The 51,003-nt window shown below is 41.3% G+C and overlaps 1 protein-coding gene and 1 pseudogene across 1 annotated transcript; both read right to left on the reverse strand.

The window, feature by feature from the left end:
- Positions 1-12,592: 12,592 nt before the first annotated feature.
- Positions 12,593-14,763, reverse strand: LOC115580612 (tripartite motif-containing protein 16-like; annotated as a pseudogene).
- Positions 14,764-23,550: 8,787 nt separating this feature from the next.
- Positions 23,551-33,496, reverse strand: LOC115579679 (uncharacterized). Its single transcript, XM_030413260.1, has 2 exons — positions 31,795-33,496; positions 23,551-25,446 (listed from the first exon to the last, which is right to left on the reverse strand). The coding sequence occupies exons 1-2, from the start codon at positions 33,494-33,496 to the stop codon at positions 23,693-23,695; spliced, it is 3,456 nt and encodes a 1,151-aa protein (XP_030269120.1). The 3' UTR covers positions 23,551-23,692.
- Positions 33,497-51,003: the final 17,507 nt, after the last annotated feature.

Consider the following 51,003-nt stretch of genomic DNA (forward strand, 5'->3'; position numbering starts at 1 on the left):
AGACTACTAACAACTCTATTGCTGTTTCTGAACTTTTGTGCCTAGAACTCTACGGTGGTGAGCTGGTTGTCGTAGCTTACTGCACACATCATTGTTTAGCTAACACGGTTAGCCTGAAAAGCTTTTTACTACGATGTTTCTCCAGCAAAACAACAACTTCAAAGGCTTTATAAAGCTTATCAAGCACTCTCTGAACACACATTTGTGTGCTCATGTGTAGATGTACCTGAACTGTAAACAAACCTTCAATATACTCAGACGGACACAGACAAACTAACAACTGCTCAAGCTGTTTGATGCTATCAGTTCGCAAGACAACAATCTCAAAGGCTTCATAAAGCTTATCAAGCACTCTCTGAACACACATTTGCACGCTCGAGTGGAGATGTACCTGAACTGAAAACAAACCTTCAATACACTCAGAAGGACGCAGACAAACTAACAACCACTCAAGCTGTCTGTAGCTATCAGTTTGTTGAACTTCTACCATGAACATGACCACAACAACTGCTTCCAAACAAAAAACATCACCACAGCACAATCAGATCGTTATTAGTGGTCTGCTGGGCATTGAGGCCGAGGGCCCTGTAACAGCTTTGTAATGATCTCTGCTTGGTGTTATCAAGCAGGATGCTGTTGTACACAGTTGCAAAGAAAATGAATTCCTGTAATTGTTTTCGTTTTGTTTTCTCACAGAGGTTCAACATTATCTTCAAGCAAAGGCATCGCGTCCATGCACACTGAACTCGCAAGTGAGATCGTCATGGACAGATGAGGGCAGAAACCGGAGCTGCTACAGTGGCGTCAGGCTAGCTTTTACCGTGGCTCTGAGCATGTCCCTAGCCAGGCACGAGGCCCAACTAAACACGCACACTTTGTGCACGATTCTACCATACCATAGGTGTGTATGAACAGGGGCTTGTAAGTTGGCGGGATCGCACAAGGGCTCGTAGGATACGCTATTACCAATACCAGCAGCTGATCAAAGGCCTGACTACTGCCATTCATAGAAAACACAGCTTACAGCTCCGATGGACAGCACTTGGGCATTTGCCATTGAAGATAGCTGAAGTCCGGTCAAGTTAACCTGTAACTTACAATGACAACACCAGGTTTGCCTGGCAGACCACTAACAGGTGGATTGCTGTGACTGAACTTTTGTCCCTCAAATGCTCTTTACCACGAGGCCTCCAAAACAACACGTCTCCGCTCAGTTCTGCTGGTGTTGTAGCTCTCAATTCACTGCACTTCCACCATGAATAAGAACGCCAATGTTAACACCAAGCTCTGCTAAACATAGTTTATACACTCAAAGGACGCAGACAAACTAACAACCACTCAACAGAAACCTTACACAGGCAACCAGAAATTAACATGTCTCCGGTCATTATGCTGGTGTTTATGGCTCAGACAACAAGAACCGCTTTTAAACCAAAAACTTCACCACTGCACAGTCCCTACACAAATAGGCTGAGGCTCATGTTGAATCTACATAAATGAAGCTGTCCATTTAAAATGTATAAGTCCCAGCTCAAAACTCACAGGGTTCAAAGGAAGTAGAAGTGTTTTACACAGGTTTTGTTTTACTGAGAGGAAATATAAACAAGTCTGGTTACAGTGTCTAAATGCATTTATTTGATCTAATTCATAAAGTATTTAACATGTGTATACACTGAGGGCGACAACATTAGAACGAGTCACAGGTGAAATGGATAACACTGATCATTGTGTTCCAATGCCATATTCGGCTGTGAAACCATGAGTCCTAGCATTCATGTGGATGTCTCTTTGACAAACACCAGTCACCCAAACACAGCTGCAGACCGAGTACATCCCCTCATGGCAGCAGCACTCATTGATGGCAGTGCCCCCCCAGCAGGACAACGCACCTGCAACACTACAAAAACTGCTCATGAACGACCCGAGGAACGTGGGAAAGAGCTCAAGGTGTCAACCTGGCCCCCAGATTCCCCAGATCTCAATCCAGCTGAGCTTCCACTGGATGCTGTCAGAGCCAAGAACGATCCACGGGGGCCCCAACGTAGATGGGAGTTGGTTCTGAAGCATCCCACAGATGCTCAAATGGATTAGGATCTGGAGAATGAGGAGGCCAGTTTGACACCTTGGGGTCTTTGCCATGAGGGGGTGTAGTTGGTCTGAACGGTGTTTGGGTGGGTGTTGTTTGTCAAAAAGGCTCCACAGAAATGACAGAACTCAAAGTTTCCCAGCAGAACATTTGATTGAAACAAGATGATCAATGCTCACTTCACTTGTCAGTTGTTTTAATATTGTGGCTGAATAGTGGAGATACACATGTTAAATAAAATATGATTATTTCATTTATATCAAATATAAAAACGATCAAATAAATGCAGGCGTTCTACACAGACATACTGTTTATATTTCCTCTCAGTAAACAAAACCCATTTGACATGTTGAACTGAAACAAAGCCAGCTGCCTACAATATAGCACTTAGTAAAACCCATTTAAAACACTTCTTTTACTTCCTTCTTTTATTTCCCATTGAAGTTACTTGTACATTGTTCGCTTGCAAATTTGTTTGCCTTTTTAATGTTTTTGTTTAAGAGACATACAGAGAAAAAGGGAGAGAGAATAGTGTCCCGACAGTGACACTGTAGTGGCTTCTGCTAACACAAACTGTCAGTATTCAACGACCTGTGAATGAGACTCGACTACCCTCTAGAATCATTTACTGATCCTAGAGTATTAATGAACAGCAACTGACAAATCTCACACTTTCTGCCTTTAATTTTTGCCCCTACATTGCACTGACCTTGTTGGACCAGGTGTCTCTCCTCTCCGGGTCTGATCACCATACAGGTAGAGATGTTCCACCTGAAGCTGAAGACAAGTCCCACTGTTCACCTGGAGAGAGGAGGAAGCACTTTAGTATAACAAGATGACTACATGTATATATGTATGTGTCTGTGTACATATATATATTCTGATTGTAACAAAAAAAGAAGATGTAATCAGATTACAGACACATCAGGCAAAAAGGGGATTTCTTACAGCATTATAATTTTATAGTAAAGAATGGTATAGCAGTCTGTAACCATGTGCATGACATCACTTCAGGAGTCTCACATCACTCTGCACTATAAAATCTACTATAATCTGATTTACCAAATGTGTTTTTTAAAGATAAACCAAAAGTAAACCAAATGTATTTAATCCTGAGAACATTAAGTGCTTTATACACCAGTAATATGATTTTAAAGTCTATCTTTTGACACACAAGGAGTCAGTGCAGTTATTTTACAACCAGAACTGAGACAAACACACTGAAAACATTCTGTGCAGCTACAATGAGGCTGTAAAATATATTGTGTGTTAAACTACTTTAGCTGCTCAAAATGACCTTCTAGATGCTGACATACTAACATACTGAGACATTATCAACACAACACATGGAGCCTGTTAGCTAACTGTGCTGTACTCAGATATTCAGCTGTAACGGTGCTAATATTAACAAGCTAACATTACACAGCAGGATAATGGCGTCATGCTAACACTCTCCAACAGACACACACGTTAGCTAACATGCACACCTGTCTGTAAAAACACGAAGATGAAATGACTCTTCGTCTTTATAAGCTCGTTATAGTGTCAGTACCCGTTAATAAAGGCAGCTGAGCCGCTGACGTGTTTCCAAACCGTGCAGTGCATCTGCAACAACTGTAAAGCTAGCTAGCTAACAACCTCACTTTAACTGACCAGTAAATGTTAGCTAATCAGATTTCATGCCGTTCAAAGTAATACATACATTGAAAAAAACTTCATGCCGACTTTACCGAAACTACTGAATTGCTTTGAGAAAGTGACCTACATTTAATTAGCTGTGCATTATTCATGTAATAAACACAGCAGTGAAAAAACGACCAAAATCACAATGGAGTTTGGTGCACAGAGCAAAACACAACGTCCATCACGGATTTAATTGGATGAAATTAAAGGATTATGTTGCAGCCGAATTCCCCTCAACACTGAACAGTTAAATGAGAAGTCTTCAGCTTCTGTTCAGAGTTATTTCAGAAACATTTGTGGCAGAAACAAATCTCACCGACCGAGGCCGGCTCCCTGTTAACCCGCAGAAAACACGAAGGTAGTTACTAAGTGGAGCTGCTGATATATGGAGGAACATCACCTGGACTTATTACCTGAAATCTTTAAGTATTAACTATCTGTACACCTCCTACACAGACATGAATACACCTGTACTGAGCAGGTAACTGGACACATAAAGCAGATTGTACAGAACAGTTTACTCACTGTGTTCTGTCCTCAGAGAAGAGCAGCTCCAAACAGAGTGGCGATCAGTCAGCCATTATTATAAGCACTTAAGGTTTTGGAGGGAAATGCAGTAACTTCGCGCGGGAAACGAGCGAGACCGCCCCTTTTGACGCGCACCACCTGGATTGTCTAAAAATCTGTGGGCTGGAGTTATTTTGCTTGGTTCACTTTCATTAACCAGAGAGTGAAGTTCATGTTGTCAGACTGAATAGCTCATTTGGTAGAGCAGGTGTCCAATGTGTATGTTCTTTTCCTTTACCCAGGGTTCGATTCCTGGTCTGAGCTTACTAAATGCATATTGTCATCTCTCATTCTGTTTTGTCGATGGAGGCTAAAATAAAATAAAACAAATGTTAATAGATCCAACACAGTAGTTAATACGATTAAAAACAGGTCACTTTCTTAATTGATATTTAATTTCTCTGGTCTTTGTTTGTTATTATTCCAATACTATCAGAATGTAATCAATTTTAATCTAGTGTTAGTGATTTCTGTTCTGTACTTTTACCATAAAATTAACTATTAACTATGCAGGGTTCTCCCCAGAAATTTTTTGTGTAGCGGCGCTGACCTAGCGGTATAGCGGCGCAGCGCCGCTGTTCCACCGTCTGGGGAGAACCCTGACTATGAGAATCTATTTCTTACCATTTAATTATATTGTTTATTTTTTTTTACTATTATTATAGTTTATTGTTAAATTGAATTGTCCTCATGACACACACAATATCCCCGTTTGCAGGACCAAAAAAGGAATTCTGATTCTGACTCTGATTCTGAGTCAATCATGATCCATAGGAATTGCATGAGGAGGTCAGTGACATAATATTCTGATCAGCCATAAATAAGAAAATGTTTCTAATATTTTATCACATGATGCTTGTGTTGGGACGTCACATGGTTCTGACATGAGAGCGGCCTAAAGTGCACCAACAAAGGAAAGTGCATCGACCCTAATGTCCAGTAGGTGGCGCCTGCTTGACACAGTCCTCCCAGGTTTGACTGCTCCCATCTCCCATTGTCTGAGAGCGCACGTGAATGCATCGTCACTTCCGCAATGACCGAGCGCCTGCGTGCCCGTTACTATGGTTACAACCCCAGTCCCAGAGTGACGTGTCAGCGCAGCCATCAGTCAAATTTTGTCCAGTCAGGACATCAGCCCTGGCACTAATGTTGAAAAAATGAAAATAATAACAGTGAAATTATACATTGAAATGGTATTCATAGTCCGCAAAATAGTTTAAATTAATCAAAATTATCAGTTAAATTAACTCAAATAGGAAGAAAATGTCACAGTAACTCAAAATATTTAAGTTGTTAGAATTTTCCATGGAAATTAAGTTTAGACTACTCAATCTATTTAATTATTTTGAACATTTAGTGTGAGGAGAATTAGGAGCACATGTCAAATAAACAGCATTCATGACTGATTAACTCATGAAAATGAAAATTAATCAAAATTATGAATTAATTATCGGATTCAAGGATGTCAGACAAAGACTTAAAGAGAAATCAATGAAATATTAATTAATCAAGTCAAATGCACACCAGTAGAAAAAACAGAAAGGAATGAAGATGTAAAGAATTTAATCAAGTTACAATCTGGAATGAAAAAAAGACATTTATACATGAAAGCAAATCAATATGTAATAAAAACAATAATTATATCTCTCATTTAAACGATCATCATTTGAAGAGTGTCGTCAACAAAAGAAAGAAAGTCAAAGACAACCCTTTTACTGTCAAATAATATCAAATATGGACAAATTCTGGCACAACATGTTGAATAAGTTCAGGCAGCTGGTGTCTGTACATCAGAAGGACAGCAGATATTAATCTGAGTTGAGGATTGAGCTTAACTTCTTATTAAATGGATGATTGTCTGATGTCAGGACATCTCTGTCCTCACATATTGATGGATATGGATCGTCACACCCTGTGCTCCGCTTGATCCTTGCTTTCCTTTGTCTTTTCCTTATATCTGTGTTTCTGTAAAGTTTGATGCGTCTTCACTCTATTCCTAATCATCTCATGTGTCCTCTTCCAGGTCACCGCTGTGGAGAGGATGCCTCGTCCATGCTCAGTCGGCTCCTGGATCCACTCTCTTCACATATATTATAATATGTAGCAGATATTCTGTCCATGTCTCATTTAAACTGTGATGTTGTTGTTCTGTGACATCTACTTCCTGGCTGTCTGCTGGGAGAGGATCCTCTGTGGCTCCTCCTGAGATTTCTAACATCGCCTTTATTCTCCTGTCAAAAGTTTTTTTTTTCTCAACATGTGAAGTTGAAGTTGCTCTGAGGACAGAAGATGTGCTTCACTGTACTGAAGTGATGTGATTGTGATGTTGTGATGTATAAATAAAATGTATTTGATTTTATTTGGATTGCTCCTTTAATTTGAACTCACTTCACTGTTCATATTGTATATGTATATATGTGTATTACTCTTTCTTAGCTTTGTATTATATTGTTTATTTTGTACTTTTAGTATTGTTAAGTTGAACTGTCCTTTCGGCTGCTGGGACACAGAAATGTTTGCAGGACAAATAAAGGAATTCTGATCCTGGTTCTGATTTAAATGGGCAAAGATGCAGCGACTTAATGCATTCCAGCCTCTGTATGAATGTACGTGCACATCCGTGTTGAAGAGTCCGGTTGCCTCTTATAGTTCTGATATCTCTGCGCTGTGCAGTCTCTGGCCCAGTGACCGAACCTGCCGCAGTGAAAGCATTTATCTCTCCTCTTGTCTCTGTGGCGGCGGCTGGATGGAGACTCGAACATGCCGCTCCTCTCCATGGTCAGTAACGCTCCTCTGGCCTCCTTGAAGGTAAATCTCTGCCAGTCGACACATCTGAGCTTGAACAGATTCCCTACACGAGGTTGTAATCTGGATACAAGAATGTTCATCATGAATCCCGTGGGGTAGTCAAGAGGAAAACCCAAACTGGAGTCCCACACCTGTTCGAAATGATCCAGGAAACATGACACACGCTCATGTGGTCTCTGAATGCAGCAGTATATGGAAGTAAAGTCAGCTTTTGTTAATGAATATCTATTTATAGATTCCACAGAGGTGGTGTACAGCCAGGTGGTCCTGGCTTCATCGTTCGGCCAGTCAGCGTCGCTGTCGGCTCCGTGGATGTAAAAATCTTTCTTAATAAATTCCCACTCGCTCCTGTAAACCAACTCGAGCAGCTTGTTGATGCCAGCGGGACGCAGCTCGTACGCGAGGCACGCAATAATCAGCCACTTCTGGAAGTCTTGAGGTTTTTTAACAGGGTCCGGGGCCTCCATTAACAGCTCCCGGAGCTCTGGAGGGGTCCATATCCTGTCCACATAACTTTTATCTGCTAACGGAGGATTCGGCTCTTCTGCCATTGACATGGCCATCTTCCAGGAATCTTGTGGCACGTCTCCTTCCTCCTTTTCTTTTACAACTTTTCTCTCGTCTGCCTTACCTAGTGGAATAAGTGCTGACTGTGCAGGTCCATCAGCGCCTCGCACAGGCAGAGGATGCACACGAGCTCTGGGCTGTTGCCCCTCATGACATTTCTTCACACTCGTTTCTATGTCTGAGCTCTGGATGTGTGAGGCGCTCTCGAGCTGAGGGAGAGCAGCTATTTCCTCAACATGTGAACGCGTCTCATCGTGATTTTGTTTCTCACAAGAGACGGAGGATGACTCAGATTCAAGACTTCCCTTTTCTGACGCCACCATTTCGTCCCCATCAGTCCAATAACTCATATCATTGGCATAAGGAAACACAAACTCATCGTCTTGATACGTGGCAGCCTCAGTAGGACAGTGTGATGGAATCACTCCAGCGGTTTTCATGTGTTTCTGTCTCTCCCTGCGCTCCCTCCTGCCTCCTCTGGCCGTCGGCTGGAAGCAACATTTTGAACTGCTGGACCCCATGATGACGCCGTTTCACTGTGGCTGGTGAAGAGTTTGTCAGGTTCGATCCTCTCCCTTGGTTTTTAGAAATACAGTAAAGATAACAGATTAATTTGACATTTCTGGAATACATTTCCAGTCGTGTCACCAGGATTTAATGTTAGCAGTTAACATGTCTGCAGACCACAGAAACATGGAATATCACGTTCACGTTGTCACTCTGGGAGACGCTTCACTGTTTCCTTTGTTTTGCACAAAGACAATCAAGACTTGAATCTTGAAAATCTAAAAAACTGTGAAGTTAAAGCACATCGAGTCCGGTCTTTCTTGTAAGTTTGATTCAGCACACATGGACTCACAATGCAGTGTAGGTGAAATCCTCCTTTAATACTCTTTAATACATGGAAGGAAGACAAGAGTGTTCACTCCCGTCCTCCAAATGTTACTGACTTAAGCACAGACCAGAGCGGGGGTTACCTTCATTTACAACTGTCATCAATCATCTCTTCCCAGAACAAAGACCCCCTGAGGTTTGGGTTGATCATGCTTTTCCCAGGACAGTGACTCAGTGCATTTACATGACACTCAAGAAAACTGAATTACTGTGTTAGTCCGACTATGATGGGATCTTTAAGATGCATGTATACACCTTAGTCTGACTAAAATCGGACCGGATCAGATTTCTCATAGTCGAATTAAAGCACCCAGATTATTCGATTGATAGTCGCATTACTCCTGCATGTATACGTTCCAGCGGATCGGATCGTTTTTTGCGTTCTGCACAGGCGCGAGATTTCTTCCCGGGGCCGTGAGCCGGAAGTAGAAGGACAGCGGCGTCTTTCCTCTGAAATCACCGCAAGAAAGAGAGAAAGAGCTCCATTGTGCATCTAGTGTGTGTAATTATCATGTACACCATATATACGAAATGTACAAAGATGTAGCTTCGTCTCGCTCTTCGTACGCCATCTTTCTCAAATGCCGAGGCAGTTTGTTGTTGCTGGTGACGTAAAGAGGTCAGCCGGAGGTGTTTCTGTTACCACTAGTTGAAATGGGTACAGCGCCACCTAGCGTACCGGGTATGACATGCTCCGGACAATAATTAGATTTTGTCACCGGTATGTATACTCGGATAATTGCAGTTGTCTGATTGAGTAGCAGAGTGGAACTCTGGCTGTAATCTGACTCAGCTGTGCGTGTAAACACACTGACTGTTTGATGTTTTATTGGGACAGTAAATGTCACCTCCCTTCCTGTAACCCCCATGTAGAGAGAATTCCCCACATGTGACTTTCTGACACCTCCACCAGAAAGAAACTCTCCCTCCTCCTCTCACATCCTGATCCTGTTCTTTACAGCACACTGATCACTGAATGGAAAACTATGTAAATTCTCACAGCAGCACATTAACAGCTTGTTACTTGAAGAGACACACAACAATCTTCCTGAAAAACATTAAAAGTCTTTATCCAGCTGCTGCGTTCAGGTGTCGGGCCTTTCATCACACGAGGCACAATTAAGTAGTGCTTATGCAACATTAAAAGGGAGTTTTAGGTTAAATCAATAATAATGAATGATTATCAGGGTTAATCATTAATTATGATAAATAATACGATCCAATTTACATTGGATAACCTCAGGGCATCACCTTTGAAGAAGGGAAAACAGCAAATTTACTAAATCGGTCTCATAAAAAGGTACTAAACTGTTTATAACTCTGATTAATAATGAACTTAATAACTATAACCAAGTTTACCATAACAGCTGTAATGGCTGAAGCGTTCTTGACAGTTTAGAGGTCGGCAACATTCACTCGTTCAATATTAAATAGACAGCAAGAAGGTTCAAAAGTCACAATGACACTCAAACAGTGGACAAACACATACACTGAACACATCACATCAACCTGAGTTTAAAGTCCTGTGCTCAGCTGTGCTATGCTATGCTATATAAGCCCAGTCCAACGTTACCAGTCTCTGAAGAAAAGGTGCTGGTGGTTGCAGGAGAAGGTTGGAACTCCAGTGTTGAATGCTGTTCTTGCTGTGAAGGTCTGATGAAAGTCAGCAGAGGAGGAAACTGGTCGTTCCTTTCCTTTGTAGGATAGCAGCTCGGTGCTAACTTTCTTGGTGTTCCTCAGATTGTGAAGTTAGCAGGCAAGCTTTGCGTCACAGCTGTTGATGCTGCTGATCTGGAATACTGACAGGACCTCGTGTTGCTGCAGTGTGGAGAAGTTCTTTGGGCCTCCTGCAAATGCAGCTTGCAGCTCTCAGCAGCTATTAGACCAGAAGAAGAAATCTTGAGGGCAGGAAGCCCTGTGGAGGAGGTGGAGAGGAGAGCTTGAGGATAAGAAGCTGAAGGAGTGGAGGGCGTCGAGTGAGAGAGGAGGAACAATGAAGGCTCTGGAGTTTTGACTCTCTGATCAGAGGGGGGTCTGTCACTCTGACCAATAGCAGCTCAAGGCTGAATTTTGCACCTAGGTGTGAAGAATGGTGAATTCTGGGACACTGAGTTCAGTTCAGAGTCCATTTTGAAATCCACAATGAATGACTTCATCTGTGGGTCCCAACAGAGGTTTTTTGTCTCAACACTTTATTTCTCTTAATGTTAATGATTTAGCTCTGGAGTGTTTCAAGTACTTTTTATAATGTTTTTCACAAACTTACATTTTTTTCAAGATGGACTTCACAAATAGCGTTGAGTTTTTAACAATGTAGGTTTGAGAAATACAACAAGAACACCATTCATTTTAGCAGAAGACTAACAACAACACAGATTAATCTCTAACTCTGTAGGTGTTCCTTCTCTCTACCTGATCATCTGTTATTTTACTGCTTTGTTTCCTGTCTCTTTGCTGTGGTCTTGAAGTGTTTTCAGATCATTGAAACTGCATTTAAGTTCTCCGTTCTCTATGTCTCAATGCGGCTACAATGTGTTAATCAGTTCAGTTTGAGGTGTTTAACTGAGTACATGTAATTGCACAGGAGTATATCTGGAGTATATCTATCACTCCATGTGCTCCATCAATCACAACAGGTAGGTAGTCTCACAGGAGGTTCAGAGATGTTGGGGTTCATGGACAGTCTCATATTTATAGTCTTGTTTGGGTCAAAGAGAGCTGAAGTCACACCTCTTCCAGTGGACCTCATGGAACCTTACTCTGGAAAAAATTGCACAGCAGTCAACAGAGAGATAAATTCATGTTTGATCCTGTCTGAACTGTGTCATGAATCACACACAATGTTTGTCAGTGTGTTGTAATTAAAGTCAAAGTAAAAGTGAACTTTATTCTCAATCAGACTGTGCAAGTAATTACACAGAGGATTGAAATTGCGTTTCCCCATACTCCAAATGCAATGTAAGTAATATTTTAACACACAACAAACTCAAACCTCATGTAGTTTTGTGTTGAAGCTTTTAGCTTTGACCAGATTTACATCAATATTGTGAAACCTCTTAATCTAAATCTAAACGTTAGATGTTAAATGTTAAATATAAATGTTAAATCCAAACCTAAATCGTCACTGAACCTCGTGTTAAGTATGCAGATACTCCACTAGTCAAAATCTAAAAGGATATTTAATAAAAGTTATTCATATAAATATGAAGAGCACTGAAATCTATTATAAAGAGGTTTGTCCTATCACCAAGAACTGTGATACAATCCTGCGTATATTGTATATGACATGCTCATCAAATTACACAGGAATAACTGAACACTTTGAAAAAGATTGTACTCTTTTTTTGATAAACATTTAATAGCATTGTGATATATATATATTTGCACATATGAGGAAAATTAGGAGCACATGTCAAATACACATCATCCATCACCTGATTAACTAATGAACATGAAAATCCAAAACAAAGTGAAAAATAATCCAAAAACTATAAAATCCCAGTAATTATTGGATTAAAGGATGTCAAAATATTACACAAAGACTTTCAGAGAAATCAATAACATATTAATTAATCAAATCAAATGCACACCAGGAGAAAAAATAGAAAGGAATCAAGATGTATTGAAACTAATCATATTACAATCAGAAATAAAGAAACAAAAACATTTGACATTTATACATGAAAACAAAACAATATGTAATAAAACAGTAATTATATCTCTCATAAAAGCGATCATCATTTGAAAAATGTTGTCAACAAAAGAAAGAAAATCAAAGACAAACCTTTTACTGACAAATAATATCAAATATGGACAAAGCTTCTGTCTGGCACAACATGTTGAATAAGTTCAGACAGCTGGTGTCTGTTCATCAGAAGGACAACTGATATACTTTTCTTCTTTATGTTGATTACAGCTTTCAGCTTTACTGACTGTACATTTTCACAAGAAAAAATATTTTAATTTCATTTAAATTTTTGTGTTTGAAAATGTTGATAGTTTTTGCATATATTTAAACAATACAAAGATGTTTCTCCTGCTGTAATATTATATATTATATTATGAAGTTTTCAAATAATCTCCCAAAATCTTTGAATATTAATGTCATTAATGTCAACATTTAAATTGAATTTAGATGAATCTCAGCTGTGTACGAGCAGATAACGACTGATCTCCTGATTGATGATGATCATGTGAACTGAACTCATCATGAGCAGTGACAGCCTCTGAGGCTGAACACACACAGGAAGGAGCGCCGCCTGAACACACTCAAACATTTACAGAACAACAAGGAGACGGCAAAGTACCGCCCACAATGTTTGATTGACAGGTGATCTGTGTGCAGTGAAGAAATGACACAACAATCAGCTCTCAGCAACAATGATGGAAACACAACAAGTCTGAAGAAATGAAACACACAATTTAACCCACTGACCCTGAAATGACTTCAGTCTATCTGAGTCTACAGAACTCAGCAGAGACTCCATCAAAAACATTAAGTCCAGCATAGAGAGGCTGAGTGAATGTGGTCTGGACTCTGTGGAGGAGAGTCATGGTGTTAGTGACGCTGTAGAAGGACAGAATACCTGCACTGTGATCCAGGTACACTCCAACTCTGGAGGACCGAAGAGCCAGCATGGGAGTGCAGACACCGTTGTGAGAAAATTGAAGTATATCAAAGTACTGGTCCTTGAACCAACAACAATCACAATCTGTGTCACAATCTAACATCCAAGATTGTCATTGAATCCAAATCTGCATTCATCTGACCTCCCTGCTCTGCTGATGTTCTTGTATGCAACTGCTACACGAACTCCTTCTCCTTCCCACACCACCTCCCAGTAACAACGTCCAGTCAGACTCTCTCTACTCAGGACTTGAACCCAGTAAGTAAATCTGTCTGGATGACTAGAACAAGACTGTGGTCGATTCATGTTTGTGGCTTTTCTGTTCCCCTCAGATAATAACAGCTGTGTGTTTGCTGTGTTTGGATCCAGTGTGATTTCACGTGAATATCTTAAGAAGTCAGTTCTGGTCTTGGGTTCTGGTTCTGACGGGATAACATCCACTTCAGTCACTGTCAGTGAGACGTTTGTCTGTTTCTCTCTCAGGACATCCTGCAGTTTGTCTCTGAGCTCTGACACAGCTGCTGTCACATCCTCAAAGTACTTGAGAGGACGGATCTTGATGCTGGATGAGTGTGTAGACTCACTGAGTGCTGACAGTGAGGGGTAGTTGTGTAGAAACTGGTTGTGATCCTCTGTGTGTGAGAGCTTCTTCAGCTCAGCGTCTTTCCTCTTCAGCTCAGTGATCTCCTGCTCCAGCTTCTCCTGAAGCTCTTTGACTCGACTCACTTCAGTTTCCTGCTGGGATCTGACCTGCTGCTTCACATCAGAGCGTCTTTTCTCCATGAGACGGATCAGCTGGGTGAAGATCTTCTCACTGTGCTCCACTGCTTTATCAGCAGAGCCATTGATGGTCTCCACCTCCTGTTGAAGCAGCTTCACATCTTCCTCTCTGTCCTGGATTCTCTGCTGGATGTTGTGTCGACTCCCCTCCAGCTCTCTCTGCCTCTCAGTCCTCTCTGCTGCAGCTGACACTGTGTCGTGGCCTTTATGTTCCTCCACAGAGCAGAGATAACAGATACACTGCTGATCAGAACGGCAGAACATCTTCATCACCTCATCATGACGAGAGCAGATGTTCTCCTGGAGCTTCTCTGACGGCTCCACCAGCTTGTGTTTCTTTAAAGCAGCTGATTCATAATGAGGCTGCAGGTGTTTCTCACAGTAAGAGGCAACACACTGCAGACAGGACTTGACAGCTCTCAGTTTCCTCCCAGTGCAGACATCACAGGCCACATCTTCAGGTCCAGCATAGCAGAGATCAGCAGTAGCAGCTTGGAGTCCAGTCTTCTTCAGCTCCTCCACTAAAGCTGCTAACATGGTGTTTTTCAGCAGCTCAGGCCTCGGTGTGAAGCTCTTCCTGCACTGAGGGCAGCTGTAGATCCTCTTCTCATCCTCTGTGTCCCAGTGGTCTTTAATACAGTTCTTGCAGTAGCTGTGTCCACAGGGAATAGCCACCGGATCCTTCAGTAGATCCAAACAGATCGGACAAGAGAAAGTCTCTCGGTCCAACTCAACTGCTTTCTGCGCCATTTCACCTCTCAGTACATCAACTGTCTGAGAATCACTTCCTGATAACAGAAACTGGTTTGAGATCTGATCCGAACAGAGTGTCTGTGCAGTGACTGTAGATCTGAAGGGGAGGGAACAAGGAAACACACTGACAGAGTGGAGCTGCTGTGAGAGGAGGAGGAATACGGAGTAGCTATCAAGCTTTGCTTCATTCCAGGACGAGGAGCGGCTCTGTGGATCTTAACTTTGTTTCCTCATTTACAACAAAGCCTCTGTTAAAACCCGAAACACTTTTGAAAACATCAAAGTTTTTAGCTGTAAAATAATCTTTGGCTCCTCCGGTTTTACTGATATTTCTCTAACTCTTAATCTGATTCTGTTCAGTTTGCTTTTCCTGGTTAGAAACAGCTATCTGACAGTAAGCACTTATCGAACTAAACTGTCAAAAAGATTCAAACAGTTTCCTCACACAGTTAATGATCTACTCTGAAGCATTTGTGACAATGGTTCAGTTCCTGAATCTCATCCTGAGCCAAAGCAACATTTCAGGCTTCAGACGTATTGAAACAAAAATCATCAGAGGAGTTATTAGTTAACAGTGAATCCAGAAGAGGGAAGCAGACCAGCTGCTCCTGTTGTTCATTGATGGATTCATATGAATAGATGAATCTGTAGAATTGATACACTGGAGTACAGACCCACATGGCGTCACTCATTTGTGGACGACCATTTTAATGCCTCTAGATCAACGTCACGGCTGTCAGGCAATAAATGATCCTTTGAAATAAGAGACAAAGACAGATACTGTACATCCTGACTGTGCAGCGGGAGGTGCTGTTGGCTGTTTGTGTTTGAAGTATATCTTCATCTCCACCTGCTGGTGGTGACGGAGGAAGGATGAGCTGTTTATCAGATACAAGGAGACCACAGGATGGCACTGCAGCACCACTGTGTCACAGACAGCTGATCAGCAGGCAGAGCCTCCACATCACATGTTGGATCTGCAGATAGAAGCCTTGCAGCCGACTCTTTGATATCATTTATTCAGCAGTTAGTGATACAAGATTTAAAATACACACTGTATAGTTTACTGGTGCAACATGTACAAATGCACTGCATGAACCTGTAATGTGGTCTGTCTGTGCTGGCAGGGTGAGGTTCTGACCCACAGAGCTGTTTATATCATGAACAACATGGTTCCAGGTAGTTCTCTGTTTATCCGCAGTCAGTCGAAGAAGATGAATGATTGTGAACAGTTTGGTTTTACAACCTCCGTGCTGTGTTTATTTGTCAAGGAGAACAGTAGAGTGATGGCTTCTGTGCAGGATAACACAGTCATATCTGTTAACAAACATTTCTTTTTTTGAGCCCTCCATCAGACTAAACCGTTGGTGTTCTCACCCAAAACGAGGCGTGTTTTTGTTTTTTGTTTTTTTTCTTACAGTGTAAATCTGACAGCACTGGCGTTGTGTTTCAGTGTGAAAGAGGAAAGTTAAAAAGACAACAGCTAGTCTCCTCAAACTTCAGAGATGTTGGGGTTAAGGGACAGTCTCATATTTAGAGTCTCTGTTTGGGTTCGAGAGAGCTGAAGTCTCATTTCTTCCAGTGGACTTCATGGAACCTTACTCTGGAAAAAGTTGCAGTCAATAGAGAGATACATTCTTTTTTGATCCTGTTTGAACTGTGTCATGAATCTCACACATGATTTTGTCAGTTTGTTGTAATTAAAGTCAAACCTCATGTAATTTTGTGTTGAAACTCAGTGAGCTATATTGTCTCATCAACACATCACCAATATCAACATGGAGCCAACTGGGTCAGAAAAGGTCTTAAACAAGATGAACATCACAATAAATCTGCTCATATTGAACTGCAGTTCTGTGAGAGGAGAGTTGGTTCTGGTTTTCAGTTCTGTGAGCTGTTGATATACAGGACCAGCTCTACAATGTTTAAGTCAGGAGACGACGTCACTGATGACACTGTCGTCTTTATAATTTACGATCAGACTTTATTGACTTAAAGATTTTCTTTTAAACTGAGAAATATAAAGTTGCACGTGCTAAAATAAACAGTAACATTTTGCCACATTTAGCAATACACCATGTTCAAAAAACATGAGAATTTTAAAACGTTACCTTTGACCAGATTTACAGCAATATTTGTGAACTTTGTGATATTTCCTCGTCTTGTAAAAATATGTCAATGTTATATCCAACTAAAAAAATCTAAATTTAAATGTTTAATATTACATCTTCTTGTTAAATTGAAATATAAATGTTAAATGTTAAATTTAAATCTAAATATTATATCTAAATATAAACGTTAAATACAAATGTTAAATATAAATGTTACATCTAATATAAATGTTAAATTTTAAACATAAATCTAAATGTTACATCTAAATCTAAATGTTTAATGTTAAATATGAATCTAAATGTCAAATGTTAAATCTAAATCTAAATCTAAATTTTTAATATAAATATAAATGTTACATATGAATATAAATGTTAAATTTAAATCTAAACGTTACATTTTAAATCTCAACGTTAAATCTAAATCTCAATGGTAGATTTTAATACAAGTGCTAATTGTTAAATTTACTGTTATATCTGAATCTAAATGTCAAATCTGAATGTTAAATGTCATATCTAAATCTAAATGTTGAATATATATCTAAATGTTAAATTTAAATCCAAATGTTTAATATAAATAGAAATAGAAATAGAAATGTTAAATTTAAATAGAAATGTTAAATAGAAACATAAATGTTAAACATAAATATAAATGCTAATTGTTAAATCTAAATTTTATATCTAAAACTAAATGCCATCCATCCATCCATCCATTATCGTCCGCTTATCCGGGGCTGGGTCGCGGGGGCAGCTGCCTGAGCAGGGACACCCAGACTTCCCTCTCCCCGGACACTGCCTCCAGCTCTTCCGGGAGGATCCCAAGGCGTTCCCAGGCCAGCTGGGTGACATAGTCACACCAGCGTGTCCTGGGTCTTCCTCGGGGTCTCCTCCCGGCGGGACATGCCAGGAACACCTCCCGAGGGAGGCGTCCCGGGGGCATCCGAAACAGATGCCCGAGCCACCTCAGCTGGCTCCTCTCGATGTGGAGGAGCAGCGGCTCTACTCCGAGCTCCTCCCGGGTGACAGAGCTCTTCACCCTATCTCTAAGGGAGCGCCCTGCCACCCTGCGGAGGAGGCTCATTTCGGCCGCTTGTATCCGGGATCTTATTCTTTCGGTCATGACCCAAAGTTCATGGCCATAGGTGAAGGTCGGAACGTAGATTGACTGGTAAATCGAGAGCTTCGCCTTTCGGCTCAGCTCTCTCTTCACCACGACAGACCGATACAACGACCGCATTACTGCAGCCGCTGCACCGATCCGCCTGTCAATCTCACGCTCCATCCTTCCCTCACTCGTGAACAAGACCCCGAGATACTTAAACTCCTCCACTTGAGGCAGGAACTCTCCTCCCACCTGGAGGGAGCAAGCCACCTTTTTCCGGTCGAGAACCATGGCCTCAGATTTGGAGGTGCTGATTCTCATCCCAGCCGCTTCACACTCGGCTGCAAACTGCCCCAGGACATGCTGGAGGTCCTGGCTCGAAGGAGCCAACAAGACCACATCATCCGCGAAAAGCAGAGATGAGATCCAGTGGCTCCCGAACCAGATCCCCTCCGGCCCATGGCTGCGCCTAGAAATTCTGTCCATAAAAATAATGAACAGAACCGGTGACAAAGGGCAGCCCTGTCGGAGTCCAACATGCACTGGGAACAGGTCTGACTTACTGCCGGCAATGCGAACCAAGCTCCTGCTCCGGTCGTACAAGGACCGTACAGCCCTTAACAGAGGGCCTCCGACCCCGTACTCCCGGAGCACCTCCCACAGAATGCCACGAGGGACATGGTCGAATGCCTTCTCCAAGTCCACAAAACACATGTGGACTGGTTGGGCAAACTCCCATGAACCCTCGAGCACCCTGCGGAGGGTATAAAGCTGGTCCAGTGTTCCACGGCCAGGACGAAAACCGCATTGTTCCTCCTGAATCCGAGGTTCGACTATCGACCGAATTCTCCTCTCCAGTACCCTTGAATAGACTTTCCCAGGGAGGCTGAGGAGTGTGATCCCCCGATAGTTGGAACACACCCTCCGGTCCCCCTTTTTAAATAGGGGGACCACCACCCCGGTCTGCCAGTCCGAGGCACTGTCCCCGACTGCCACGCGATGCTGCAGAGACGTGTCAACCAAGACAGCCCCACAACATCCAGAGACTTGAGGTACTCAGGGCGGATCTCATCCACCCCCGGTGCTTTGCCACTGAGGAGCTTCCGGACTACCTCAGTGACTTCGGCTTGGGTGATGGATGGGTCAACCTCTGAGTCCCCAGCCTCTGCTTCCTCTATGGAAGGCGTGTCAGTGGGATTGAGGAGATCCTCGAAGTATTCCTTCCACCGCCCGACGATGTCCCCAGTCGAGGTCAACAGCTCCCCACCCCCACTGTAAACAGTGTTGGTGGAGGACTGCTTCCCCCTCCTGAGGCGCCGGATGGTTTGCCAGAATTTCTTCGAGGCCGACCGGTAGTCCTCCTCCATGGCCTCCCCGAACTCTTCCCAGACCCGAGTTTTTGCTTCCGAGACTGCCCGTGCTGCCGCATGCTTGGCCTGCCGGTACCCGTCAGCTGCCTCAGGAGTCCCCCGGGCCAGCCAGGCTCGGTAGGACTCCTTCTTCAGCTTGACAGCAACCCTTACTTCCGGTGTCCACCACCGGGTTCGGGGATTGCCGCCGCGACAGGCACCGGAGACCTTACGGCCACAGCTCCGGACAGCCGCGTCAACAATGGAAGTGGAGAACATGGTCCATTCGGACTCAATGTCCCCAGCCTCCCTCGGGATCTGGTCAAAGCTCTCCCGGAGGTGGGAGTTAAAGATCTCCCTGGCAGAGGGTTCTGCCAGACGTTCCCAGCAGACCCTCACGATACGTTTGGGCCTGCCAGGTCTGTCCGGCTTCCTCCCCCGCCAGCGGATCCAACTCACCACCAGGTGGTGATCAGTTGACAGCTCAGCCCCTCTCTTCACCCGAGTGTCCAAGACATACGGCCGGAGGTCAGATGACATGACCACAAAGTCGATCATTGATCTCCGGCCTAGGGTGTCCTGGTGCCACGTGCACATATGGACACCCTTATGCTTGAACATGGTGTTCGTTATGGACAAACCGTGACTAGCACAGAAGTCCAGTAACAAAACACCACTCGGGTTCAGATCGGGGAGGCCGTTCCTCCCAATCACACCCCTCCAGGTAACACTGTCGTCGCCCACGTGGGCGTTGAAGTCCCCCAGGAGAACGACGGAGTCCCCGGTTGGAGCACTCTCCAGTACCCCTCCCAGGGACTCCAAGAAGGCCGGGTACTCTGCACCACTGTTCGGCCCATAAGCCGAGACAACGGTGAGAGTCCTATCCCTGACCCGAAGGCGCAGGGAAACGACCCTCTCGTTCACTGGGGAGAACTCCAACACATGGCGGCTGAGCTGGGGGGCTATAAGCAAGCCCACACCAGCTCGCCGCCTCTCACCGCGGGCAACTCCAGAGTAGAAGAGAGTCCAGCCTCTCTCAAGGAGTTGGGTTCCAGAGCCCAGACTGTGCGTGGAGGTGAGCCCGACTATTTCTAGCCGGTACCGCTCAACCTCCCGCACCAGCTCAGGCTCTTTCCCCCCCAGCGAGGTGACATTCCATGTCCCCATGGCTAGAGTCACCATCCGGGGATTGGGCCGCCGGGGCCCATGACTGCCACCCATATCCCACTGCACCGGCCCCTTCTGAACCCTCCGGCGAGTGGTGAGCCCACGGGAGGGCGGACCCACGTTGCTCATTCGGGCTGCGCCCGGCCGGGTCCCGTGGGCAAAGACCCGGCCACCAGGCGCTCGCCTGCGAACCCCAACCCCAGGCCTGGCTCCAGGGTGGGGCCCCGGTGACGCCGATCCAGGCGACGTGCACATTCTAAAACTAAATGTTAAATTCAGATCTAAAAGTTGAATATAAATATAAATCTAAATGTTACATTTAAATCTAAATGTTAACTATAAATCTAAATGTCAAATGTTAAATATACATTTAAATATAAATGTTAAATATAAATATAAAAGTTAAATTTAAATCTAAATGTAAAATTTTAAATCTCAATGCTAAATCTACATCTAAATTTTGAAAATATATATAAATGTAAATGTTAAATTTAAATCTAAATGTGTAACATAAATCTAAATGTTAACTTTAAATCTAAATGTTAACCTTAAATATAAATGTTAAATATAAATATAAATGCTAATTGTTAAATCTAAATGTTATATCTAAATATAAATGTTATATCTAAATATAAATGTTGAATCTATATCTAAATGTTAAATCATAATATAAATGTTAAATATACATATGATATAAATGTTAAATCTAAATCAATCTAAATATTAAATATTATTACAAACGCTAATTGTTAAATCTAAATGTTATATCCAAATCTAAATGTTAAATGTAAATGGTAAATCGAAATGTTACATTAAATTCTAAATGTTAAATTTAAATATAAACGCTAAATTTTAAATTAGAATGTTAAATCTAAATCTGAATGTTGAATTTAAATACAAATGCTAATTGTTAAATTAAGGTAATATCTAAATCTAAGTGTTAAATCTAAATCTAAATGTTAAATGTAAATCTAAATGTTAAATGTTAAATGTTAAATCTAAATCTAAATCTAAATGTTAAATGTTTCATACAAATGTTAAATATGAATCTAAATGTTGAAGTTAAATATAAATGCTAATTGTTGAATCTAAAATTTAAATCTAAATCTAAATGTTAAATTCAAAAAAAAAATGTTAATTGTTAAATCTAAATATTAAAACTATGTCTAAACCTAATGTTAAATCTAAGTCTAAATATAAATGTTAGATCTAAATGTTAATCTGAATGCTAAATGTTAAATCTAAATGTCACGGGTGAAACTAGATATTTAGCTAATGTGCAAATTCACACTGCCTGTCACCGAAAGTTCCGGTACAGTTTCTAAATATTGCAAAAAGTTGCTGTTTATTTTAGCATGCGCAACTTCACAATCAGCACCCCATATATTTAGTCATTTCACATATGGCCCATAAAAACCTGACTGATACAAACTGTTAAATACTGACACTTCAACACTTTCTGACTTGTACATCTTTTTTTCTGGGACTTAATAAACGTGTCCTCTCCTGTGGACGTTATGTAAAAAAGTATTCAGTATTCAGCAAATGATTTAGTAGTCTTCACATTATGAATAAAGGCTCAATAGGCAGTGACTTTTTTATATGGATGATGCACAGTGTCTACTGCATAGATATTTACAATAACTCCTTAAAAATAATATATATTGAAAAAGACAAATTCACTGGTGTGATTTTTCACTTGTTTAAGAGTAAAGAGCAACATTAAAAAATCATATAACTCAGTGATTCAATAGTTCCTGCATGACAGGGTTAATTACATGTGATAGGAGTCCAGGTAAGAGTCCTGATGGAAGATGCAGCTGCAGATTGTCTGATAGCAGATTGCGACTCATGGCAGTGTTTCTCCCTCCTGTTCCTCGAGGCTCTATGTTCCATGTTTTACACGTTTCCCTGCCCCGTCACACCTGATTAAAATGAGTGGTTACTTACCAGACTTCATCAGAGTTTGACGAGGAGCTGATCATTTGACTCAAGTGAACTCACCCAGAACCCAGAACATTTCTCTGTTCATGTCCAGGAGAAATCCTGTTGAAACTTCTGTTAAATTCATGGTTATGGTCAGGATACGTTTCACTTTTTTGTTGTGAGTTTTTGAGCTATTCGTCATCATATTAGTGATTGTGTGTATGTGCATTCTCAGCCTCACCAGCTTCTTATTTTTCACTGGATTGAGTTGAAATGTGTCCTGAACATCCAAGAAGCCCCAAGGATCATTTACAACATGTGTTCATTTAAAAAGCTGTTGCAGAACACTTACAGTCATTACATTAATACAAAGAGTCATTGTTGACCCGAACAAACCATCTGTCATTTTCATACATTAATATCTCCACTCGTATTCACTGCGTTGAACCACATGTTGATTCAGTGTTGTATTAATGTACTTCTGTCACATCTACAAGTTATTTGGTCCTGCAGAAAAAAACAACAGATTGACACATCTTGTTAATTACAGTTTCAGAGCTCGAAAACACATGTTGTGCTGATGTAGACTGTATATTTTCACAAGAAGGATTATTTTAATTTCATTGAAACTTTTGTGTTTGAAAATGTTGATATTGGTTTCATATACATAAACAATACAAAGATGTTATTTTACGTCTTCATCCTGTTTTGAAAATAGCTCATTTTTATTTTTTTTCTCTTGTTGTAATATTATATATTATATCTCTCTCTCATATTACTGAGCTACTGATATTTTTCAAATAATCTCCCAAATCTTTGAATATAAATGTCAAACTGCAGAAAATTGCTTCATTTTTCACAGAACAAGTTTCAGGGAAACGACCCCCCACACTGTCTCTGACCCTGGAGTGAAGACAAGAAGAAAAGACTTTGTTCATGTTTGTTTATTCACCATTTAAATTGAATTTAGATGAATATCAGATAACGACTGATCTCCTGATTGATGATGATCATGTGAAGTGAACTCATCATGAGCAGTGACAGCCTCTGAGGCTGAACACACACAGGAAGGAGCGCCGCCTGAACACACTCAAACATTTACAGAACAACAAGGAGACGGCAAAGTACCGCCCACAATGTTTGATTGACAGGTGATCTTGTGTGCAGTGAAGAAATGACACAACAATCAGCTCTCAGCAACAATGATGGAAACACAACAAGTCTGAAGAAATGAAACAGAGAATTTAACCCACTGACCCTGAAATGACTTCAGTCTATCTGAGTCTACAGAACTCAGCAGTAACTCCAGGATAAACATGAAGTCCAGCATAGAGAGGCTGAGTGAATGTGGTCTGGACTCTGTGGAGGAGAGTCATGGTGTCAGAGACGCTGTAGAAGGACAGAATACCTGCACTGTGATCCAGGTACACTCCAACTCTGGAGGACTGAGGACCTGAGACAGGAGTGGAGACTTTGTTGTAATGAAAGTCGTAACGGTTTCTGTCACAATATAACATCCAAGATTTGTCATTTTGTCCAAATAAACATTCCTCTGACCTCCCTGCTCTGCAGATGTTCTTGTATGCGACTGCTACATAAACTCCTCCTTCTCCTCCACTTTCTCCTCTCCGCTCCACTTCCCAGTAACAACGTCCAGTCAGACTCTCTCTACTCAGGACCTGAACCCAATAAGTGAATCTGTCTGGATGACTAGAATAAGACTGATGTTGACTCACTCTTGTTGCTTTTCTGTTCCCCTCAGATAATACAAGACTTGTGGCTGCTGTGTTTGGATCCAGTGTGATTTCACATGAATATCTTAAGAAGTCAGTTCTGGTCTTGGGTTCTGGTTGTGGCAGTGAAACATCCACTTCAGTCTCTGTCAGTGAGATGTTTGTCTGTTTCTCTCTCAGGACGTCCTGTAGTTTGTCTCTGAGCTCTGACACAGCTGCTGTCACATCCTCAAAGTACTTCTGAGGACAGATCTTGATGCTGGATGAGTGTGTAGACTCACTGAGTGCTGACAGTGAGGGGTAGTTGTGTAGAAACTGGTTGTGATCCTCTGTGTGTGAGAGCTTCTTCAGCTCAGCGTCTTTCCTCTTCAGCTCAGTGATCTCCTGCTCCAGCTTCTCCTGAAGCTCTTTGACTCGACTCACTTCAGTTTCCTGCTGGGATCTGACCTGCTGCTTCACATCAGAGCGTCTTTTCTCCATGAGACGGATCAGCTGGGTGAAGATCTTCTCACTGTGCTCCACTGCTTCATCAGCAGAGCCATTGATGGCCTCCACCTCCTGTTGAAGCAGCTTCACATCTTCCTCTCTGTCCTGGATTCTCTGCTGGATGTTGTGTCGACTCCCCTCCAGCTCTCTCTGCCTCTCAGTCCTCTCTGCTGCAGCTGACACTGTGTCGTGGCCTTTATGTTCGTCCATGGAGCACAAAATACAGATACACTGCTGATCAGTACGGCAGAACATCTTCATCACCTCATCATGACGAGAGCAGATGTTCTCCTGGAGCTTCTCTGACGGCTCCACCAGCTTGTGTTTCTTGAATTGAGCCACATCAAAGTGAGGCTGGAGGTGTTTCTCACAGTAAGAGACCAGACAGAATAAACAGGACTTAACTGCTCTCAGTTTCCTCCCAGTGCAGACATCACAGGCCACATCTTCAGGTCCAGCATAGCAGAGATCAGCAGGCGCAGCTTGGAGTCCAGTCTTCTTCAGCTGCTCCACTAAAGCTGCTAACATGGTGTTTTTCAGCAGCTCAGGCCTCGGTATGAAGCTCTTTCTGCACTGAGGGCAGCTGTAGATCCTCTTCTCATCCTCTGTGTCCCAGTGGTCTTTAATACAGTTCTTGCAGTAGCTGTGTCCACAGGGAGTAGCCACCGGATCCTTCAGTAGATCCAAACAGATCGGACAAGAGAAAGTCTCTCGGTCCAGATGAACTGCTTTCTGCTCCATTTCACCTCTCAGTACTTCAACTGTCTGAGTTTCACTTCCTGATAACAGAAACTGGTTTGAGCTCTGATCTGAACAGAGTGTTTGTGCAGTGACTGTAAATATGAAGGGGAGGGAACAAGGAAATATACTGACAGAGTGGAGCTGCTGTGTGAAAGAAGGAGTTATCAAGCTTTACTTCATTCCAGGATGAGGAGCGGCTCTATCGATCCGGACTTTGTTTCCTTATTTACAACCAAGCCTCAGTTACAACCTGAAACACTTTTGAAAACTTAAACGTTTTTAATTGTGAAATAATCCTTGGCTCCCCCGGCTCCTTTCCTGGTTAAAAACAGCTGACCGACAGTCGGCACTTATCAAACTAAACTGTCATATCGATTCAGACAGTTTCCTCACACAGTTAATGATCTACTCTGAAGCCTTTCTGACAAAACTGTTCAGTTCCTGAATCTCATCCTGAATCTCATTCTGAGCCAAAGCAGCATTTCAGGCTTCAGATGTGATGAAACAAGAATCATCAGACAAGACTGATACACTTTTGTTAGATTTTTGCATTTGAGTTTTGAATATAGTTTTTTACGAGTGTAAACCCACTGTGACGTCACTCACTGATTTGTGGAAACTATTTTGATGCCTTAAATTTAACGTCCCGACCACCTGGCATTAAATGATCCTTTGAAACAAGAGTCAAAGACAGATACTGTATGTGCAGCTGGAGGTGCTGTTGGCTGTTTGTGTTTGTAGTAGATCTTCATCTCCACCTGCTGGTGGTGATGGAGGAAGGATGAGCTGTTTATCAGATACAAGGAGACCACAGGATGGCGCTGCAGCACCACTGTGTCACAGACAGCTGATCAGCAGGCAGAGCCTCCACATCACATGTTGGATCTGCAGATAGAAGCCTTGCAGCCGACTCTTTGATATCATTTATTCAGCAGTTAGTGATACAAGATTTAAAATACACAGTGTATAGTTTACTGGTGCAACATGTACAAACGCACTGCATGAACCTGTATTGTGGTCTGTCTGTGCTGGCAGGGTGAGGTTCTGACCCACAGAGCTGTTTAAAATGTGAACAACATGGTTCCAGGTAGTTCTCTGTTTAGCTGCATTCAGTGGTACAAGATAAATGATTGTGGACAAAGTTTGGCTTTACGACCTCCGTGCTGTGTTTTACTGTCCAATAAACCTTCCACCTGTTAATCAGACCAGACTTCTTAGAGCCTGTTTTAACATTTTGTACCTGCACAGCATGAAAGAGCTGATAACTCAAACATGTCACTGTTTGCAAGCTGCTACTGTGAAACTTGGAAACTAACTTAATTAACAAGTTAACACCTATTTTTAGTCCTTTTTGCTGTCTTCTGTTTCACCTGAAGCTGCAGGTTGTTTCGACCATCGTCCAAAGTGTGATGTGTTTTTGTCAAGGAGAACAGTCGAGTGATGGCTTCAGTGCCGGTAACACAGTCACATCTGTTAACACACATTTATTTCTTTGAGCCCTCCATCAAGACTAAACCGTTGGTGTTCTCACCAAAAACGAGGCGTGTGTTTTTGGTCTTACAGTGTAAATCTGACAGCACTTACGTGGTGTTTCAGAGTGAATGTGGAAAGTTAAAAAGACAACAGTTAGTCTACTCAAACCGTCTCTGTGATCCGTCATATTAAAAACTGAGGATCACACACCTGCTGTCAGTAAACCATCAGTCTGTCTGTGCCTCACTCCTCATCAGATAATCTCTGTGATGCAATTTTGTTGGGATGTAGAAGAAGAAGAGATTAAGCTGTTTCATGTTGTACAGGTGTTTCGATGATACTTTGGGGCTGCAGCTGCTTTTCACAGGAAAAGGGTACTGAAACTTTACCAAAAGTCTAAAAAACTTTTTCTAACAATATATCCATACACGATGTCTGAATATATTTAGTAATGCATATATACACAGTAAGAGGAGGAACAGTTGTGATGGCAGCTGGGGTGATAAGATGAGTCGTCTCCTCAGCAGCCAAGGTTACATTTCCGTTCCTCCTTCTCTTTATCTCACAGAGGAGACAGACCGGCTCCTCCTCACACCAAACTCCATATACTCCATCAATCACAACGTAGGGTAGGAAGGCAGTCTCACAGGGGGTTCAGAGATGTTGGGGTTCAGGGACAGTCTCATATTTAGATTCTCTGTTTGGGTCAACAAGAGCTTAAGTCAAACCTCTTCCAGTGGACCTCATGGGACCTTACTCTGGAAAAAGTTGCATAGTGGTCAATAGAGAGATAAATTAATTTTTTGATCCTGTTTGAACTGTGTCATGAATCACACTTATGATATTTGTCAGTTTGTTGTAATTAAAGTCAAACCTCATGTAGTTTTGTGTTGAAGCTTAAAATGTTACCTTTGACAGATTTACATCAATATTTGTGAACTTTTTGATATTTACTTCCTTTGTAAATATAATGGCAATGTTATATTGAAAAAAAAAATCTAAATCTAAATGTTAAATCTAAATCTAAATGTTAAATGTGTAGGAACACAAGCCTTTGTCTCTGCATCTTAAAGTGGTCTCATTTCGGCCATGATTACCTTTAACCCAAATCGACTCCTTTTTCCAGCATATGGGACTGAAAGCCCCCCCCCATACCCGGGCCTGGCAAATCCTCTCCTCTCCACAAAGTGAGAGAATGTTGTTTATCTTGCTATAAACAGATCACCAGAGATCTTCTTTTAGTAATTTACAACGACTAAGCACATCTGGTCTGTTCCCCTTCCTCCAAAGAAGATGAACCCCTTTTCCTCAGGTCAAACAAGGTCAAGCTGATAAAGTTTTCTTTGGTCACACCAAAAGAAAGGAGGACTGTTTTCTAACATAGATGTGGTGATTTAAGATTTCTTACTAATCTACGTCTCTCTCCCTCTGGAACATTCTCCAGTGGAGGAAGGCATAATGGGAAACCTAATCTGTGTGTCCTTCTCCTCACATGTCCAACTGTTATTTACGACCGTTGTTGTTCCTGGGTCTGACATACCAATCCCCTTGCAGTCGATCCTCACCCAAATTCAAATAAGTCCTAAATAACTAATTAACTACATCTCAATTTCTTAATCTTAGCAGATTCCGAAATAGCATAAGAAGGTCATACAATAGATCTTTCCCAGGTTATTGTCAAGCCCAAATGAAGTTTATTACTCAATAAGTTTGAGGTCAACAGAAACACCCCTCCCCTTTGTCGATGGAGGAGAGACTTGGAGATCATCATTCCTCGTGTGATACTTGTGTTATTTACCAGTTAAATTTCAGATATGTTTTGTTAAAGATAGAACTACAAGGAATATGTATAAGTCCTTGGTTCTACTATGTATTGTATACTTTATTGTTATATGTTGTATACTTTATGGCTTCATGTCTTAATCAGGTTATAATTCTTTTGAATGACAAATGATCATTATCATGTTGCATCTTTTCACAAAGGCAAAAATTCGACTTTTAAGATGGTGAAGTTTTGGGAAGGTTAAAACACGATTTCAAAACATTAAATACAATCGTATAGTTAGATTAACTTTTTGGGAGCCTAAATGCAGATCACAGAAGGAGGGACACTCTGCCCCCACCCCTTCTGATCCATCTGCTGCAGGTCATAAAACAGACCCCTCTGCTCCACTCGTCTTCTCTCAGTCCTCTTCTCCGGGTTCTCTCACTGCTCCTTCTCCTGACTTCTTCTCTTCACATCTCCTACTACTCTCTTTTCTTCTTTCTTTCCTTTATATATATATATATATATATATATATATATATATATATATATTTAAGTAATCTTTAGTTTTATTTTGGCAACAAGCTCTAAGACATGCGAATTGAATCCCTACTTGTTTTACTTTTAATAGAACAAATTATTTTCTTTTTTGATTTTATACTGTTAAAGTGTCACCGCCTGATTCAGAAGAAGTTGAATTAGTTTCAGAATCAGAACTTAAGTACCACTACTTGAAATCACCAAGAAAAGTCTTTTTCAAGACTGTGATCATCTGATGAAGAACGTTGCAAGCCAACAAAAAGAGACTTTGTGTGCTCCCAGCCGAGACCGACTCTGCCCCCAGTGCTCCCAAGGCAGGAAACCCGCTGGGCCTTCGGATCAAGAGTTCCTCAACAGAGTACCGGCCTTCACTCTGGCTATTGGACCGACGCGCCATGCCGTAGTCCAACCCAGAACTCTCAAGAACACCAAACTTCAGTGCCTCCTGACTCCCAGACAAAACCGGCTGAACGTCTTCATGTAGCTGGATCCACACACGTGAGAATGAGTTGGTGTCTAAAGTTCTGACTTCTGTCTAAAGTTCTGACTTCTGTCTAAGTTCTAACTTCTATCTTTTGAACTTAAGAGAATTAAGATTAGGGTCTCGTAGTATTAAAAATTACTCCCGTCATATTTAATATATAAATATATATATATATATATATATATATATAACCGACCCTTTAACTTTGCCATCTCCCGAGGGTCACACAACGTTATTACTTTCCTTATTACAGTCTTTACCTTCTCTGTTATCTGTTGTTCGTCTAAAATTGTCATGTCCTTTATTTTACCCCAAATTATTTAGTCAATAAACATATATAATCATTTGTCTTTGTCTGGAACTTAATTTTAATATGGAGAACCGATGGATATGTGGAAAGAAGTCACTACTTCAGAGTATTGAGACTGAATAAATTGATTTTGAATGGACTCTAACTGTCCAAGCCAACTGGTACAGTTAGGTGTTTGGAATAATGTCCTCCGGATTATTCCAATAACTAAACACGGAGGTGGTGCCCCATTTACGAGTGTAAAATTAATTACCAGTGATTAATTATCATATATATCAAAATAGTGTGTGAGCAGTGTCTCCTACATTATCTATTTTTGGTGCTGTCGATGTCAAGAACATACTATCCTACAAATGTTAAATCTCAACATAAATGTTAAATATAAATATAAATGTTAAAGATGAATATAAATATTACAATTATATATAGATATAAAATGTTAAATATAAATATAAATCATCAGCGAACCTCGTGTTTGACTGAAGTTAAATATGGAGATACTCCGCTAGTCAAAATCTAAAAGAATATTCAATAAAAGTTATTAATATAAATATGAAGAGCCCTGAAATCTATCATGAAGAGGTTTGTCCTATCACCAAGAATAGTAATACAATCCTGTGGACATTGTATATGACATGCTCATCAAATGACACAGGAATGACTGAACACTGAACACAAAATTGTACTCTTTTTTAAAGAAACATTTAATAGCATTGTGATGTGTTTTTGCACTTATGAGGAAAATTAGGAGCACACGCTAAATACACAAATACAAAGAAATCATTCATGACCTGATTAACAAATGAACATGAAAATCCAAAACAAAGTGAAAAATAATCCAAAAACTATAAAATCCCAGTAATTATTGGATTCAAGGATGTCAAAATATTACAGAGTCAAAGACTTTCAGAGAAATCATTAAAATATGAATTAATCAAATCAAATGCACAACAGGAGAAAAAAAATAGTCATATTAGTCAATAGTCATAATCATATTACAATCAGAAATAAAAATAAAGAAACAAAAACATTTGACATTTATACATGAAAACAAATCAATATGTAATAAAACAGTAATTATATCTCTCCTTTTAGCGATCATCATTTGAAAAATGTTGTCAACAAAGGAAAGAAAATCAAAGACAAACCTTTTACTGACAAATAATATCAAATATGGACAAAGCTTCTTTCTGGCACAACATGTTGAATAAGTTCAGACAGCTGGTGTCCGTTCATCAGAAGGACAACTGATATTGTTTTCTTCTTCATGTTAATTACTGTTTTCAGCTTTACTGATGTAGACTGTATATTTTCAAATGAAAGATTATTTTGATTTCATTTAAACTTTTGCGTTTGAAAATGTTGATATTTGTTGCATATATCTGAAGAATGTAAAATGTTTTTCCGGCTGTAATATTATACATTATATCTTTCTCTGACATGAGCTACTGATAAAGTTTTCAAATAATCTCCCAAAATCTTTGAATATTAATCTCATTAATGTCAACATTCAAACTGAAATTAGATTGATGACAACTGTGTACAAGCAAATAACGACTGATCTCCTGATTGATGATGATCATGTGAGCTGAACTCATCATGAGCAGTGACAGCCTCTGAGGCTGAACACACACAGGAAGGAGCGCCGCCTGAACACACTCAAACATTTACAGAACAACAAGGAGACGGCAAAGTACCGCCCACAATGTTTGATTGACAGGTGATCTGTATGCAGTGAAGAAATGACACAACAATCAGCTCTCAGCAACAATGATGGAAACACAACAAGTCTGAAGAAATGAAACACACAATTTAACCCACTGACCCTGAAATGACTTCAGTCTATCTGAGTCTACAGAACTCAGCAGAGGCTCCATCATCAACATAAAGTCCAGCATAGAGAGGCTGAGTGAATGTGGTCTGGACTCTGTGGAGGAGAGTCATGGTGCCAGAGACGCTGTAGAAGGACAGAATACCTGCACTGTGATCCAGGTACACTCCAACTCTGGAGGACCGAAGAGCCAGCATGGGAGTGGCGACACTGTTGTGAGAAAATTGAAATATATCAAAGTGCTGGTTCTTGAACCAACAATAACTGGCTGTGTCACAATCTAACATCCAAGCTTTGTCACTGAATCCAAATCCGCTTTCATCTGACCTCCCTGCTCTGCTGATACTCTCGTATGCAACTGCTACACAAACTCGTCCTCCTCTCCACTTCATCTCCCAGTAACAACGTCCAGTCAGACTCTCTCTACTCAGGACCTGAGGATAGTAAGTGAATCTGTCTGGATGACTAGAATAAGACTGTGGTTGATTCATGTTTCTTACTTTTCTGTTCCCCTCAGATAATAACAGCTGTGTGTGTGCTGTGTTTGGATCCAGTGTGATTTCACGTGAATATCTTAAGAAGTCAGTTCTGGTCTTGGGTTCTGGTTGTGGCAGTAAAACATCCACTTCAGTCTCTGTCAGTGAGACGTTTGTCTGTTTCTCTCTCAGGACATCCTGCAGTTTGTCTCTGAGCTCTGACACAGCTGCTGTCACATCCTCAAAGTACTTCTGAGGACGGATCTTGATGCTGGATGAGTGTGTAGACTCACTGAGTGCTGACAGTGAGGGGTAGTTGTGTAGAAACTGGTTGTGATCCTCTGTGTGTGAGAGCTTCTTCAGCTCAGCATCTTTCCTCTTCAGCTCAGTGATCTCCTGCTCCAGCTTCTCCTGAAGCTCTTTGACTCGACTCACTTCAGTTTCCTGCTGGGATCTGACCTGCTGCTTCACATCAGAGCGTCTTTTCTCCATGAGACGGAACAGCTGGGTGAAGATCTTCTCACTGTGCTCCACTGCTTTATCAGCAGAGAGATTGATGGCCTCCACCTCCTGTTGAAGCAGCTTCACATCTTCCTCTCTGTCCTGGATTCTCTGCTGGATGTTGTGTCGACTCCCCTCCAGCTCTCTCTGCCTCTCAGTCCTCTCTGCTGCAGCTGACACTGTGTCGTGGCCTTTATGTTCGTCCATGGAGCACAAAATACAGATACACTGCTGATCAGTACGGCAGAACATCTTCATCACCTCATCATGACGAGAGCAGATGTTCTCCTGGAGCTTCTCTGACGGCTCCACCAGCTTGTGTTTTTCATAGGCAGGGATTTCAAAGTGAGGCTGCAGGTGTTTCTCACAGTAAGAGATCAGACAGACCAAACAGGACTTAACTGCTCTCAGTTTCCTCCCAGTGCAGACATCACAGGCCACATCTTCAGGTCCAGCATAGCAGAGATCAGCAGGAGCAGCTTGGAGTCCAGTCTTCTTCAGCTCCTCCACTAAAGCTGCTAACATGGTGTTTTTCAGCAGCTCAGGCCTCGGTGTGAAGCTCTTCCTGCACTGAGGGCAGCTGTAGATCCTCTTCTCATCCTCTGTGTCCCAGTGGTCTTTAATACAGTTCTTGCAGTAGCTGTGTCCACAGGGAGTAGCCACCGGATCCTTCAGTAGATCCAAACAGATCGGACAAGAGAAAGTCTCTCGGTCCAGCTGAACAGCTTTCTGAGCCATTTCACCTCTCAGTACATCGACTGTGTGAGTTTCACTTCCTGATAACAGAAACTGGTTTGAGCTCTGATCTGAACAGAGTGTTTGTGCATTGAAGAAGTTCTGTCAGCTCAGTTACACTCATCCACAAAACTTAAGATCTGAAGGGGAGGGAACAAGGAAATACACTGATAGAGTGGAGCTGCTGTGTGAGAGGAGGAGCAGGAGGAAGAAGGAGGGGTTATCAAGGTTTGGTTCATTCCAGGACAAGGAGCGACTCTATTAATCTGAACTTTGCTTCCTCATTAACAACGAAGACTCAGTGAAAACCTGAAACACTTTCAAAAAAATTAAAGTTTTTAGCTGTAAAATAATTCTTGGCTCCTCCGGCTTCACTGATATTTCTCTAACTCTTCATCCGATTCTGTTCAGTTTGCTTTTCCTGGTTTAAAACAGCTGACTGACAGTCAGCACTTATCAAACTAAACTGTCATAAAGATTCAAACAGTTTCCTCACACAGTTAATGATCTACTCTGAAGCCTTTCTGACAAAACAGTTGACTTCCTGAATTTCAGCATAAATATTATATCAAATAAATGATCCTTTGAAATAAGAGACAAAGACAGATACTGTACATCCTGACTTTATGTGCAGCTGTTTGTGTTTTAGTAGATCTTCATCTCCACCTGCTGGTGGTGACGGAGGAAGGATGAGCTGTTTATCAGATACAAGGAGGCCACAAGATGGTGCTTCAGCACCACTGTGTCACAGACAGCTGATCAGCAGGCAGAGCCTCCACATCACATGTTGGATCTGCAGATAGAAGCCTTACAGCCGGCTCTTTGATATCATTTATTCAGCAGTTAGTGATACAAGATTTAAAATACACACTGTATAGTTTACTGGTGCAACATGTACAAATGCACTGCATGAACCTGTAACGTGGTCTGTCTGTCCTGGCAGGGTGAGGTTCTGACCCACAGAGCTGTTTATAATGTGAACAACATGGTTCCAGGTAATAATAATAACAACAACAACAACAATAATAATAATAATAATAATAATAATAATAATAATATTTGAAGGCGCCTTTCAGAGCACTCAAGGACATCACACATAACAACAACAGTACAATAAAAGACAGTAGAAGTACAGGAGGAGAAGTAAGAGGATGCAGTTACATGGTGCCGTCTCGGCACAGAATTCAGACTCTGCAGTCCTCACCAAACATGAAGTCAACCGGGTCGGGTTAAGCAGGGCTGAGCTTCTGGGGTGAGAATAGTGCAATAGAGCGGAATAGGGAGTGGGAAAGAGTGTGTGCAGGGTTCAGACTCTGCAGTCCTCACCATACATGAAGTCAAGAAGTAAACCGGGCCGGGTTTGGCAGGGTGGAGCTTCCAGGGTGAGAATAGTGCCATAGAGTGGAATGGAGAACAGGCAGGAGTGTGATTATATGATTAGGCTGATACAGAGTAAGCCACGCGGAATAAGTGTGTTTTCAGGCAAGATTTAAAAGTGGAGACTGTGTCAGAAGTGCAAATGTTCAGTGGGAGAGAGTTCCAGAGGCTGGGGGCAGATCGGCTGAAAGCACTTGACCCCATGGTGGTTAGGTTGGCAGATGTGGTAAAGAGCTGGATGGTAGAAGAGGATCGGAGGGTGCGGGAGGGTGTGGGTATGGATCAGTTCAGCGAGATATGATGGTGCCAGGTTATGAAGGATCTTGAAAGTGAGGAGTAGAATCTTGAAATCGATGCGGGATTTGATAGGGAGCCAATGGAGTTGCTGCAGGGCTGGGGTGATGTGTTCAGCAAAGGGAGTTCTGTCACTGTTTGCAAGCTGCTACTGTGAAACTTGGAAACAAACGTATTTTTCCGAGTTAATGCCTATTTTCTGTCCTTTTCGCTGTCTTCTGTTTCACCTGAAGTTGCAGGTTGTTTCAGCCATCGTCCAAAGTGTGATGTGTATTTGTCAAGGAGAACAGAAGAATAATGGCTCCAGTACAGGATAACTAAGTCTGTTAGAAACTGTATATTTGCTCCCCCTTCATGTCAGTGGCCTGTGACAAGGAGACCAGCAATGATGGTGCAAGCACCTCCCACTGTTCCTCCCACTTTATAAATACAGGCTTGGATGAGGCCTCCCCTCTCTTTGTCTTCAAACTTTTACCAGGCTGAGTGTGTGTTGGTGCTCACCTGAGTTTGCCATGTGTATTTGAAATCCCTCATTGTAAGTAGCATCTCATCTGCTTCATTTGGATTATAAAATGTATTATTTGAAATATGAATTGTATCCTAATTTACAAGTATTTAACATTATTTGGAGCTGGGTGTCTAATTTGTATGGGCAAATATTGTAATTTGTTCTCTTTCATTTAGAACCATGGCAATCGACCAGAAAGAACTATAATGCCAACATTCACATAATTCTGGGAAAATAAACGAGACGAACTGAAAACAACCTGTGTTTCCTGGTGGTTTGTGGCTCCAGTTAGAACCATTATATACTCAACAAAATGGTCCTTCGAGCAGGATACTGAGCCACTCTCCAGACAGTGACCTAAAATGGCTGGTTCAGAGACTGATGGTATTAACCCTGTTGATGAGTTCACTGATGAAGCTCAGCCTCCCTCTACTGAATATATGGATGGATGCCAAAGTGACAAAGACATAACCCAGCCTTACACAGATACGGCTCCCCCTGTACTGTCTCAAACATCACCTAGGCCATCTTCACCTGCTTCCCAAACAGAGCCTGTCCTTCCACCTGAACCACTAGCTACCTCTTTGCCATCAGCACCTCATGTTGTATCTGATAGCCATCTCACAAAGCCAGTTAGCCAGGGTCCAGGAGCTAGACCCAAGAGGCATAAGCAACCCCCTGACTACTATGGAATTAATCTACCACAACAAAGGACATCCACACGGTCCCATGGTTCCCGTAGTGCTTATAGCAAGAAGTCTCATGGTTCCAAGTCAGCTTCTAGTCTCCCTACAGCTTAACAATTTAGTAGGCACTCCAGAGGCAGCAATGTTTCTAATTTAAGTGATCTCCAAGCCAGCATTCTAGAAGAGAAGAAGAGAGATGAGCTGGAGGAGCTAAAAAGGCAAAGACAGGAGGATGAGGAGCTTGATAAAGAATGTAAATTGATTGACGAGGAAGCCAGAGCTGCTCAGCAAAGACAAGAGGAAGCACACAAGAAGAGAGAGAAAATTGTCAGAGTGGTTGAAATGAATCGACGCATACGTATTAAAGAGCAAGAGCTTGAATCAGCCCAGCTTGTGTCTAACTTTGTTAGACAAATGTTTCTGAAGATGACCACCCTGCTGGAGCTTCTGCCCTAACTCCCTCATCTCTTCAAGAATACGTAGCCACTACTTCCTTTTATGGTCTGCCTCCCTCCAAAATATATACTCCTGCCCCCTCAAACATGAGATATGCTAAGTCTCAGTTTGATTCAACTCCTCTGCTTTCTCAAATTGGCTATCCCAGTGCCTCTAAAACTCTCCCAGTGCCTCAACCACTACAGGGAGGCTTAGCCCCTATTCAGGTTCCCACTGCTACTGCTCAATTTGCCCCATTATCTATTCCTCCAGTGTCTGCACCTGCTATACAAACTTCCCCTTCTGTTCACCATGTACCTGCACCTCCAGTCACGGCCCCTGACCATTCTGCATCCATGCTGGGTCCTGGACAGCCCGCCTTCACTGGGAGTCTACCACCAATGCAAAACATGTCATCCCTGCAGCCACAATACGTACATTCGTCAATCCAAACCCCCAACGCTATGGATCTAATCATGGCCTCCGCTTATGGAATACCAAAGCCCTCACTTCCTGTTTTCAAAAGTGGTCGAGAGAGTGATTTTGCCCTTCTGAAGATGGCCCTGGATAACCTCCTGGACAATCATCCCCATCTTACTGAACAATATAAATATCAGGTCCTCTTGGAACATCTTCAGCACCCAGGAGCCAATAAATTGGCCAGGTCCAGGATGCATGATGTGAGACCATATTCCACTGCCCTCCAAGCACTTCAGGAGAAGTATGGTCAGTCAAGGCTGCTAGTTCAAAGTGAAATTGGAATGATATTAAATTCCCCAATCATTTGTATAGGTGATGCAGAGGCCTTTGATGATTTTTCTCTTTCTGTCCATGCTCTGGTGGGAATGCCGCTGTCCCTAGAGGGCACTAATGGATCTGAATTAAGATGTGGCTCACATGTTGACAGACTCCTCAGTAAACTCCCTGTACAGTATCGAGATGGATTTGTTGAACACTGCATTAATCGTGGCATTCTGACTGGACAGACGACTAAAACGTACTCCCTCCTTGACCTTTCAACTTGGCTTCAGTTAAAATCAAGAGCCAAACGCATATCAGAGAGAGCTGTAGAGCTTCACAAACAGGAAAGAACACAAGCTGGGAAACGCCAGCCCTCCAGACAAGCCTCCGCTATCTACCCGTCAACATCTGATGTAAATGGCCCACTGAGAGCATACACAAAGGAAAAGGGAAATGTTAACATTAAACCTAAGCCTTACTGGCCCTACTGTAACATTAGAGACCATTTCCTTGGTTCATGCACAGAGTTTAAAAAACTTTCAAAACTGGACATTGACAAATGGATTAGAGAGAGAGAAAGATGCAGCAAATGTGGGAGAATACACAAAACGGACAAATGCACCTTAAAGAGGCAGTACATCTGTAAAGAGATTCACCTGTCTATCCTCCATGATGTCAATGCAACCAAATCAGCCATAGTGATGTTGACATCCTCTCCCTCTGAGCTCCTTTACATTGACAAACCTAATCGCTCCTATAAAGTAATGCTGAAGGTTGTGAATGTATGCATCCACAATGGTGAACAAATGCTTAAGACTTATGCAGTCCTTGATGATGGTGCAGATAGATCTATCTTGCTCCCCCTAGCAGTCCAGCAGTTGAGTCTTGCAACACAGCCTGAAACCATCTCATTACGCACAGTAAGACATGATATAGTGCAATTGGATGGAGGATCCGTCTCCTTTGAAATCTCCCCTGTTGGCCAGCCAGAAGAAAGACATGTTATCAATGGTGCATTCACTGCAGAGAATCTTGGACTGTCAGAACACACATACCTTCTGAAGCAGCTACAAGAGCAATATCATCATCTCAGAGGTATTCCATTACAGTCTATTGACCATGTATGTCCTCTCGTCCTCATCGGCTCAGACTATGCCCATCTCATCACAGCAACCGAGTCAATACTCATGGGACCCCCTGGTGGCCCACTGGCAGTACACACCAGGCTAGGATGGGCTCTCCAAGGACCAGCCAGTTTAATCCAAACTCAGCACACTTTCTCCTTCACCTTTACCTGCTTGAAAAGCGAATTGCTCAGGAATGTTGAAAGACTGTGGCAGATTGACACTTTGCCCTATATAAATGAAAAGACAGCAACAAGGTCAAAACATGACAAAATAGCTCTTGATCTTCTCCAGTTTGAGACAACTAGAGTAGATATAGATGGTGTAATGCGCTATGCCACTCCACTACTTAGAGCCCCTAATTTTCCTGTCCTCAAAGCTCCAAAAGAAGCTGTCTTGCCCCGTCTCTGTGCTACAGAAAAACGCCCAGTGCAAACTGTTTGATAAATATCAAGAGGAAATGGATAACCTTGTGCAGTCTGGCTACATTCAAAGGATTCCAAGAGAGCAGATAGACCAACCAAAGGAAACCTGGTATTTCCCGCATCACATTGTCGAACACAACAACAAATACAGAGTTGTATTTGACTGCTCCTTTGAGTACATTGGACAAAGTCTAAACAAATGTCTTCTGCCTGGCCCGACACTTGGTCCCTCTCTGCTTGGAGTTCTTCTTAGATTCCGCCAACATCCTGTTGCCATCTGTGGAGATATCAAAGGTATGTTTCATCAAGTACGCCTTTTGGATGAGGACAAACCTCTGCTGCGTTTCATATGGAGAGGGATGCAACTAGACCAGGAGCCGAGTGTGTATGAGTGGCAAGTCTTGCCTTATGGAACAACCTGTAGCCCATGCTGTGCCACCTACGCAGTCAACAAACATGTTCAAGATCACTGCGATGGAAATGAGGAGGTCCTTCAATCTGTCCAACAATGTTTTTATGTTGATAACTGCCTCCAAAGCTTCCATTCCTGTCATGAAGCCAAGTCACTAGTTGACAAAATGCGATCTCTGTTGGCTTATGGTGGTTTTGACATCAGACAATGGGCTAGTAATAATCCAGCTGTAATATACCATCTTCCACCTGAGGCAAAGTCCAAAACTAATGAACTGTGGCTCTCAGAAAAAGGAGACCCCAAAGAAAGAACACTAGGCCTTCAATGGAACTGCTTGACAGACACATTAAGTTACAAAACCAGACCCATCATCTATCTTCAACCTACAATGAGGAATATCTACAAAGTACTGGCAAGCCAATACGACCCCCTGGGTTATCTGACTCCCTTCACAACCCGTGCAAAAATCATAGTACAGGATCTATGGAAACAGGAAAGAGGATGGGATAATGTCATCAAAACAGATGGGGTGTTGAAAAAATGGCAAGCATGGGAGCTGGAACTGCAAAATCTCCCTGACATTCACTTTCCTCGATGTTATCAACCCCCCTGTACAAGCACAGCCACCTCAGAATCCTATATGACGATCTGAAAACAACCTGTGTTTCCTGGTGGTTTGTGGCTCCAGTTAGAACCATTATATACTCAACAAAGTCACATCTGTTAACGCACATTTATTTCTTTGAGCCCTCCATCAGAGTAAACTGTTGGTGTTCTTACTGAAAACGAGGCGTGTGTTTTTGGTCTTACAGTGTAAATCTGACAGCACTGACATGGTGTTTCAGTGTGAATGAGGAAAGTTATAAAGCCAAACATGCACATGCTGCATCAATCACAACGTGGGGTAGGTAGGCAGTCTCACAGGGGGTTCAGAGATGTTGTTATTAAAGTCAAACCTCATGTAGTTTTGTGTTGAAGCTCAGTGAGCTACATCGTCTCATCAACACGTCACTAATATCAACATGGAGCCAACTGCGTCAGAAAAGGTTGTAAACAAGTTGAACATCACAATAAATCTGCTCAGATTGAACTGCAGTTCTGTGAGAGGAGATGACATCGCTAATGACACTGTTGTCTGTATAACGACGTATTTTCACAGTCTGATATTTATGATCAGACTTTATTGACTTGAAGATTATCTTTTAAACTGACAAATATAAAGTTGCACATGCTAAAAAAAGCAGCAATTTTTCGCCACATTCAAATGTTAAATATAAATAAATGTTAATTGAAATATAAATGTTAAATCTAAATGTTAAATCTAAATATAAATGTTAAATTTAAATCTAAATGTTAAATATACATATAAATGTTAAATGTATATAAATATAAATGTTAAAAGTCAATCTCAGTGTTAAATTTTAATATAAATGCTAATTGTTACATTTAAAGTTATATCTTAATCTAAATGTCAAATCTAAATGTTAAATCTAAATGTTAAATGTTAAATCAGAATCTAAATGTCAAATCTAAATGTTAAATCTAAATCTAAATGTTAAATGGTGTATCTAAATCTAAATCTAAATGTTGAATATATATATATAAATGTAAATGTTAAATATAAATGTAAATGTTAACTTTAAATCTAAATGTTAACTTTAAATATAAATGTTAAATATAATATAAATGCTAATTATTAAATCTAAAGGTTATATCTAAACCTAAATGTTATATCTAAACCTAAATGTTAAATTTAAATCTAAATGTTAAATATGATTATAAATCTAAATATTACATTTAAATCTAGATGTTAAATATATATCCAAATGCTAGTTGTTGAATCTAAATCTAAATGTTAAATTGAAATCTTAATGTCAAATGTTGAATATAAATATACATATAAATGTTAAATATAAATATAAACGTAAATGTTGAATTTAAATCTAAATGTTAAACATAAAATCTCAATGTTAAATCTAAATGTTAAATTTTAATACAAATGCTTATTGTTAAATTTAACATATCTGAATCTAAATGTCATATCTAAATGTTAAATTCAAATCTAAATGTTTAATATAAATCTAAATATAGAATCTAAATCTAAATGTTTAATATAAATCTAAATATAGAATCTAAATCTAAATGTTCAATTGAAATATTAAATGTTAAATAGAAATAGAAATGTTAAACAGAAATATAATATACATTTTAAATCTAAACGTTAAATATCAATCTAAATGTTAAATTTAATTACAAATTCTAATTGTCAAATCTAAATGTTATATCTAAATGTTAAATATAAATGTTAAATCTAAATGTTACATTGAATTCTAAATGTTAAATTTAATTACAAATGGTAATTTTTTAATCTAAATGTTATATCTAAATCTAAATGTTATATCTAAATCTAAATGTTAAATCTAAATGTTATATCTAAATCTAAACGGTAAATCTAAATGTTACATTGAATTCTAAATGTTAAATATAAATATAAATGCTAATTGTGCAATATAAATCTAACTGTTTAATATAAATCAAAGTGTTAACTTTACATATAAATGTTAACTTTAAATATAAACGTTAAATATAAATATAAATGCTAATTGTTAAATCTAAATGTTGAATCTAAATCTAAATGTTGAATTGAAATATAAATGTTAAATGGAAATATAAAATAAATGTTAAATCTAAACGTTAAATATCAATCTAAATGTTAAATTTAATTACAAATGGTAATTTTTTAATCTAAATGTTATATCTAAATCTAAATGTTATATCTAAATCTAAATGTTAAATCTAAATGTTATATCTAAATCTAAACGGTAAATCTAAATGTTACATTTAATTCTAAATGTTAAATTTAAATACAAATATAAATTTAAATGTTAAATATGAATCTAAATGGTAAATTTAAATGTAAATGCTGAATCTAAATGTTAAATATGAATATAAATCTAAATGTTAAATATAAATCTAAATTTTAATTTCAAATCTAAATGTTAAATATAAATCTGAATTTTAAATTTAAATACAAATGCAAATATTTAAATGTAACGTTATATATAAATCTAAATGTTAAATTCAAATCTAAATGTTAAATGTTGAATCTAAATCTAAATGTTGAATATAAATATGAATGTTTAATATAAATATAAACGTTAAAGGTTTAATCCAAATGTTAAATATGAATTTAAATATAAATGCTAATTGTTGAATCTAAAATTTTAATCTAAACGTAAATGTTAAATTTGAAAAAAATGCTAATTGTTAAAGCTAAATATTAAAACAAAGTCTAAATCTAAATGTTAAATCTAAGTCTAAATCTAAATGTTAATCTGAATGCTAAATGTTAAATGTAAATGCTAGAAATTAAGCTAATATACAAATTCACACTGCCTGTCACTGAAAGTTCTGGTACAGTTGCTAAATATTGCAAAAAGTGGCTGTTTAATTTAGCATGTGCAACTTCACAATCGGCGCCCCATATATTTAGTCATTTCACATATGGCTAACAAAAACCTGACTGACAAAAACTGTTAAATACACTTCAACATTTTCTGTCTTGTACATCTTTTTTCTGGGACTTAATAAAAACGTGTCCTGTCCTGTGGACGTTATGTGAAAAAGTATTTAGTATTTAGCAAATTATTTAGTAGTCTTCACATTTTATTTGAATAAAGGCGCAATAGGCAGTGACTTTTTATATGGATGATGCACAGTGTCTACTGCACATATATTTACAATAACTCCTTCAAAATAATATATATTGAAAAAGACAAATTTACTGGTGTGATTTTTCACTTGTTTATGAGTAAAGAGCAACACTAAAAAATAATATAACTCAAAGATTGAATAGTTCCTGCATGACAGGGTTAATTAAATGTGATGGGAGTCCAGCTAAGAGTTCCGATGGAAGACGCAGCTGCAGATTGTCTGATAGCAGATTGCGACTCATGGCAGTGTTTCTCCCTCCTGTTCCTCGAGGCTCTATGTTCCATGTTTTACACGTTTCCCTGCCCCGTCACACCTGATTAAAATGAGTGGTTATTTACCAGACTTCATCAGAGTTTGACGAGGAGCTGATCATTTGACTCAAGTGAACTCACCCAGAACCCAGAACATTTCTCTATTCATGTCCAGGAGAAATCCTGTTGAAACTTCTGTTAAATTCATGGTTATGGTCAGGATACGTTTCACTTTTTTGTTGTGAGTTTTTGAGCTATACGTCATCATATTAGTGATTGTGTGTATGTGCATACTCAGCCTCACCAGCTTCATCTTTTTCACTGGACTGAGTTGAATTGTGTCCTGAACACAGCCGGCCCGCCTGACCAGCTTCTCCAACCTGTAGAGGTCTGCCTTTGATGTGCTCCCACCCAAGCACACCACAGCGTAGGAGAGAACGCTGGTGACCACAGACTAGTAGAACATCCACAGGAGCTTTCTGCAGATGTTAAAGGATCGCAGCCTCCTCAGGAAGTACATCCTGCTCTGAGCCTTCTGATACAGCTGCTTGGTGTTGCTCGTCCAGTCCAGCTTGTTGTCCAGCCACAGCCCAAGATATTTGCAGGTCTCCACGACCTCCACCTCCTCTGCTTCTAACAGAACTGGTCTAGGTCTGGGTCTGTCCCTCCCAAAGTCAATGACCAATTCTTGAGTCTTTGAGGTGTTGAGCTGCAGGTTGTTTGTGTGGCACCAGACAACAACGTTTCTCACCAGGCTCCTGTATTCCTCCTCTTCATCATCTCTGATACACCCCATGATGGCCGTGTCATCTGCGAACTTCTGGATGTGACACGTATCAGAGTTGTAGCAGAAGTCCGCTGTGTACAGAGTGCAGAGGAGGGGGGACAGCACAGTCCCCTGCGGAGCTCCTATGCAGCTGATCACAGTGTCAGACTTGATGTCCTTTAGCCTGACAAACTGCAATCTGTCGGTGAGGTAGCTGAAAATCCAAGCAACCAGGCAGAGGTCCACTCGCATTCGGATGTGTTTTTCATGGAGTAAAAGGGGCTGGATAGTATTGAAGGCACTCGAAAAGTCCTGGAAGAGGATCCTGACTGTGCCGCTTCCCTTGTCCATATGCGAGTGGGCTCGGTGTAGAAGGTAGAGGATGGCATCCTCCACACCGACCTCTGCCCGGTTGGCGAACTGAAGGCTGTCCTCAGCGTGCTGTACCTTGGGTCTGAAGAGGTTGAGGAAGAGTCGCTCCAGGGTTTGAAGAACTGAAGGCTGTCCTCAGCGTGCTGTACCTTGGGTCTGAAGAGGTTGAGGAAGAGTCGCTCCAGGGTCCTCATCAGATGTGATGTGAGTTCCACCGGCCGGAAGTCATTCAGCTCGCTGGTCCGTTTCTTCTTTGGAACTGGAACGATGCATGATGTCTTCCAGAGGGTGGGCACTCTCCCAAGTTGCAGGCTCATATTAAAGACCCGTCTAAGTGGCCCCCCTGAGTTCAGCTGCGCAGGTCTTTAGGAGACGGGGACACACGTTGTCTGGTCCAGCTGCCGGAGCTTCCTCAGTTCTCCTCTCACCTGGTCAGCTGTGATGCAGGGAGGAGGCTGTGAGGAGGTGAGGAGGGGAGGTGGGGGGGAGGGGGGCTGCTCAGCTATCATGGATTTGAGTTTTACTTTTAGTGTTTCCGAGTTCAAACCCACCGTGACATCATTCACAGGTTTGTGGTTGACCATTTTGATGCCTTAAGTTTAACATCACAGCCGTCAGGCAACAAATGATCCTTTGAAATAAGAGACAAAAACAGATACTGTACATCCTGACTGTATGTGCACAGGGGGGGGGGACTTGGACAAAAATTTGGCCCTGAACTTTTTGGTCCAGACCGGCCCACTACAATCCGCGCGCAGATATTGTGCCAACCCGCCCCTTTGATGTACATACAAACACACAAGCTCTTAATAACACCACTATACTAAACAATATCCCTTTATATTCTGAAGCCTTGAATAAAATAAATGATGACTACACAGTATGTTGCTCACTTGCTCTTAAGAAGGATACTGGAGAAAGGGTTTAAGATTAAAGAGTGTTTATTTGTCACTCACTCATACAGGTACAAGCAGTGAATCGTGGCATTGGCAGGCTGGCAGCCAGGTACTGTAGGTCACTCAAAAACACACAAATAGAGAGCCCTGTGAAAGACAGACAACAAAAGGTGTACACATTATTTAAGTTCTTAAGTCTTCACTGATATTAATGTATAATAGACAGCTAAGAAAAGAGGAAAGTAAGTGTATTGCTCTTACAAGGAGGATGCTGGCTAAAGAACATCAGGACACTGGCAGCAAAACTGTAGGTTCCTCTCAAAGCACAAACTGGAACAAATATAAAGCCCTCCTCAGCCCTGTGAAAGACAGACAACATTATTTAAGTGATTATTTTGCAATATCCAATCCATTCATGTTCTGGAATCCTAAATACATTGACAACCAAGTACTTAATACACTAACTCAAAACAATACTCACAGAGTTAAGTTGTTAGCTCAATGTCCTTCATGATCAAATTGGAGTGAAGGCAAGAAGAAAGATGCATGTTGGCGCTTTAATAAAAGCAACTAATCAATTAATCAGGATAGTATATGAATAAGGTTATTGGTTTTCAATACTTTAGATAACTAGATTTAGTTGTAACACACCACACCATCCAGAGTTTGCTATTTATTATGACAAGTAAAGTTCATAGTTAAGCAACAGTTCTGAACCATTTATTTTAATGAATGTTTATCCACACCATTCTAGAAGGCACAGTCTGCTTACCATGGTGTCACTACCTCCTTCACATGGTGGAGAGTCTTCCTCAACACTTATGTTTTCAGCCTCCTCCTGCACCATAAGGGCAGTGGTAATGGGAGCTTCACTCTCTTCAGACTCACTGTCAGACTCACGTGAAGGACCCGCTGCTGAAGCTGCAGCATCGGTGCAGCTAGCCACGGCCAGGCCGGCCCCTGCAGCAAACATCTGCAGAATTGTTTTACTTTTAGCAGCCTGTGCTGCTAGAGCTTTTCTTTTCCTTTCCCTTAAATTTTCTGCACCGCCTTTGCGTTTTTTACTTTCCTTCTCCATTTTTGTTTTTCGTGTGCTGCTGTGTTGGGCCAGGTATTCTTTACACAGACAAGCCACTAGGCCAATCGTCACCTCTCTGCTGTGTCTGCAGCTGAGCACTGTGGGCCGAGCCGATGCATGTCTCTCTCCCCGGGCCGGGAGAGTTACAATAGTTAACAAGGCAAGGTGAGGCATGGCAAAAAAGTTAAATAGATAAATAAATGAAAATAAATAAAAAACAGCCATCCATCGGCCCATTAGTGACCGGCCCACCAGGAAAAGTCCCGGTACTCCCGATGGCCAATCCACCCCTGTATGTGCAGCTGGAGGTGCTGTTGGCTGTTTGTGTTTGTAGTAGATCTTCATCTCCACCTGCTGGTGGTGACGGAGGAAGGATGAGCTCTTTATCAGCAACCAGGAGGCCACAAGATGGCGCTCCAGCACCACTGTGTCACAGACAGCTGATCAGCAGGCAGAGCCTCCACATCACATGTTGGATCTGCAGATAGAAGCCTTACAGCCGACTCTTTGATATCATTTATTCAGCAGTTAGTTATACAAGATTTAAAATACACAGTGTATAGTTTACTGGTGCAACATGTACAAACGCACTGCATGAACCTGTAATGTGGTCTGTCTGTGCTGGCAGGGTGAGGTCCAAAGTGTGATGTGTATTTGTCAAGGGGAACAGTAAAATAATGGCTTCAGTACAGGATAACTAAGTTACATCTGTTAACACACATCTCTTTCTTTGAGCCCTCCATCAGATGTAAACTGTTGCTGTTCTCACCCAAAACAAAGCGTGTGTTTTTGGTCTTACCTACACTGTAATCAGACAGCACTGACGGAAATTATTACAGACACACAACACAGCTCCTGTTGCCGTAGTAACAGGACTGTGTGGTATACACAACACTGAGCTCCAACAGAGTGAACTGGACGGGAGTCACTGGGTCAGTCTGTGACCAGAGTCCAGAGTCCAGCCGGTGGTTTGTTTCCTGCAGGCTGAGCTCATCACATCAGGGGCTCGTTACTGAGACTTTACACAATGTCTAATCAACCCTTACATAATGTTTACATGATGTCAGGCTGGAGAGATTCTCAGTTTTACTTGTGAGAGGCCTGAAAATGAGGAAGTTCACAGCCTACGACTGCTTCACTGTAATCATTATGAGTTTAATGATAAAGAACATCGTTCACCTCACAGAGCGTCCTGTGTGAAGGGACGAGGACTAGCTGGTTTTTCTAGAAGGACTGAAGCGAACCGGTCTGGATCCAGTCGTGTGACCTGACTGTTTCAAAGACCCTGGAAGAAATGAAATTTTTCCATGATGTGACTCAGATTTTAAGTATAATTAGCACACAAATTAACAAAAATTGGGTGTATCTATCGCTGACATCTCACACTTTGTTTCTTCTAAAAGCTGGTTCAGGAGCTTTGACAGGAGGCCATTTATCACAGGTGTGTTTGAATGTTATCACCTGAGCTCAGCTGAGCACTGTCAAACCTGATAAAATTAAAATGTTGAGCTCAATCTACTTATTGGAAACTTTGAGAGATATGAGTTCAAAACTGAATAGAAGGTAGAAAGTTTGTGTGTTTTTGTGTATTGTCCAGTTCATGTGATCAGACTTCAGCTGATGTCGCTGTTATCTGTAGGTGTGTTTCTTTCAGTGGAATCAGCTCGTCTCAGTCTCCTCGCTGTGGTTGTCATGGTCACACAGTGAATGTCGGCAGCAAGCTGGACAAAACAAGCTGCTGCGCTGCCACTTTTTAAAACACACAAACTGTTTAACATGTTTAACATCATTTCTTCAGGCACATTTTTACAGATAAACTGAACTTTATCCTGGTTTGTTCTTGTGCAGCTCTAAACTTTGTGATGTTGCTGTGCAGGTAAACTGTCTGTAGTAAGGCCTCCTCCCACTGGGCCCTGTGGGGGCCCTGCGAGGCCTCGGTGCCTGACTCGGCTCCACCGAGCAGCCGGCTGACAGCTCTGCTGCAGAAGATTAATCCTGGGTGGCTGACCTGCTTCAGCCTGCGTCCTCATTACAGAGAGAGGAGACTTTAAGAGCTTCAGGCTCTGAGCATCAAGACACGGTGAACAGGAGGATCAGGGATGAAGGTGTTTTAATCTTTTTAATGTCACTTTCATCAATATCAAGTATCCAATGTCTCAATCGTGACCATGGTTCAAAGGGGTCAGTTGTAGATTGTGATGATGATGTATCCTGATATTTACATTTACACTTTAGGGCATTTAGCAGACACTTTTGTCCAAAGCTACTTACAGTAATTCATACATTCATACACTAATGGTGGAGGCTGCCATGTAAGGTGCCAACCAGCACACCGGGAGCAGTTTGGGGTTCAGTATCTTGCCCAAGGACACTTCGACATGCAGACCAGGGGAAACAAGTCTAGTTATCTAGTTCTGTACGGTGTATTTGTCGTGACTGAAGTGTATTTGTATTGGGATGTGATCAGCACATGATTATTTTAAGAAAACACAGATTGAATCTGATGAAGCTGTTTGTTTGCTCCTTCTTGTTTTTACTGTTACTGTTAATACGATTGTGTCAGTCATATTCAGGTGAGTGCTGGAATATTGATTTTTTAAATGTTTGTTTCAGTTGGAGACAGATGACAACATGAGAATGAAGACTGTTGAATCAAAGTGGAAAAGCATGAAATTCAGCAGTGATAAATGAAAGAGTAACAAGCAACAGTTCATCCACATCAACAACTGCACCTCCTCCACCTCTCGTCTGTCCCGAGGCGTCCCCCAGAGTTCGATGCTCGGTCCACTCCTCTTCATCCTCTACATGCTTCCCTCTGGCAACAACATACGCCATCATGGTCTCTCCTTCCATCGCTACACTGATGACGTCCAACTCTACATCTCCACCAGATCCGTCACCGCTGACGCTCCCTCCACACTCACCGACTGCTTCATCACGTCCAGCATTGATTACTGCAACAGCATCTTCCGCGGTACACCTTCCAAACTCTTAAACAAACAGTCCAGAACTCTGCTGCTCGCCTGCTCACCCTCACCTACACCTGTGACCACATCACCCCCATCCTCCAGAAGCTCCACTGGCTCACTCAGTCACAAAGCCCTCCACAACCAGGCCCCGACCCCACCTCACCGACCTGCTCCACCACCACACCCTGTCCTGTAGACCACGCTCCACCTCCTCAGTCCACCACACAGGACCAAGCTCCGGACCTGGAGCGACAGAACCTTCTCAGTAGCTGCCCTGCTCCCCAAACACAGCAGAGACTGTACAGACCTCACAACCTCCAAAACACCAAAACTCACCTTTTTAAAAACTGCTTTTAATGTGATGCTTTAGTTATTCTGCTTTTTAACCTGTAAAGTGTCTTTGTTTACCTTGAAAAGTGTTCTATGAAATAAATGTATTAATGACATTATTTCTTATAGTAACAGTCATAGATCACAGAGTCATAAATCAAACGAGACGCTGTCGGTGGAGATTGAAGAATTCTTCTGAACGTCTTCACTGAAGCCTTCAGCCTGACTTCCTCTCCTTCTCCTCCGAGTCGGAGCAGTTTGCAGAAAATGCAAATTAATGCAGTGTGTCTTATTAAAATGCATCCCGTTAAAAAGAAAGGAAATATTCAGTGAGTGCTAATGCGCAACATTATAATTTTAAAACTTGCCTTTGTAGTTTGTGTTTCATCAGGGCCGGGTGTGATGAAATGATTGTGACACTGTATTAGTGATTCATGTGGAGATGAGAGAGGAGAGCGATGCAGATGGTTCGGTTTCATTACAGGAACGTCAGAGCAGCTTTTTATCTCAACCTCACTGAGTTTAACAGTCAAGTGAACAACAGACGGCACGAAGAGCTGAATCCTCAAGATCTGTCTTTCATTAAACCACAATGTTGATACTCTTTAATGTTTCCTCAGAATCTATAAAGAACATTCTATAAATCTACGGAGAGATTCACAGGAAGCACTTCCTCCTGCTGTTCACCTTCACTCTATGGAAACATTGAATATAATTTGACACGTATGCAGTAACACTTAGACCCACGAGGTGTTAATTACAGCAGTTGTGGATTAATTTAAAGATATTTAAGGTAACTTCAGCTGTCGAGCACGACTGAACTGCTCCACCGGGGGGCGTAGCTCTCCAAGATACTTTGTACATTAATTATTATTTAATGCTGTGTGTTCAGGTAAAGTCACATCACAATCTGAGCTCAGATTCTTTCTTTTGTTCGATAAAAGCCATCCTCTCCTCCTGATGATATAAAGTCCTCCTCTCCTCCTCCTGATGATATAAAGTCCTCCTCTCCTCCTCCTGATGATATAAAGTCCTCCTCTCCTCCTGAGGATATAAAGTCCTCCTCTCCTCCTCCTGATGATATAAAGTCCTCCTCTCCTCCTCTCCTGATGATATAAAGTCCTCCTCTCCT

The sequence above is a fragment of the Sparus aurata genome, chromosome 4 (assembly GCF_900880675.1).
Source record: "Sparus aurata chromosome 4, fSpaAur1.1, whole genome shotgun sequence".
NCBI classification, from domain to species: Eukaryota; Metazoa; Chordata; class Actinopteri; order Spariformes; family Sparidae; genus Sparus; species Sparus aurata.

What these genes read in the sequence shown, in the direction of transcription:
- LOC115579679 (XM_030413260.1), bottom strand. Translation starts at nt 33,496, where the DNA reads ATGGCTCAGAAAGCTGTTCAGCTGGACCGAGAGACTTTCTCTTGTCCG. An exon ending in TGAGTTCTGTAGACTCAGAT is followed by an intron (nt 25,447 to 31,794) that starts AGACTGAAGTCA and finishes CACTCTGTTCAG; the next exon opens with ATCAGAGCTCAAACCAGTTT.